The sequence below is a fragment of the Scyliorhinus torazame genome, chromosome 7 (assembly GCF_047496885.1).
Source record: "Scyliorhinus torazame isolate Kashiwa2021f chromosome 7, sScyTor2.1, whole genome shotgun sequence".
In the NCBI taxonomy this organism is placed as follows: domain Eukaryota; kingdom Metazoa; phylum Chordata; class Chondrichthyes; order Carcharhiniformes; family Scyliorhinidae; genus Scyliorhinus; species Scyliorhinus torazame.
The window spans coordinates 20,353,491-20,425,579 of NC_092713.1; the positions used below are offsets into that span (position 1 = coordinate 20,353,491).

Sequence of the window (72,089 nt, forward strand, 5' to 3'; positions counted from 1 at the left end):
ATAATATGGGAAATTAGGGTCATAAATAGTAGGAAGGGACAGAGAGAGCAAATCTAAAAATACATGCATAGTCAAGACTGGATGTTACAAAGATAACAAAAGGACAAAACTAAAGGCCTTGTGTACAGGAGTAGGGATACCTTGCTGCAGTTATACAGGGCCTTGCTGAGGCCACACCTTGAGTATTGTGCGCAGTTTTGTTCTCCCAGTTTGAGGAAGGACATTCTTGCTATTGAGGGTGTCCAGCGAAGGTTCACCAGACTAATTCCCGGGATGGCAGGACTGACCTGTGAAGAAAGACTGGATCGACTGGGCTTGTACTCACTGGAGTTTCGAAGAATAAGAAGGGATCTCATAGAAACATATAAAATCCTGATGGGACTGGACAGGCTAGATGCAGGAAGAATATTCCCGATGTTGGGGACATCCAGAACTAGGGGTCGCAGCCGAGGAATAAGGGGTAAGCCATTCAGGACTGAGATGAGGAAGAACCTCTTCTCTCAGAGAGTTGTGAAGTTGTGGAATTCTCTACCACAGAAGGCTGCTGGGGCCGGTTCACTGGATATATTCCAGAGGGAGCTGGACGTGGCCCTTGAGGCTAAAGGGATTAAGGGGTATGGAGAGAAAGCAGGATTGGGATACTGAATTTGCATGATCAGTCATGAATGGTGGTCATGAAAGAGCCAAATGGCCTGCTCCTGCACCTATTTTCTATGTTTCTATGTATCTGAATGCGCGTAGCATTCATATTAAAGTAAATGAATTGATGATAAATGAAAGTAAATAAATATGCTCTGATAGCCATTTCGGAGACGTGACTACAGGATGACAATGTTTGAATCCTGAATATAGAGGGGTATATTACATTCAAGAAGAATAGGATGCTAGGTAAAAGTGGAAGGGTAGAATGTTTGATCAAGGATGGCAATGGTGTAATAGAGATGACTTTGATTCAGATCAGCAGGATGTCGATTTGATTTGGGTGGAGAAGAGGAATGGTAAGGGAAAGAAGTCTCGCATGGGAATGGTCTGCAGACCCCTAACAGTAACCACAATGTAGGACAAAGTATGCATGAAGAAATATTGGGGACTTGTGATAAAGGGGCAGCAATAATCAAGGGAGATTTCAATCTACGAGGAGTTCATAGAATGCGTTCAAGGTGGTTTCTTCGAGAAGCACGTTCTGGAGCCAAGCAGAAATCAGATTATCTTAGACTTGGTATTGTGTAATGTGTCAGTGTTAATCAATGACCTCAGGGTAAAGGTAGCAGTGACCACAATATGATTGAATTTTACATCCAGTTTGAAGGGGAGAAGAGTGGGTCTAAGACTAGTGTTTTAAACTTAAATAAGGGCATGAAAGTTGAGCTAGCGGAAGTGAACTAGGACATTAGGCTAGAGGATATATCAATAGAGAAGCTGTTAGTGGCATTTAAGGGGGTATTTCAAAATACTCAAAATAAGTATATTCCTACTAGAAAGAAAATGTTCTAAGGGGAGGGTCTATCACTGTGGTTTGCAAAAAGGAGAGCATCAAACTGGAGGAAAAAAGCTTATCACTCCACAAAGGTAGAACCAGGGAGGGAGCAGGAGGTAACCTGTGCCCATGGAACCATACCCCAGCACAAATCAGTGCCAATCAGGTGAGAACAGCCAAAATTGGAATTCATTAATGATTACCATCTCATTCATGTTATCTTTCCATCAGTAGACATTACACGCAGGCTAAGAAATGCTCGTGTTAGACCAGCATGCAAGATCTCATGCTGGCCTTCATCGGTCAGGGCATTGGATATAATAAATGGCAAGTCATGTTGCAGCTGTACAGGAACTTAGTTGGGCCTCATTTGGAATATGGTCTTCAATTCTGGTCGCCACACTACCAGAAGGATGTGAATGCTTTGGAGGGGGTACAGAAGCGGTTTACTAGGATGTTGCCTGGTATGGAGGGAGTTATCTATGAGGAGAGGTTGGATAAACTCGGTCTGTTCTCATTAGAACATCAGATGTTGAGTGGCGACCTGATAGAGGTCTACAAGATTATGAGTGGCATGGACAGAGTGGATCGTCAGATGCTCTTTCCTAGGGTAGGAGAGTCAAGTACTGGGGGACATAGGTTTAAAGTGCGTGGGGAAAAGTTTAGAACAGATGTGCGAGGCAAGGTTTTTACACAGAGAGTGGTAAATATTTGGAATACGCTACCTGGGGAGGTGGTGGGAGCAGGTGCGATAGCAGCATTTAAGGGGCATATAGGCAAATATATGAATAGGGTGGGAATGGAAGGATACGGACTCTGTAAGTGCATACGGTTTTAGTTTAGGCAGGTACCATGGTCGGCGCAGGCTTGGAGGGCCAAAGGGCCTGTTCCTGTGCTGCATTGTTCTTTGTTCGTTCCTCAATGATAGGGATAGACAATCTGTTGATCATTTCCAGATAATTTGGAAATATATTTTCATTGTATGTAACATTCTGGATGGGCATGGAGAAATATGAACTGAAATACATTTGAAACATTCACGATATCAGCAACTTTAATGTAAAAAAAAATGAATTCACATTAGCCCTCTATACAGAAGCACTGGAGGGGAAATTGGTCAGCTCCAGTAAAGCTTTTCTGTATCAAGTCGACCACCAGTTCCGACTGCGCACGGTTTTCACACTAGGTCAGCCTTTAGCAGGCGATTCAGAGTCAGAAGGTGTGGGTTCCTGTCCCACACCAGAGAGTTGAGTGCAAAATCTAAGCTGACACTCCAGTGCAATACCGAGGGAGTGCTGCCTGTTGGAGGCGCTGTTTTTCAGATGAGATATTAAGGTTTGGCCCAGTGTGCCTTCTCCAGTGGGTGTAAAATACCTTGCAACACTATTTTGCAGGGGAACGCTGCTGTCTTGGGCAATATTTATCCAACAAAGCACATGTCTGAAGCAGATGATGTGGTTCAGAATCTCACTACAGCTTCCTGCGCACAAATTGTGGCATTTTCTTATGTAACAACTTCAAAGATGCTTCATGACCTGCAAAGCACTTTGGGAGGTCCGGAGGTTGTGAAAGGTGTTGCAGAGTGGCAAGCCAGAGGGCGGCACGGTGGCGCAGTGGTTAGCACTGCTGCCTCACAGCGTCGAGGACCCGGGTTCAATCTCGGCTCTGGGTCACTGTCCACGTGGAATTTGCACATTCCCCCCATGTCCACATGGGGCTCGCCACCCCCCCCCCCCAACCAAAAAATGTACAGGTTAGGGTGGATTGGCCATGCTAAATTGTTCCTTAATTGGAAACTTTTTTTTAAAAAATGTTGCAAGCCATTCTTCCTCTTCCATTGTAATAAAAGTCAGGCATGACTTAACTTGAGTGGCCAATCCATTCCTGCCACTGGAGATGACCAACTTCACCCCGGTTTTCATAGGCTCAGCCTTTACATTCACAGAAATAAATAAATACGTCAAAACAAGAATATTGAGTGAATATATACAAAGGAGAAAACATTTGCAATCTAGGTCAGATACTTCAAAATACTGCTCGCCCAATTCTACAAGAGCAGGGTGACAGCAGAGAGCTCCACCCACCAGCCAACCATCAGAAAACTGTTTATCAGCCAACTGTGACCCCCTCACATACAGGTGGAGCTGCTCGGTTAAGTTCCTCTGCCGGATGCCTTTCCTTCACTATTCACAACTGTTTGAATGGCTCAACTGTGTTTTTGCTCTTCTCCCCCTTTTCTCCTCTCTGCCCTATAATTTTCTCAGGAAGCATTGGCTGTTTTTTTGGGTTAGGTCATGAGCCCTGGTCAGGAGCGACGACAGCGTGGCAGGTCGCGGAATTATTGTAACCTAAAACTACCTGGGTGTTACCGCACAACATCAACAAGCAACATCAGTGGCAGCTTGATGGCACAGTCACTGTTACACGAGGCTTGCCCGTGTGTCTGACTTGAATCCTAGCAATGGAGGCACAGTAAAACTCAGGCACAGTATGTGGTGTGTGTGGAACAGGCTTGGAATGACAAGGTGACATTGGACTCCGGATTCCCAAAGTTATTCATCACAGATGGGGTTTTCCCACCTCATGCCCAGGTACTTTGTAGACCCATTGCTGGAGGTGGTTTAATGACCTTCTCCACTGTTAGGCACCTACTGGGAAGGTGGAAGGGATACCCGGGTGGGCCTTTTTTTTTATCCAGCAACGTTTTCTTGCTTTGGGTTCAGGCCCCACTCCAGGACATGAGCACATGAAGGTGCTGTACCATATCTGTGGAGTGCTGCCTATAAACGGGTCCTACAGATGCATTAAACTGAAGCTGCACCCATCTGTTCAGATGGAAGTAATAGATCCCATTGCTTAAGTAGGGTGCTGTTTCCAAGGGCCGGTGTAGACTCGATGGGCCGAATGGTCTCCTTCTGCACTGTAAATTCTATGAATCCATGGCACTGTTTGACGAGGAGCAGACAGGTTTTTCCTATAGAAACGTAGAAAATAGGGGCAGGCCATTCGGCCCTTCAAGCATGCTCCACCTTTCATTATGATCATGGCAGATCATCCAACTCAGTGACCTGTTCCCGCTTTTCCTCCGCCGTATCCTTTGATATTTCTGTATCTAACTACTTCTTCAAAAATAACTAACTGCTTTATGATCAATATTCTTCCCTTAACCAGCTCCACCAAAACTGATTCATTGATCATTTATTGAACTGCCATCACTGGGACCTTTCTGTGGGCAATTGGCCGATGTGTCTCGTTCCACAGGCCGGGATTTTCCGTTGCGGGTCCGCCCCGCTGCCACAGCGTGCGAGGACGGAGAATCTGGCCCTCAACCAAATCTCCCATTCACTGCAGCGTTCCCGGAGAATCCCGGTGGCGTGAACAGACGGAGGATCCCGGTGCAGTGAACACACAGAGAATCCCGCTGCCGTGAACGGATGGAGAATTCCCGCCCATAGCTTCAAGACAATTACATTTGTGGTGGAGCTTGTCATGAGGTCCTATAGATGTGAGAAAGCACTTTAAATCACAGAATTTTAGAACAACCACAGAGGGAGGTGATTCAGCCCATCCAGTCCATGCTTGCTCCATGTGCCATTACTTTTCAACAGAAACAACAATGATGCTCAGAGTTTCCCATTTGAAAGTTTATCTTTCTGAGCCCCAGGACCATTACAAAAGTGCTTATATGCCAATGGGAAAATTAATTGTCAAAGACCGCTCATATCTGCGTGGCAGGGTGGCACAGTGGTTAGCACTGATGCCTCACAGCACCAGGGACCAAATTTGAATCCAGTCTTGGGTGACAGTGTGGAGTTTGCACGTTCTCCTGGCGTCTGTGTGGGTTTCCTCCGGGTGCTCCGATTTCCTCCGACATTCCAAAGATATGCAGGTTAGGTGGATTGGCCATGATCAGTGCGTGGGCTTACGTGGGTAGATCCGGGGGAGTGGAGACCTCTTTCGGAAAGTTGGTGCCGACTAGATTGGCCAAATGGCCTCCTTCGGCACTGTTGTGATTCTATGGATAGTGTGCCTCACAGTGTCTGTACGAAGACTTTCCACATATTATTGGCAACTGTGCAAATACGTTATAAAATTAAAAATCCTCGGGGTGTTCCATTTTGTTCATCTTCATGAACCTCTGGGTACCTGTCCCATATCCCCATGGGACACTCTTCAACATTTGTTGCCCATCCCTTATTGTCCTTGAAGGGAACGACTTGCCAGGCCATTTCAGAGGGCGTTCAACAGTCAACCATATTGCTGTGAATTTGGAGTCAGGTGTAGGCCTGACAAGGTAAGGACGGCAGGTTTCCTTCCCTAAAGAGCATTCAAGTCGGGCAAGCCAGCGAGTAAGAAATATTAGCATAAATGAGGCTGAGCAGTCTGGGGGCTGGGTTTGCCGGCCCCATATCGCCTGCCTGCCAGTTATGGCTTGGACAGTCCCGATATAACATGTGCAGAAATCCAATAAGCTATCACTGGCTTTGATTTGTTCTGGATATCTGTGACTGTTTTTTGGCAGCAGACATTGATCTTTCCATAGCAGCGGTCTTAATGGTATTTTGGAGCGAACTACAGTTCCAATTGTGCAGCCGAATGTTTTGTCTTCCCATGCAGAGCTGAGTAATATTCCAAATCCTCTTCAAAACTGATTTCCGAAGCAGGATGTAAACCCAGGGATCTAAGATCTGATTCCAGGCAGCCAGTCGAACGCTGAAGAGAAGTGAAGGAGTGGTCTTTGAGTCCGTACCTAAGCTGCCTATCCTTGCCACGATCACCTGAATGAAACAGAACAAAAAGACACCACACAAAGGTTATTTATCAACAGTAACAACCAGTTATGTTCAGCTTTGCATCTCATTCCTCTAATCAATGTAGGCATTTAAAATTCTCAAACATCATACTAAATTGAGGGCCTTTGAACTCACAATTTGGACCATTAGGGGTGTAAGCCAATGTATTACTGAACTTTTAATGTCACTTTTTAAATATGTAACTATTTATCAATGTTGTGGTGCTAACCCGATGTGCGTGTGGCGTCTGTCTCATGTTGGCAACACGGAACTTTGTGATGAAAGATAATGAAGTTATGTAAAGGTTTGTACTGAACTGCACTGTGGGCTCAAAACACAAAGCATGATGGTCAATTTAGTCAAGTCAAAGCTTATCCAGCCTCAGCAAAAGCTCTGCACAATGACTTAAACTGTAGGAAGACTGTTGGGGCCGGTTGAACTCAGTTGGCTAGGCAGCTGGTTTGTGATGCAGGGCCAACAACATGGGTTCAATTCCCGTACCAGGTTATTCATGAAGGCCCTGCCTTCTCCTCCTTGCCTGAGGTGTGGGTGATCCTCAAGTTAAATTGCCACCCGTCAGCACGCCCCCTCAAAAGAGAAAGCAGCCTATGGTCATCTGGTACTGTGCCGACTTTACTTTTACCAGGCAAAATAAGCATACGCCGCTGCATTAAGGGCAGTAAAAATGCCTTTTTCTGCCAGCTTTGAGATGGGTAACAGTATCGGGGATTAGAAAGCAAAGTCCAGCTGACTTCTTCAAGTGTGAGTTTCCAATGGGGTCTACCAGGGAACATCTGTGAAGGCATGGAAATGATGTAATTGGAAACAAATTAAATGGACTAAAAAAAGGCTTTACCGTATGTAGTACACAGTGATGTCAGAGTGTGGGTGGAGCTGGGATGTCTGTCAGCCTTTTACTTTCGTTTTAGGCTGTTTGCTGCAGGGTGTGTTTTAGTTTCGTTTTCAGCGTTGAAGCTGAAGCCAGACAGAGCAGGTGTAACTGTTGATCTCTCTGCCATGAAAAGACTATCTCTTGATCATTTGGTTTTCAGTAGTGAATGTAAACCTGATGTGCTTCTGTTAAAAGGTGTTTCTTCTTCTGGATGTTGTTTGGGAAGTTATTAAGGATTACTTAGTGTTGTATTCTTTGGGGGTTGTATTTGAATTGGTGGTTGCTAAGATGTTCACTGTATGTTTTAAAAAAGGTTAACTTGAGTTCATAGAATAAACATTGTTTTGCTTCAAAAAAATACTTTTCCATTTCTGCTGTACCACACCTAATCTATTAAAAATTGTGGGTCAGGTGACCTCCATGATACACTTTGGGGTTCTCTAAACCCTGTCCCATAACATAGTAAAGAAAGGTCCCACAGAACTATCAAGGCTGCTGTGGTTAGCACAATTATTGCAAGTTGCTCAGAGGATGCACATGGAGGATTTCATTATTGGGTTGACCACACAGACAGATCCCAGCTCACAGGGAAATTTAGCAACCGTTATTGTTGTGAGTATGGTCTGTTGCTTAGTGGTTTGATAAAGGTACATCTCCCTTGGTGAAACTTCATCCAAATTGATGTGCCCAGAGTAGAGACAAAGGAACCTTTAGACCAGGGAGAGGGTCTTACAAGGGGAAATTCTTTACTTATTGACTGGCTCCAGTCAAGAGAAGGACAAAATTCAGGAGTCATCACCTGCTGTGAACCTTCAACTGCGCAGCATGACAATGACACAAGAGCAGAGGAAATAAGGTCAGGAATGGACCATATCACCCCTTGAGCCTGATCCACTACTCAATATGATCATGGCCGATCTGATTTCAGCCTTCACGCCACTTCCCTCTGTGCCCCCATAACCCTCGACTGCCTTGTGTATCAAATATCTCTCTAACTCATCCATGGGTATATTCAATGGCCCCAGCCTCCACTTCTCTCTGGGAAAGAGAATTACACACACACTGATCCTCTGAGAGAGGAAATTCCCCCTCATCTCTGTGGGAGACGACTTGTTCCCTCTTGTTTTATATTTCCCCAAGTGGAGAAGCAGCTTCTCAGCATCTCCTGTCAAGAATCGTATGATTCAAGAAGGGCAGTAGAGACATGGGAACACCACCACCTGTAATTTCCCCTCTGTTATGCATCAGAGTAACACCATTGGCTGGTGTAACGCCACGTGTTACGCAATGACGACATCCCAGGGTGGGATGGTTCAGATACCAGCCCAGTATAAATATTGACACCTCAGGAATCAGCTGAGTTAACCTTCTCTGAACAATCTCCAATACAAGTATATACTTCCTTAAATAAGGAGACCAAAATTTTATGCAATGTTATCGATCTGGGGCTGGATTCTCCCATTCTGAGACTAAGTGCTGACACCAGCGTGGGAACAGTGATGTTTCACGCCCCATAAAACGGCACAAAACCTCCACCGATCCTCCGTCTGGTGGGGGGCTAGCAGTCATGCAGTGTAAAAGCCCCCGTCTCTAGCTGCGGATACGGCCGGAGAATTGCCGGGTCCGTGGCCGCGCATGTGCACGCCGGCGGCCTGCAGCGGCCGCGCCGTGCAACATGGTGTCGACCGCGCGCGGACCCGGCCTGCCAAATAGTGCCCCCCCCTTTGGCCAGGCGTGCGGCGTACGTACGCCATTTTGGAGAGGGCGGAGCACCGGAAAAGGTGCGCCGCCCCCAATTTTGCCGCCAATGGGGATTCTCCTGCCGATCGCCGAATGCAATTCCGGTGTTGGGCACCAGAGAATCCAGCCCCTGTCTCACCGATCCCCTTTACAGGTGGAGCAAGACTGCAACAATTTTAGACTCCATTCCTCCTGGAATGAATCCAACATTCCATTTCACTTTCTGATTGTTTGCTCTACCTGCTTGCTAACCTTTCATGATTCATGCTTCAGCGATGGGCTCTGAATACCAATACACAAACAAATATGGTGCCAATTGTTTACGTGAACAAGAAGACAGCTTCAGATACCAGCCCAGTATAAATATTGACATAGAAACTTTCTGTCTTCTCCTGTGATGAATTTGCACAATGGGGCAGAACTTGCAGGACTGAGCCTGCCAACATTTGAAAATTTAAATCGCAAATTACGAGGAGGCACATTGAAGGTGTTTATTAAGGGACCCAAACTTTGTGGAGGCCGGAAGAGTGTCCCAGAGAGGATTGAGCAGAGGATCGATTGGGGGCGGCCATCTCATGCCAGCCAGGGATGGGCAAAGGCAGACAACCTTGCAGATGTCACACATATTTTAAATATGATGCCCTGAAGACTAGAAATTAAAATAAATGAGAAAGTACTGGATTACCTGCCTTGAGAACAATTGATTGATTTATTGGTGTCAGCTCTGGTTCAGTGGTAGCACTCTCACCTCGGAGTTCAGAGGTCATTCTCCAGTGGGCCTGAGAGAATTATCCAGCCAGCAGTGAGATAGGAGGCAGATGGCCTGACCGGTCTAGTTGAGGTCCTTGAGTAAGGGTACTGAGGGACTTGGGCCTGCCTCATTTTATTTCCCACATAGGGAGAGTACCAGGCCATCATGAGATTGCGAGAGGTGCTAGAAAATACAAGGCAAACTGGGGTCTCGGGGCTGAGGTGGGCCTTCTTGGTCAAGCAGCTTATGACCCACCCAGTAGCAAGGACCCTATTGAACGTTTTCAGCAGCTCCCCCACCCCACCACCACCACCACCACCTCCTCCTCCCCACGAACCCCCCCCCAACTCCTGCTCTCACAACTGAACCCTTTCCAGCAAGCCCAGTCAAACTTACTTCTCTCTGGGGCCTCGTCCATGCTGGATGCTCAGAACTTGCTGCAATCCCAGCCGTGGCCAGTGTTGGGGGTGGCGCATCCGACCTTCAAAGGGCAGAACTCACGACCTTAAATAGTTAACTACCTGAATAATGTAAAATCATGTCCCAGCACCTGTCTCTGTCCAACCCCCATCCCTACAACTCTCCGAGTTGTCTCCATTCCTCCAGTTCTCTTGGTCTGCCGTCAACTCTGGTTCAGTGACAGCACTCTCACCTCTGAGTTCAGAGGTCCACCACCAATGGGTCTGAGAGAATTACCTAGGCTACGATATTGGTGCAGTACTGAGGGAGTGTTGCATTGCGGGAGATGCCGTTGTTTGGGAGGGATAATAAATGGGTTTGTGAGGTGAAATCAAATGATCAAAAGCAAAAGGGCGGTGCATCGGCACAGTGGTTAGCACTGCTGCCTCACAGCATCAGGGATCCGGGTTCAATTCCGACTTTGGGTGACTGCGTCTGGGGTCTGGCCCACGGTCGGGGCCCACCGATCGACAGGCCGGCCTCGCCCCCCCCCCCCCCGGCCTACTTTGTTGCGCGTCCGGCCCCAGAACCCCTGCGCCGGGGCCGGAGCGTTCCGTAAAGCCACCGTCCGTGCGCGGGCTGGCGCGTCGTCACTGCGCATGTGCGGGTTGGCGCTGCCCCCAGTGCGCGCCAGGAAGTGACGCTGGAGCGGCATGAACCGCTCCAGCGCCGTGCTGGCCCCCTGTGGGAGCCAGAATCGCTAGTGCCCGCGCCCGTTTCATGCCATCGTGAAACCCGACGGCGTTCATGGCGGCGAGGACACTCTGTCCCGCGATCGGAGAATCGCGCCCATTGTGTCTGTGCTCAGCGATTACCCAGCAATGGTGGCACAGGAGGACGGTGAATAATTAAGGAAGGACTCACCCACCTATGTACACCGGGAAATGCAATTGATAATGTCAGGCTTCGTCATAACGCCAAGAAACAAGCACACACAAACAAAAGCAGAAAATGCTTGAAATGCTCAGCTGGTCAGTCAGCACCTGTGTAGAGAGAATATGTTCCACTCCCCTCCCTGTTCGACATTCCGAAAGGGCGTTTCTTCCATGTGGCGGCCCCAGGTTCGATTCCCAGCTTAGATCACTGTCTGGGGAGTCTGCACGTTCTCCCCGTGTCTCCGGGGGTTTCTCTGGGTGCTCCAGTTTCCTGCCACAAGTACTGTAAGGTGAATTGGACATTCTGAATTCTCCCTCTGTGTAACCGAACAGGCGCCGGAATGTGGCGACTAGGGGCTTTTCACAGTAACTTCATTGTTAATGTAAGCCTACTTGTGACACTAATAAAGATTATTATTATAACACCTTGGCCCATTCCTCAATAAACCTCAAATCTCCCCGACAGCTTTCGATGCAAGCACAGGAGTTGAAAGACCGGTCTCTCTATCTCCTCCCCCAGGCTCCAAGCACTCTTTCCCGATGGAGCAGTGATTCACGTGTGCCTCTTTCAATTTAATAGACTGCATTTGTTGCTCACAATGCAGTCTGCTCGACTAAGCACAGATTAGGACCGAAGTGTGGAGGTATTTCTTCAGTCATTGGATGGGAAACCTGGCGCTGTGAAGTAGCAATGCTAACCATTGAGCTACCGTGCTGCCCCAGACAGGTTAAGTGAGTGGGCAAAAATTTGGCTGATGGAACCTAACGTAGGGCGGCACGGTAGCACTGTTGCTTCACAGCTCCAGGTTCGATTTCCGGCTTGGGTCACTGTCTGTGCGGAGTGTGCACGTTCTCCCCGTGTGTGCGTGGGTTTCCTCCGGGTGCTCCGGTTTCCCTCCACAGTCCAAAGATTTAAAAAACATTTTTTTTAGAACAGGGCGGAAGGAGGCCATTCAGCCCATCGAGTCTGCACCGACCCACTTAAGCCCTCACTTCCACCCTATCCCCATAACCCAATAACCCCATCTAACCTTTTTTTTTTTGGTCACTAAGGGCAATTTATCATGGCCAATCCACCTAACCTGCACATCTTTGGACTGTGGGAGGAAACCGGAGCACCCGGAGGAAACCCACGCAGACACGGTGAGGACGTGCCAACTCCGCTCAGACAGTGACCCAGCAGGGAATCGAACCTGGGACCCTGGCACTGTGAAGCCACAGTGTTATTCACTTGTGCTACCGTGCTGCCCTAGATGTGTAGGTTAGGTGGATTGGCCATGCTAAATTGCCCTTAGTGTCCAAGAAAAAAGGTTTGGTGGGGTTACGGGGATAGGGTGAATGTGTGGGCTTAAGTAGGGAGTTCTTTCAAGGGCCGGTGCAGACTCGATGGGCCGAATGGCCTCCTTCCACACTGTAAATTCTATGTCTATGCAGGAAAATCTGAAGTTATGCACTTTGATAGGAAGAATAAAGGAGCTGAATATTATTTAAATTTAGAAAAACAACAGAAAGTTCCAGCACAGAGGGATTTGGGGGTCCTCGCGCATACATCACCAAAAGCTGGCATGCAAGTTCAGCAGGTATTTGGGAAGGCAAATGGAATGTTGATGGTAATTTCAATGGGAGTGGAGGAATTTCTTCTCTCAGAGGGTAGTGTATCTGTGGAATTCTTTACCGCGGAGAGTGGTAGAGGCTGGGTCATTAAATATGTGCAAGGCTGAGATAGTCAGATTTTTTAATCAATGAGGGAATCAAGGGTTATGGGGATAAGAAGGAAAAATGAAGTCAAGGATTATCAGGTCAGTCATCATCTAATTGAATGGCAAAGCAGACTGGATGGGCCGAATGGCCTACTTCTGCTCCTACATCTTATTGTATGTTCATGATCCTGCCATTTATACCTCCTCTGAATACATCATTTCTGTCTTCACTTGTTCCATTGCGACCCCCTTTGGACCTACATCGCCAACCCTTTTATTGTTGAATCTCTCCTGCCCTCCACCCTATCATAGAACAGCACGTTTGCTGTTTTCCCCACTTTCCCTCTTCCACTTGTTTAAGAACAATTCCATATCTAACTTCTTCCAGTTCTGAGAGAGGGTCAGCTGTTTCGCTCTCTGCAGGTGTTGCCTGACCTGCTGTGTATTTCCAACACTTTCTGTTTTTATTTCACCATGTTTTGATCAAGCAAACATAAAACCATCCAAACAAACTGTCCGCTGTTACAGATGTAGATGAAACAATCATCAACTTTCCATTGCAACACAGGCTTGTCAGGCGAACTTTACACCCCATCTGACTTGCAGCTGTACCTGGTTGCACGGTCGACCAGAGTTATACTATGGGCTATGCATTTCAGGGTCTCACACTGAACTCAGCCAGGGAACAGCTTCAGGCATGTAGGCATATTTGTGTCACCTTGTAATCACTCAAATATTCTACAGTGAGTTTATGCGTTACCCAGCCATATCGATTGTCGCGGTTAAGTGATCGGATCCTTCTCTTTTTTTAAACAAATTTACAGTAGCCAATTATTTTATTTTTCCACTTAAGGGGCAATTTAGCGCGGCCAATCCACCTAGCCTGTACATCTTTGGGTTGTTGGGCTGAGACCCATGCAGCCACGGGGAGAATGTGCAAACTGCACACAGACAGTGACCCGGGACCAGGATCGAACCTGGGACCTCAGCGTTGTGAGGCAGCAGTGCTAACTACTGCACCACCGTGCCGCCCCTGATCACATCCTTCCTAAAGATGATGTTAACTGTTAACTGAATTGGTTAATTGTTATCCATAGCGACCGAACTGGGTGGAAGGATTGCAATTACCACCGCTTACTGGGGCTGGTTTAGCACAGTGGGCTAAACAGCTGACTTGTAATGCAGAACAATGCCAGCAGCGCGCGTTCAATTCCCGTATCAGCCTCCCCGAACAGGGGCCGGAATGTGGCGACAAGGGGCTTTTCACAGTAACTTCACTGAAGCCGACTTGTGACAATAAGCAATTATTATTATTATTATTATTAACACAAGATTGATGATACTGAGGTCTGTAATGCTCAATACTGAATAGGACCTATCTTTTCAGATGCAGGACACACCCTCCACGCCCTGCGTCTTCTCCAGTTTCTAGGCGGTTATTTAATGTGAAATTGTAAACCTGTTCTTTTGGAAAGTCTGTACAGTTTCGCTGGAAATCGCGAAAATAAATCGGCGTGATCCTGCAGCGGATTTGGTAGTGCAAAAGCAGTTTGTAAATTGACACTTGTTAGAATTGAGCCAAATTTCATATCAGCAGAACCAATAATGATAATCTTTATTAGTGTCACTGCGCTGAAGTTACTGTGAAAAGCCCCTAGTCGCCTCATTCCGGCACCTGTTCGGGTACACGGAGGGAGAATTCAGAATGTGCAATTCACCTAACAAGCACGTCTTTTGGGACTTGAGGGAGGAAACCGGAGCACCCGGAGGAAACCCACGCAGACACAGGGAGGAACGTGGAGACTCTGCGCAGACAGTGAGCCAAGCCGGGAATCGAACCAGGGACCCTGGTGCTGTGAAGCAACAGTGCTAACCACTGTGTGAAGCAGTGGAAGCAGAATCTTTGAATATTTTTGAGGCAGAACTAGAACGACTCTTGATTAACAAGCCGGTGAGAGGTTATCGGAGGTCGGCAGGAGTGTGGGGTTGAGGTTACAATCAGATCCTGGAGCTGTGAAGCAATTATGCTAACCACTATGCTACCGTGCATGCAAGATGGAAGATACCAGTTCACCCAGCTCCGAAACAGATATAAATTTACAATTCGCAACAACCAGGGAAACCCTTTCTCGTACATACAAAGACTAAAATGTGCAACGAGCATTTAAGCTGTATTCATTTATCTATTTATTGAGCAACCGTTCTGTTTTTTTGAAAGAACAAAGCTAGCACAAACGTAGAAGTCATTTGCATGTGTTGGGTTTAAAAAGTCTGTTTGTGCATATCTGTGGAGTGCGTGATTTGCTCATTTCCACATCCTGAGCCAGTGAACAAGGCTGAGCAGAGAACAGCACTCTGGTGTAGTACCGAGGGTGTGTCCATGATGCTGGAGATGCTGCCACGCGCACAGAAAGAAATTGCATCTATATTGCCCCCTTCACACCATCTCAGGACATCCCAAAGCACTTTTCAGCCAATCAAATACTTCTTGAGGTGCAGTTACTTTTGTAATTCGTCAAGTTCTCACAACCAGCAACGGAATAACAACCGTAATAAAGTGATGTTGGTTGAGGGATAAATGTTGGTTTTAACGCTGGTCCGAGCTCCCTTGTGTTCTTTGTGCGATCTTTCATGTCCGTCTGAGAGGGCAGGTGAGACCTCAATTTAACAGTTTGTCCAATGCAGCGATCCTTTAGTCCTGCACCACTGCACTGATGTGTCAACATGGATTACGCACCCCCCACCCCCACACACACCCCTCCCCCCCCACCCCCCCACACGCGGCTGGCGAAGCGGAGGATCCCGCCCATTGTGCCCAGTTTTGGACACCACGCTTTCAGATGGATGTGAAACACGCTATTTGTTCATCTACCTCGTTGCTGTTTGTGGAATCTTGCCATGCACAAATTGGCTGCTGTATTTACCGACCTAGTAGGCAAATTCCCTCTCCTTGGATTGCCGCCTTGCCATGGTGGAGAGGCGGAAAGAGTTCCACTGATCCCACCAGCAATGAGTTGCGCTTTTTAAGTTCCTGGCAGGGTCACCCATGATGGTAAGGTCAGAGGGGGGAACAAAGCACAATCTGAAACAAGTCCTCAACGGCGGATCAGGTAGAAGATACCCGTATAGAACATTTAGTACAGAAGGAGGCCATTCGGCCCATCAAGTCTGCACCGACCTATTTAGGCTCTCACTTCCACCCTATCCCCATAACCCAATAACCCCTCCTAACTTTTTTGGTCACTAAGGGCAATTTATCATGGCCAATCCACCTAACCTGCACGTCTTTGGACTGTGGGAGGAAGCCGGACCACCCAGAGGAAACCCACGCAGACACGGGGAGAATGTGCAGACTCCGCACAGTGACCCAGCGGGAATCGAACCTGGGGCCCTGGCGCTGTGAAGCCACAATGCTACCGTGCTGCCCCCAAATGTATCCTGCCCCTGTATGTATCAGCGGCTGCGATGGTGAATGATGGCTGCAGCTATAGGGAGAGCGAGGTTCACTTGCACCTGGAACTGGGCCTGCCCTCTGTCAAGGACCAAGTGTCTGGTGATGTGCAATGGCATACCCATGATAAAAGACATCCCGCACCAGGCAGCTACCTACAGGAAGGCAAGAGGAGGTCCGGAAAAGGATCCTGAGAAAGGAATACCAGTCGTCTAGAGTTCATGGACCGATCCCATCTCCCGGAAACACCTGCGAAGAGTGCGGTCAAAGATACGGCTCCAGGATCGAGCTCGTCAGTCACACAGGAACCCACAGAACCCATGACCAATAACACAGAGTTTCTCAGGTGGGCAATCATACTCGTTACCGAGTGATCGCTGAAGAAGAACTTAGTGACCTAACTTCAAAAGTAAGTCCTTGGCTGTGAAGTGCTTTGGAAGTTCCATACGTCTTAAAAGGCATTACATGAATTCAAATGCTCTTTCTCTAAATGTCCTGAAACATTTCACAGCCGATGAAATATATTTTAGTCATTTACTCTCAGGAAGCGAGCACCGCATCTTAACTGCACGTTCCTAATTGCCCATCTCTCAGCTGATGGGACTTTTTGAAGCAAGTGAGTGACGTTCAAGGTCGCTTCACAGGATAGGTAAGAATCAATCATCCTGGCGGGGGATTAAACCAGGTCAGATAAGGACAGCGGGTCTTTTTCCTCAAACAGAATTAGTGAACTAGTTATGTTTTTGTAACGATTTAACAGAATTGCAGTCACTTCATTCATAGCACCTTTTTATTTGGAGATTTTATTTGAACAGAATTCTAATTCTCAGTCTGCCATGTTACAGCAACCTGAATACCCATTCACTCAATTTATTAGTCCATAGTAATGAGCTGATCGGTCCAGTAGCATAATCTGTACAACATCATAAGTAGTTTGTGAAATATAGTCACTGTTATAAAGCTTAAGTCACAACAGTCAATTTGTGCGCAGCAAGTCCTCATGAATAATTAGCAGAGCTGCTTTGGTCAAATGACAAACACTCATCAATGCGAAGAGAGTCACAAAATCTCTCACAGCCACCTGAACAAGTCTCAGTTTATTGCTAATGGTCGCTTGAGCTTTAAGTACAGTTAACCCCTGTCATTCACCAACCCCTTTTAGCACATGGCTAAATCGCTGGCTTTGTAAACAGACCAAGGCAGGCCAGCAGCACGGTTCAATTCCTGTACCAGCCTCCCCGAACAGGCGCCGGAATCTGGCGACTAGGGGCTTTTCACAGTAACTTCATTTGAAGCCTACTTGTGACAATAAGCAATTTTCATTTCATTTCATTTTTCATTTCATCCAAAGGAAAGGGCCCACATCCGTGCATCACCCCCATAGTGACAGACTATTATTTATGCAAGTCTCTTTGACAGACGATGGCCCATTGACTTGGTGACAAGCAAATTACCGCTGAACCACTTGATAGCAAAGGATCAAGTCAACTGCAAGAATGTACTTATTGAGAAAAAAGATTTGGATGGCATCCTTCAATGGGCAGCACGGTGGCGCAGTCGTCAGCACTGTTGCCTCACTGTTTGGTCACTAAGAGTAATTTATCATGGCCAATCCATCTAACCTGCATGTCTGGCGCCGAGGTCCCAGGTTCGATCCCAGCCCCGGATCACTGTCCGGAGTTTGCACGTTCTCCCCGTAACTGCGTGGGTCTCACCCCCACAACCCAAAAAGATGTGCAGGGTCGGTGGATTGGCCACGCTAAATTGCCCCTTAATTGGGAAAACAAGGGGCGTCATTCTCCGACCCCCCCGCCGGGTCGGAGAATGGCCGTTGGCCGCCGTGAACCCCGCCCCTGCCGAAGTCTCCGGTACCGGAGATTGGGCGGGGGCGGGAATCGGGCCGCGCCGGTTGGCGGGACCCCCGTTCAATTCTCCGGCCCGGATGGGCCGAAGTCCCGCCCAGAAATTGCCTGTCCCACCGGCGTAAATCAAACCTAGTATTTACCGGTGGGACCAGGTGGCGTGGGCGGGCTCCGGGGTCCTTGGGGGGGGGTGCGCGGGGCGATCTGACCCCGGGGGGTGCCCCCACGGTGGCCTGGCCCGTGATCGGGGCCCACCAATCCGCGGGCGGGCCTGTGCCGTGGGGGCACTCTTTCCCTTCCGCCTCCGCTACGGCCTCCACCATGGCGGAGGCGGAAGAGACTCTCCCCACTGCGCATGCGTAGGAAACTTTCAGCGGCCGCTGACGCTCCCGCGCATGCGCCGGGAAACTGTCAGCGGCCGCTGACGCTCCCGCGCATGCGCCGCATTTCCGTGCCAGCTGGCGGGGCAACAAACGCCATTTCCGCCAGCTGCCGGTGCGGAAATCCCTCCAGCGTCGGCCTAGCCCCAACATTGAGGAGCATTCCGCACCTTTGGGCCGGCGCGATGCCCGTCTGATTGGCGCCGTCTTTGGCGCCAGTCGGCGGACATCGCGCCGTTGGGGGAGAATTTCGCCCAAGAATTGGGAACTCTAAATTTTTTTTTTTTTTTAAAATAGATAGCATCCTTTGTCATCTCAAATGAAGTAGTTTTGAATTGTGGTTACTGATTTACTGCAAGAAACAAAGTGACTTAAGGCACCCCAGCACACTTCACAACAGGAGCCTTATCAAACAAAATTCAACACTGAGTGACATGTGGAGATATTAGGACAGTGGGTTAAAAACTTGGTCAAAGAATTGCTCCAGAGTATGTGTGTGTGTGTGTGTGTGGCCATGGAGAGATTTGAAGACCAAATGAAAAATTAGAATGTTAAAATTGAGGCAGATGTTAGACCAATACCAATAACTCACCCCAGTATCTTCGACAGCACCTTACAAGCCAAGGCCTCCTTCACCCAGAAGGAAAAGGGCAGCAGACACATAGGAACCCCATCACCTGGAGGTTCCCCTCCACATCACTCACATAGAACATACAGTGCAGAAGGAGGCCATTCGGTCCACCGAGTCTGCACCGACCCACTTAAGCCCACACTATCCCTGTAACCCAATGATCCCTCCTAACCTTTTTTTGGACACTAAGGGCAATTTATCATGGCCAATCCACCTAACCTGCACATCTTTGGACTGTGGGAGGAAACCGGAGCACCCGGAGTAAACCCACGCACACACGGGGAGAACGTGCAGACTCCGCACAGACAGTGACCCAACAGGTATCGAACCTGGGACCCTGGCACTGTGAAGCCACAGTGCTATCCACTATGCTACCGTGCTGCCCTGACTTGGAACGCCACCATCCTGACTTGGAAATATATCCCCGTTCCTGCACTGTCACTGGATCAAAACCCTTGGCTTCGCTCCTCACCAGCACCGTGGCTGCACCTACACCACATGGACCGCTGTGGTTCAAGAAGGAAGCTGGCCACCACCTTCTCAGGGGCAATTAGGAAAGGGCAATAGATGGTATCTGGCCAGCGGCATCCACATCCCACGAAAGAGTTAAAGGAATCTCAGCCGATTGCTCGCCAAAATCTGCAAACAGTTTGGTTCAGCCTGAGACAGTGGCCAAGGAGAGGAATGAAGTTGGTGGCTAAGGAACGGAGTTAACAGTGGGGACCAAACAGCGCTCTCCAGGTTACTGTGACCAGAGGTAATCTGTTCACATCCCCCGGCCCCCGCGCCTGCTCCCCTCCCCCACCCGCAGCCTCCCGTGGAAACAGACCACATTCGTGCGTTGAAAGCACCAGCTGCCAAACTGACGGATGGTCCGCCTCCCCCAAAGTCCTTTGTTCTTGAGGCTCAGTTTCCTTCTTGTCAACACAATTTCTCAATCCTTTTGCTGCATGACTTGGAAACGGTGTCTGGTTAGAATCACAGCGGCCTGTTAATATCCCTTTGGCTGCAGTGATACATTGGAAATCGTCACTGTAAACAGTGGCCATCTAACCAGCTAATTGTCTGATAATGTTATTAGTCGTTGCGCGATTTTCTGAATTAATAGGCCTTACAATAATCGGTATAGGTTGACATGACCCTTTACATCACAATATGGATGTTGTTCTCTGCCAAAAAGCGAATGAGTCAGAAATAGAGGGACAAGCTACTTTCTATAGAATTATTGCAGTTTTTTGCCATCCAATTTCTGACAAAGCACCTGCAGCGAGGACATTGACCTTTCCTCTCAGCTGTTTGGACGGCGACAGGCATTTACAGCTTTTTTCACTTTTCAATTCAGGTCCGGAGCTTTTCTGTTTCTGTTTATATAGAGGGGCAGCATGGTGACACAGTGGTTAGCACTGTTGCTTCACAGCGCCAGGGACCCAGGTTCGATTCCCAGCTCGGGTCACTGTCTGTGCGGAGTCTGCACGTACTCCCCGTGTCTGCGGGGGTTTCCTCCGGGAGCTCCCGTTTCCTCCCACTAGTTCCGAAAGACGTGCTTGTGAGGTGAATTGGACATTCTGAATTCTCCCTCGGTGTACCCGAACAGGCGCCAGAGTGTGGCGACTAGGGGCTTTTCACAGTAACTTCATTGCAGTGTTAATGTCAGCCTACTTGTGACAACAATAAAGATTATTGTAAAGATGCAGATTGCCTGCCGACAATAGTGACTTCCCGAAGGACCGAGGGACATTTATTTCCATTAGAGGCAACAGCAGCAGTTTACATTTATGCAGCAATCCACCCTTCACAGAGCACCAACAACCAAAGCTCTCTCCAAATCTATGAGCGCTCTGTCACTACATCTACAGAAAAGCAGTTTGCAACCAGTCTCTTTTCAACTCAGTTGCCATCTGTATCCATGGCTGGAATCCTGATTTTGATTTACCGCAGGGCCTGGGGAACTATGGGAGTTCACCAAATCCATAGAACTGCAAAGATCTCATCACAGGAGGAACGTATGGCCCATTGTCCCTCTGCCAGTGTTAGATCTTCAATCTGTGCTGCTGACCCTAATCCCATTTCCCTGACTGAATGTGCGCACAAGGGGTGAACAAGCGTCCAGGAATGTGCAGAGTTAACCGGTTGGCTAATGGCACATTATCGCTGACCTGAAAGGGGAACAAAATACTTCAGTATGATTCATGAGGAGATTATCTGCACATGATTTGTGGAGGTACTGAAGAAGTTCTGTACTGTCAGAGAGTTGTGTTAAATTGAGCCCCCCAGCCCCCTCCCCCCCATTTATCCCACCATGTGCATGTCAATTTATTTTTAAACGTATCTTCAAACACACTTTTTTTTCCCTTTAAGGAATAGGTGTAGGAGCTCACGAGCTGATTCCAAGCTCGTTGAACCACGTTAGGAATTCTCCTTCCGTGGCCAACGAGTCCTGTCGTTGTACTTGAACCTGGAGATTCTGGTCCAGAGGTAGGCACCGTGTTCCAATTAAGGGGCAATTAAGCATGGCCAGTTCACTTACCCTGCAGATCTTTGAGTTGTGAGGGGTGAACCCACACAGACAGGGGCAGAATGTGCAAACTCCACACAGACAGTGACCCAGGGCCAGGATCGAACCTGGGACCTCGGCGCCGTGAGGCAGCAGTGCTACCCACTGTGCCACCATGCTGCCTCTCAGTGACAACCCATAAAAAGCATTTAGTAAGCTGTAAAGTGCTTTAGAACGCCGTGGGGTTGTGAAAGATGCGATCTGAATGTAAATTCTTTCCTATCTCTGTAGCTTTATATGGGGACTCCGAAACTTGACGTGAGTTTCCTTATTTGACCGCAGAAGAAAGTCCTAATGAGCTCGCAGACAAGACCTGATGCTAACAAACAAAATGGGGTGAATAAAACAAGCCAGAAAGCTTTTCTAGTTTTCCATTTCTTTAAAGTAGTCATTCGTCTCTTTGATATGGTATATTAAATAATATTAAAAGATAAACATCAGATAGAGAGTTGCCAATTTGCAAAAATTAATTTGACCGAACCCTAATTTGTTCTTTTTTAACCCCCAAAATAGCAGCTTGAGTGAAATGACCTGTCACCTGCCTTATTGAACGACTGCTGATTTTGAGCAGTTTTGTTCCGATAGGACGTTTTAAAGAAGTACTTGCTTTAAAACGTCCTGGCTTTACACCATTAAATTATCTCAAAGTGCTTGTCACAGTGAAACACTCTGTGAAGCATTGTAGCGATAGTGAATGGATACTTGACCATTCATTCTCCACCAAGCGCGTGATCAATGGACAGTTAATCTGTTGCTTTTGCTGGTATTGATTGAAGGAACAATGTCGAAATTTCTCCGAATCGTACCATGGGATCTGTAACCATTCTGCCTTAAAAACAAGAGCGGAGCTCAGCTCAGAAACCCATGCAGAGGGGAATGAAAGGACGGTATATGCTGCTATCAGGGATCAAAACATCACAAAACCAGGGCAAAATCAGTCAACCGGCAAATAAACTGAACAATATTCTCAAAGTACCACAACATGTCAAATATGGGGAGGGGTCTTTGTTGTGGCTGCAAAGAGAAAGAATGGGAGGTGACGCACGTTGAGTTCGTGTAACGCAAGGGGTTTATTTACATAAGACCATAAGACATAGGAGCAGAATTAGGCCACTCGGCCCATCGAATCTGCTCCGCCATTCAATCATGGCTGATATTTTCTCATCCCCATTCTCCTGCCTTCTCCCCATAACCCCTGATCCTCTTATTAATCAAGAACCTATCTATCTCTGTCTTAAAGACACTCAGTGAATTGGCCTCCACAGCCTTCTGCAGCAAAGAGTTCCACAGATTCACCACCCTCTGGCTGAAGAAATTCCTCCTCATCTCTGTTTTGAAGGATCGGCCCTTTAATCTGAGATGGTGTCCTCTGCTTCTAGTTTTGCCGACAAGTGGAAACATCCTCTCCACGTCCACTCTATCCAGGCCTCGCAGTATCTTCCAAGGTGGTGCTCATACAGGGTACAAGCGTGCACTCCAGACAAGCCTGTGAAACGCTCTAAAGATGTCATTGCGTAACATGTGACATTACAACAGCCAACATGGATTAATGAAAGAGAAATCATGTTTGGCAAACCTGTTGGGAGTTTTTTGAGCATGTTACTTGCAGATGAAGGAGAACCGGTGGACGTGGTGCACTTGGATTTTTAGAAGACTTTTGATAAGGTCCCACACAAGAGGTTAGTCAGCAAAATTAGAGCACACGGGATTTGGGGAAATATACCGGCATGGATTGAGGGTTGGTTAACAGACAGAAGACAGACAGTAGGAATAAACGGGTCATTTTCAGGATGGCCAGCTGTGACAGTGGGGTGCCATAAGGGTCAGTGCCACAGCTATTCTCAATCTATAAGAACGATGTCGAAACCAATTGTAATATTTCAGAATTTGAAGATGACACATTAGATGGGAAGTGTAAATTGTGAGGTGGATGCAAGGAGGCTTCAGGGAGATTTGGACTGGCTGAATGAGTGGGCAAAAATGTGGAAGTGGAATATAATGTGAAAAAGTGTAGAAAAAATAGACAGGCAGACCATAAGATCATAAGGCCATAAGAAGCAGGAACAGGAAAAGGCCATTCAGCCCTTCGAGCCTGCTCTGCCATTTAACAAGAACATGGCTAACACTCACTCAGTCCACTTCCTCTCCTCTCCGCAACCCTTAATTCCCCGACTGATTAAAAACCTATCAATCTCAGTCTTGAAAATGTACAAGGTCTCGACCTTCCTGGAGTAATGAGTTCGAAAGATTCACCACTCTTGCGGACAGGAGGACTATTCATTTATCTTGTTTCTTATGCAACATGCATTAAGATATAGAGCATAGAACATAGAACTGTCCAGCACAGTACAGGCCCTTCGGCCCACGATGTTGTGCCGAACTAGTCTGAGACTAAGATCAAATCAACCTACTCCCAATCATTCTAGTGCACTCCATGTGCCTATCCAATAACCGCTTGAAAGTTCCTTAAGTGTCCGACTTCACTACCATAGCTGGGAGTGCATTCCATGCCCCAACAACTCTCCGAGTAAAGAACCCTCCTAAATCTTCCACCATGAACCTTATAGTTATGCTCCCTTGTAACAGCTAAATCCACCCGAGGAAAAAGGTCACTGAACGTCCACTCTATCAATCCCTCTCATCATCTTATACACCTCAATTAAGTCACCTCTCATCCTCCTTCGCTCCAATGAGAAAAGCCCTAGCTCCCTCAACCTTTCCTCATAAGACCTACCCCCCAATCCAGGCAGCATCCTGGTAAATCTCCTTTGCACCCTTTCCAATGCTTCCACATCCTTCCTATAATGAGGTGACCAGAACTGCACACAATACTCCAAATGTGGTCTAACCAAGGTCTTGTACAGTTGCAGCATAACCTCACGGCTCTTAAACTCAATCCCCCTGTTAATAAATGCTAACACACTATAGGCTTTCTTCATGGCTCTATCCACTTCGTTGGCAACTTTCAGAGATCTATAGTCATGAACCCCGAGATCTATCTCCTCTTCCACATTCTTCAGAACCCTGCCGTTAACCCTGTAATCCGCATTCAGATTTGTCCTACCAAAATGAATCACTTCACACTTATCAGGGTTAAATTCCATCTGCCATTTTTCAGCCCAGCTCTGCATCCTATCAATGTCTCTTTGCAGCCTACAACAGCCCTCCACATTATCCACTACTCCACCAATCTTGGTATCATCAGCAAATGTACTAACCCAATCTTCAACTCCATCATCCAAGTCATTGATAAAAATCACAAATAGCAGAGGACCCAGCACTGATCCCTGTGGTACACCGCTAGTGACAGGGCTCCAGGATGAAAATGTACCATCTACCACCACCCTCTGTCTTTTATGTGATAGCCAGTTACTGATCCAATCGGCCAAATTTCCCTCTAAGCCATGCCTCCTTACTTTCTGCATGAGCCGACCATGGGGCACCTTATCAAACGCCTTACTAAAATCCATGTATACGACATCAACTGCTCTTCCTTCATCTATGTACTTAGTTACCTTCTCAAAGAATACAATCAAACTTGTGAGGCAAGACTTACCACTCACAAATCCGTGCTGACTATCCTGGATTAAGCTGTATCTGTCCAAATGATCATAAATCCTGTCCCCCAGTACCCTTTCCAATAATTTACCTCTGACCAAAGTGAGACTAACCGGCCTATAATTCCCAGGGTTATACCTATTCCCTTTCTTGAACAATATAGAACACTTAATTTTGTTTTTCTACCACTTTTCCTGACACTAAGTCCACCTCTAGGGGCGATAGAGCCACTGTCTGTTTCTTGACTTTTATTACATGTCTTCCTCCCTTGCTTTCACTTTTTCTGTCTTTTGTTTCTAACCCAGTTTCCATCTCCTCTAACTCCCTGCTCAGGTATCCACCCCCTGCCATACTAAGTTAAAGCCTCTCCAATAGCACCAGCAAACACCCCTGCAAGGACATTGGTCCCATTCCTGTTGGGGGTATTTGTTAAATGGTGAGAGGGTGGAAAGTGTCCAAAGGGACCTGGGCGCCCTTGTTCATGAGATACCAAAAGCTATCATGCAGGTGCAGCAAGTCTTCTTCTTCGGCGATCACTCACTAATGAGTATGATTGTCCATCTAAGAAACTCTGTGTTACTGGTTATGGGTTCAGTGGGTCCTTGTGCGGCTGATGAACCCGATCCTAGAGCCACACCTTCGACCGCACACTTCGCAGGTGTTTCCGGGAAGTGGGATCAGCCCTTGGACTCTAGATCCTTCCTCGGGCTCCTTTTCCGGCCTCCTCTTGCCGTCGGGTGTCCTTAAAGAATTATGTCCCTTCAATCAGAAGGTTCCTCCAAGTAGGTCTCTTCTGAGCAAGGTTCTCCAAGGTGTTAACGCCTGTGTTGCGTTTGGCCTTCAGCGCAAGGAGATTTGAGCATAGGAGTCATGTCATGCTACAATTGTATCGAGCCCTGGTGAGACGGCACCTGGACATTGTGTACAATTTTACTCTCCTTATCTAAGGAAGGATGTATTTGCCGTAGAGGGAGTGCAAAGGTGGCTCACCAGACTAACCCCTGGGGTTGCGGGACTGCCTTATGAAGAGGGATTGAAGAAACTGGGTCTGTATTGTCTGGAGTTTTCAAGAATGAGGGGCAATCTCATTGAAACTTACAAAGTCCTTGCAGGGCGTTGTCATGATATGCAGACATGCACATAATGAGATACAGACAGGCACCTAATGAACACAGAGAACAGGACATAACCAATCAGCAGGCAGAACACTTGGGGGTGCTTTCCCACTATAAAAGGCACGAGGCACTCACACTCCGTCTCTTTCCACTGGGGACATCTACAGAGTGAGTCAGGTGTATGTATCACATAACACCTCCAGCACGTGGCTAAGAGCTAGTCTAGTTCAGGCAGACAGAGTAATCACACTTAGGTTAGCAGAGAGTCAAACTCACAGAGAACTGAGCACAGAATACTGAGATGAGGAGGAATTTCTTCACTTTGTGAATTGTTGGAATCCTCGACCCCTGAGGGCCCTGGAAACTCAATCTCTCAGCATGTTTTAGACAGAAATCGATAGACATCAAAGGATATGGACATAGTAAGGAAAAATGACATAGAGATAGACAATTAGCCATGATCTGTTTGAATGGAGGAGGCCCGACAGGCCGAATGGCCTACTCTTGCTCCTATTTCTGATTTTACAATGCATTGCCACATTTTCTGTATTGCACAGTGGAAAAACTTCCAAAGTTCTCCGATCATTGTGAAACAGTTTGGGGTATTATTAAATCTGGTGCCATATAAATGCAACTTCTGAAATGAAATTCCTCAGTCCCTATTGTAATAAAAGCGAAAACAAAATTGAAAAACAAAATTTGCATCCCCAAAAGACAAAAATACCACTGCGCAAAAGCAAACTATTTTCTTTATGCTGTGGTAATTTAAGAATTAGCATGGCTGGCTCTGTGTTCCTTTTTGAAACCAGTGCAGTTGATTTAACTGTGACAAGAGCCAGCGTTCACTGCAGGGCTTCGAAAAAGCCAAGTGTTTGTTGGCCAAATTTGATTATAACTCTCAAGATATAATTCTCGAACGATATAACATTTGAGAGGGGCTGGTTTAGCACACAGGGCTAAATCGCTGGCTTTGACAGCAGACCAAGGCAGGCCAGCAGTACAGTTCAATTCCCGTACCAGCCTCCCTGAACAGGCGCTGGAATGTGGCAACTAGGGGCTTTTCACAGTAACTTCATTTGAAGCCTACTTGTCACAATAAGCAATTTTCATTTCATTTCATTATTTCGCGACAGATACACAAGGTATCGGAACTGTGGAACTGGAGCTCAAACGCTTGCATCTGCCAAGGCTGTTAATCACTCCAGTTCAGCGCGGAGAGATTATCATCAGCAAGAGTGAAGCAGCTGCCAAAGGACCCAAATTTTAGGCAGAGTCTATAACTTTTATCTTGCTTAGCCACACATATTGACAAATCACAGGCAAGATAGCTATGGTTTTCAACCCAATTATTTTTTAGATAGAATTTTATACAGAAGCAGGCCAATTAGCCCATCTGGTCCATGTGGTGATAATGCCCACATAATAATAATAATCTTTATTATTGTCACAAGTAGGCTTACAGTAACACTGCAACGAAGTTACAGTGAAAAGCCCCTCATCGCCACATTCCGGCGCCTGTTCGGGTACACAGGAGAATTCGGAATGTCCAATTCACCTAACAAGCACATCTTTCGGGACTTGTGGGAGGAAATCGGAGCACCCGGAGGAAACCCACGCAGAGACGTGGAGAACGTGCCGACTCCGCACAGACAGTGACCCAAACCGGGAATCGAACCTGGGACCCTGGCGCACTGTGCTGCCGTGCCACACATAAAACTTCTCTCCCCCCACTTTTCAGCTAACCCTATCGATATATCTTTATATTCCTGTCCCCTTCCTATACTTTTCTCAATTCCCCTTAAAAATATTGATGCTGGCCACATTAATGACTTCTTGCAATGAGTTCCATATTCTCACCTCTCTTTGGGTAAAGAAATTTCTCTGAAATTCCTTGTTGGATTTACTCGTGAATATTGTGACTTATATTAACGGTCTTTAGTTCTGCTTCCCACGCCTGCAACACCCCACCCTGCCCCACTCCAACCTGCCCAACCTCTCCCAGACTCAGAAGATCACAGAAAGCTGATGGTGGCTTCTGTGTCCATGAAGAATAGGTGAAACTACCCAAACGTCGGGTTATGTTATGGGACCAATACCCCAGAATTCTGGACTGATAACCCTAGAGTGTGCAACTTGAAATCCCACGATGGCAGTCTGAGAATTCCAATACAGATTTTTTAAAAAGACCATGAAATAAAAAGCTGGTAATAACCAAGGTGACTAAGAAGCTGCGGGCTTTTATCAAGCCTTAGCCACTTCTTTAATATTCTTCAGAGAAGGAAGGTTGAGTCCTTGTCCAGTCTGAGTCAATATGTGACACCAGCCCCACATCAGTGTGGACTGTTAATTGGCCACTGAACTCTACTAATCGCTCCCGCTGGTTCATGAAGCCAGGGCACCACCACCTTCCCCGGGCAACTCGAAACGGGCAATATGAGCCAGAGTAGCCATTGATGCTGACAACCTGAGAACCAATAGTTAAAATAAGATTACAGTCCTTTCAATGTAACATTCAGGTCCTCTCCTGGGATAAATATATAGAAGATGGAGTTAAAAAGGCCTTGCTACTTCAGTCAGGAAGGAAACGTAATCAGGTGCCTGTTCGAGAGTTATATCGACTTATTGCCAAATGGACCAGTTGCTGTTGTCCGCATGGGCGAAATGTTGCTTTTTAAAAAATAAATTTAGAGTACCAAATTATTTTTTTTCCAATTAAGGGGCAATTTAGCGTGGCCAATCCACCCACCCTGCACATCTTTGGGTTGTGGGGGTGAAACCCACGCAGATGCGGGGAGAACGTGCAAACTCCACGCGGACATGACCCAGGGCTGGGATTGAACCTGGGACCTCGGCGGTGTGAGGCAGGTGTGGGGTATTGCTAATGGTCGCTTGAGCTTTAAGTACAGTTAACCCCTGTCATTCACCACCCCCTTTTAGCACATGGCTAAATCGCTGGCTTTGAAAACAGACCAAGGCAGGCCAGCAGCACGGTTCTATTCCCGTACCGGCCTTGCCGGAATGTGGCGACTAGGGGCTTTTCACAGTAACTTCATTCAAAGCCTACTTGTGACAATAAGCAATTTCTTCTTCTTCTTCTTTATTGTGAATTTGTTTACCCATGCAAATCCGTTTGTGTGTCCAATTATGGTTCGTGCGCCAGAAAGTTCACATATCTGCAATTTAGCACATACCAGTGCAAGGGACAATATAATAAGTTTCTTAACTTCAACTACACACACAAGTGGAAGTGCACCATTGACTCTCACTTTACGAAACAGAGCACTCGTGAGACCACAGCTCGAGTACTGTGTGCAGTATTGGTCCCTTATTGAAGGATGTAAATGTGTTGGAAGTAGGTTCACCAGACTAATACCTGGAATGGGTGGGTTGTCTTATGAGGAGAGGTTGGACAGATTAGACTTGTATCGAACCTGGGACCCTGGCGCTGTGAAGCCACAGTGCTAGCCACTTGTGCTACCATGCTGCCCCAAAAGAAAGAGAGAATGAAAGACAGACAGTGGGAAACAGAGGAAGAATTAAAAAGGTACAGATAGCGGGTGAGAGAGAAAGGGACAGACAGTGAGAAAAGGAGCAAGACAGAAAATAAACGGAGCGAGAGATGGAGAGATTGAGTGAAAGAGAGAAGGAGAAACTGAGATGGGGATAGAGAGAGATAGGCTGAGAGCAAGGGAGAGATGAAGGGAGAGAAAAGCAGAGGTGGGGACAGGGAGAGATCGAGGGGAAGACAGGGTGTGAAGGGGAGAGATTGATGAAGAGAGTGAGACAGACAGAGCAACATAGTGAGAAACAGAGACATAAGGTGAAGGAGAGAGAAATGGAGAGCGGGAGTTGGATCGAGAGAGAGACAGAGAGAGAAGTAGAGCTAGAATAAGTGGAAAGGTGGTGATAGGGAGAGATAGGAGACAGAGAGGGAGATAGAGAGCAAAAGACCCAGATCAAGAGGAGACAGACATCTGAGTGGGATTTACTGACCAACCGGCCCCGTGTTTTTCAGTGGCGGAGACGGCCCACCAGTGGGATTTTCTGGTCCCGCCGTTGTCAACGGGATTTACCGGTGACTGCACCTCTCGTTGCCGGGGAACCCATGTGCCATCGGTGGGACCGGAATATTCCGCAAGCGTGAACAACCGGTAAATCCCACCCAGAGAGAGAGAGACCGAGAAATACATACAGAACACAGAGAGGCGTAACTGGAGAGAGAAAACAGAGAGTGGACAGACAGATCGAGAGAGTGGACGGACGGACCGAGAGAGTGGACGGACGGACCGAGAGAGTGGACGGACGGACCGAGAGAGTGGACGGACGGACCGAGAGAGTGGACAGACGGACCGAGAGAGTGGACAGACGGACCGAGTGGACGGACGGACCGAGAGAGTGGACGGACGGACGGACCGAGAGGGGGGACGGACGGACGGACCGAGAGGGGGGATGGACGGACGGACCGAGAGGGGGGACGGACGGACCGAGAGGGGGGACAGACGGACCGAGAGAGGGGGCGGACGGACCGAGAGAGGGGGCGGATGGACCGAGAGAGGGGATGGACGGACCGAGAGAGGGGGCGGACGGACCGAGAGAGGGGACGGACGGACCAAGAGAGGGGACGGACGGACCGAGAGAGGGAGCAGACGGACCGAGAGAGGGGACGGATCGACCGAGAGAGGGGACGGACCAACCAAGACAGGGGACGGGCCGACCGAGAGAGAGAGGGGACAGACCGAGCAGGGGCAGAGGGTGCGAGAGAGGGGGTGGCGGGCTGAGAGAGGGGCTGAGAGCGAGAGAGAGAGGGCTGAGAGAGAGGGCTGAGAGAGAGAGAGAGGGCTGAGAGAGAGAGAGAGAGGGCTGAGAGAGAGAGAGAGGGCTGAGAGAGAGAGAGAGAGCTGAGAGAGAGAGAGGGGGGGGGCAGAGAGAGAGGGGGCAGAGAGAGAGAGATAAAGGGGCTGAGCTGAGCGAGAGGGAGGGGCTGAGAGAGAGAGGGGGCAGAGAGAGAGAGAGGGCTGAGAGAGAGGGGGGGGCTGAGAGAGAGAGAGGGGCTGAGAGAGAGAGAGGGGCTGAGAGAGAGAGAGAGGGGCTGAGAGAGAGATAGAGAGAGGGGCTGAGAGAAAGGGAGGGGCTGAGAGAGAGAAAAAAAAGATTAGACTTGTATCTGCCAGAATTTAGAAGAGTAAGAGCGTCTTGATTAAAACACAAGATTCTGAGGGGTGTTTGCAGGATTGATGTGGAGAGGATGCTTCCTCTTGTGGGAGACTTTAGATGTAGACACTGTCTAAAAATAAGGTGTCGCTCATTTAAAGCAGAGATGAGCTGATTTCTTTCTGTCTTTGGAACTCACTTTCTGAAAAGGTGGTGGAAACAGAGTATTTGAATATTTTTAAAGCAGAGGTGGATAGATTATATTCTAAAGCAAGTAGGTAATAGGCTATTGGCGGTAGGTGAGGGTGCAGATTTGAGACTACTATCGGATCAGACATGACGTTATTAAATGGCGAAGCTGCCCCAAATGGCTCCTTGTTCATATGTTCGCAGGCGTGCTGGAGCATTAGCAGAAGGGAGGTTAAACTCTCACTTTCCCACGCCGAAAGTGCACAGTATGCACGTGCAAGTTCACCGTTCGCGGTTTCAGCCTTCGAGAGATTTTGCAGGAATGGAGACCCCACCAATGACGAGGGTTAACAAAGGGCAGACTGGTGAAATGAAATGAAATGCGCTTATTGTCACGAGTAGGCTTCAATGAAGTTACTGTGAAAAGCCCCTAGTCACCACATTCCGGCGCCTGTTCGGGGAGGCTGGTACGGGAATTGAACCATGCTGCTGGCTTGCCTTGGTCTGCTTTCAAAGCCAGCGATTTAGGTGTGTGCTAAACCAGCCCCTGGTGCACGTGTGTGTATGATTTGCATTACGGTGAGACAGATGATCACTTGTAATCACGTGCAAATTTTTAAGTAAAAGGAACTTATTCCAGTAATCTTTATTTGCTGTTGCTTGTTCTATGTGTCAATAGACTGTAAATGGTTTGATAAACAGAGTCTTTCAGAGCATACGCAAGTTATTATTGTGGTGATTCCTCCACAATACGGTCGCGTACTTCAATCGTTTTATATGCACATTTTATTTATACGTACAAAATGGGGCAGCACGGTAGCATTGTGGATAGCACAATTGCTTCACAGCTCCAGGGTCCCAGGTTCGATTCCGGCCTGGGTCACTGTCTGTGCGGAGTCTGCACGTCCTCCCCGTGTGTGAGTGGGTTTCCTCCGGGTGCTCCGGTTTCCTCCCACAGTCCAAAGATGTGCGGGTTAGGTGGATTGGCCATGCTAAATTGCCCATAGTGTCCAAAAATTGCCCTTAGTGTTGGGTGGGGTTATGGGGATTAGGTGGGGTTACTGGGTTGTGGGGGTGTGGGCTTAGGTAGGGTGCTCTTTCCAAGAGCCGGTGTAGACTCGATGGGCCGAATGGCCTCCTTCTGCACTGTAAATTCTATGAAAAAAAATACATATAAAATCTGCACATAAGGTACAAAAAATATATATTTGTTATGTATACACACTGTTACTGCAGCCACATGTACTGTTGAGAAAGTTCAGGTAATGTGTTATTGAAGACAATAACATTGTTATTGGAATAAATAAGACTGAACTCTGAAAACATGTTGGAGATTGTCACAAACCCAAGAACCAAAGGCATGGGTTCATGTGCAGAAGAGTAAATAAGGACAAAGGATTTAGATTGCTCATCATGTGGAAAAGGCTGTCCTGGAGTGTCAGTAAAAGAAGTTGCATGTAAATTAGATCAATAGTTAAGCAAGTGAACAATCGAGGGTGCAGGCACATCTTATAATTCAGTCACTTTAGGCAGAGTTAGTGGCATAGTGGTATTGTCACTGGATGGGTAGTGTGGGAGCCCAGACCAATGCTCTGGGGGCATTGGTTCAAAACCTGCCATGGCCGCTGGTGGAATTTAAATTCAATATCTCCACAAGCCTCAGTAATGGTTATTCCCTCTGAAATGGCTGAGCAAGTAGTTCTGTTCAAGGACAATTAGGGACTGGCAATGAATGCTGGTCTTTCGGTGACACTCAAATCCCAGGAAATATTTTATTTTAAATGACTTCCCTGTGCTAAGGCATTCAAGGTATTTGAATTAAAAGCATTCAAAATCTTATCAGCAGCCAAAAAGCTGCAATCTTTTCTGTCACTGCAACTTTACTATTGTTCCTGTATAGATACTTTATAAACTTTTTATGTACTTTATAGATACAAATTGGACTTGTAATACTGTGGACATGGTGATGTAATGATATGTAAGAAATGATTCTGTAATTGTACAGAATGATACCAAATTATTCAACCTAAAGTTGAAGATAAGAACTGTAAATTTATTTTGCTAATTCTGAACATTATGCTTGCCATATAAACTAATTTTAAGTTCAGCTCATATAATTAGCTGTGAAATATCAGCATTAATAATCAGTTAATATTTGTGGACAATGCACTGATTTTATAATAATAATCTTTATTAGTGTCATAAGTAGACTGGCATTAACACTACTGTGAAAATCCCCTAGTCGCCACATTCCGGCGCCTGTTTGGGTACACTGAGGGAGAATTCTGAATGTCCAATTCACCTAACAAGCACGTCTTTCGGGACATGTGGGAGGAAACCGGAGCACCCGGAGGAAACCCACGCAGACACGGGGAGAATGTGGAGACTCTGCACAGACAGTGACCCCGGCCGGGAATCGAACCTGGGCGCCTGGCATTGTGAAGTAACTGTGCTAACCACTGTGCTACAGGTTTATATTCACTTCTGCACATTATTACAGTGCGATTGTTGATCCTATTTCCAGGTTTCATTGCCAAAAGGGTGTGCAGCTGTGGTAACACAGTGGACTGGGGAAATTGTACACATTAATATTAACCAGTGATAGTAAATATTTGGGAACAAGTATTTTGTATATAAAAAGGTAATATAGGTGGGATAGCTTACCAGGAATGGACCCCAACAAATGCAGGAGACGCACATTATTGTCATTAACTGGACCAACATTTCTACATGGTGAGATTTTCCTTGCCGGTGGGGTTTGCTCTTGATTCGAGCTCTCACCAGGGTCACGCTACTAATCGTATTGCACAGGAAGGAAATGCCAAGGGCAGTCAATCCGAAGGAGGAGAACAGGAGCAGAATTCCTCCGTCCAACCCGGATTTGAAGTCGCTTGTTCTTAGAAAGCACCAGGTGTTGGTGCACTGAACTGTATATGCCCCGAAGCCGGTCAAGGGAAGCAGAGCGATGACCAGTGCAAAGAGCCAAGTGCCACCCAGGATGAACATGGCACAGTGGGCAGTCACCTTGGCAGAATGTAAAAGGGGTTGTGTGATGCCCAGGCACCGCTCAATAGCCATGACGCTGCCAAGGAACAAAGCCGAAAGGCCAAAGAAAACCATGCTGGTTCCTAGGAATGGGCAAAGTCTGTCCGAGGAGTCGATTGTTTCCCAGTCCTTGCCCAGTACATACACCCTGATCGTAATTGCCCCAGTGATGATGTGCCCCAAGCAGTCCGTGAGAACCAGCCCACTGGCGAACAGCAGGAAGGACGCTCTCCATTTCTGCCAGAATCTTTTGTAGGCTTTCACAAGAATCCCCAAGGCGAAGCAATTCGATAGGATCCCAATGGTCATGAATATGATGGGAATACGGACTGACCCCGGCTGAGTGGCACAGGTGTCGTTCTCAATCGAGCTATTGCTGATGTTGGACATTGTGCTGTAGAGACCCATTCACCATCGTGTCTCAGATTCCATCCTGCAGCTCCCGTCCAGCGCGGTGACCTGCAACAAAGGCCAGATATTAGAAAGGGCGTGACTTCATCCTGGAGACTGGACATGGGCAGGGACAGTGATCCAGAGGCAGGGACAGTGAGCCAGAGGCAGGAACAGTGATCCTTGGCAGGGACAGTGAGCCAGAGGCAGAGACAGAGAGCCAGAGGCAGGGACAGTGAGCCAGAGGCAGGGACAGTGATCCAGAGGCAGGGACAGTGATCCAGAGGCAGGGACAGTGAGCCAGAGGCAGGAACAGTGATCCTCGGCAGGGACAGTGAGCCAGAGGCAGAGACAGAGAGCCAGAGGCAGGGACAGTGAGCCAGAGGCAGGGACAGTGATCCAGAGGCAGGGACAGTGATCCAGAGGCAGGGACAGTGATCCAGAGGCAGGGACAGTGATCCAGAGAGAGGGACAGTGAGCCAGAGGCAGGGACAGTGAGCCTGAGGCAGAGACAGAGAGCCAGAGGCAGGGACAGTTAGCCAGAGGCAGGGACAGTGAGCCTGAGGCAGGGTCAGTGAGCCAGAGGCAGGGACAGTGAGCCAGAGGCAGAGACAGAGAGCCAGAGGCAGGGACAGTTAGCCAGAGGCAGGGACAGTGAGCGCATGGTCAGTGAGCCAGAGGCAGGGACAGTGAACCAGAGGCAGGGACAGTGAGCCTGAGGCAGGGACAGTGAGCCAGAGGCAGGGACAGTGAGCCAGAGGCAGGGACAGTGATCCAGAGGCAGGGACAGTGAGACAGAGGCAGGGACAGTGAGCCAGAGGCAGGGACAGTGAGCCAGAGGCAGGGACAGTGAGCCAGAGGCAGGGACAGTGAGCCTGAGGCAGGGTCAGTGAGCCAGAGGCAGGGACAGTGAACCAGAGGCAGGGACAGTGAGCCAGAGGCAGGGACAGTGAGCCAGAGGCAGGGACAGTGAGCCAGAGGCAGGGACAGTGAGCCAGAGGCAGGGACAGTGAGCCAGAGGCAGAGAGATTGAACCAGAGTAAGGGACAGTGATCCAGAGGCAGGAACAGTGATCCAGAGGCAGGGACAGTGAGACAGAGGCAGGGACAGTGATCCAGAGGCAGGGACACTGAGCCAGAGGCAGGGCCAGTGAGCCAGAGGCAGAGACAGAGAGCCAGAGGCAGAGACAGAGAGCCAGAGGCAGAGACAGTGAGCCAGAGGCAGAGACAGTGAGCCACAGTAAGGGACAGTGAGCCAGAGGCAGGGACAGAGAGCCAGAGGCAGAGACAGTGATCCAGAGGCAGGGACAGTGAGCCAGAGGTAGGGACAGTGAGCCAGAGTAAGGGACAGTGAGCCAGAGGCAGGGACAGTGAGACAGAGGCAGGAACAGTGAGCCAGAGGCAGAGACAGTGAGCCAGAGGCAGGGACAGTGAGCCAGAGTAAGGGACAGTGAGCCAGAGGCAGGGACAGTGAGCCAGAGGCAGAGACAGTGAACCAGAGGCAGAGACAGTGAGCCAGAGGCAGAGACAGTGAGCCAGAGGCAGTGACAGTGAGCCAGAGGCAGTGACAGTGATCCACAGGCAGAGACAGTGAGCCAGAGGCAGGGACAGTGAGCCAGAGGGAGCGACAGTGATCCACAGGCAGAGACAGTGAGCCAAAGGCAGGGACAGTGAGCCAGAGGCAGGGACAGTGAGCCAGAGGCAGGGACAGTGAGCCAGTGTCAGTGACAGTGAGCCAGAGGCAGGGACAGTGAGCCAGGGGCAGGGACAGTGAGCCAGTGGCAGGGACAGTGAGCCAGTGTTAGTGACAGTGAGCCAGAGGCAGGGACAGTAGCCAGAGACAGAGACAGTGAGCCAGAGGCAGGGACAGTGAGCCAGAGGCAGGGACAGTGACCGAGAGGCAGAGACAGTGAGCCAGAGGCAGGGACAGTGAGCCACTGGCAGAGACAGTGAGCCAGAGGCAGGGACAGTGAGCGAGAGGCAGGGACAGTGAGCCAGAGGCAAAGACAGTGAACAAGAGGCAGAGACAGTGAGCCAGAGGCAGGAACAGTGAGCCAGAGGCAGGGACAGTGAGCCAGAGGCAGGGACAGTGATCCAGAGGCAGGGACAGTGAGCCAGAGGCAGGGACAGTGAACCAGAGGCAGAGACAGTGAGCCAGAGGCAGGGACAGTGAGCCAGAGGCAGGGACAGTGAGCCAGAGGCAGTGACAGCGAGCCAGAGGCAGGGGCAGTAAGTAGGAGTCAGGGACAGTGAGCCAGATGGAGGGACTGTGAGCCAGAGGCAGGGAGAGTGAGCCAGAGGGAGGGACAGTGAGCCAGAGGCAGAGACAGTGAGCCAGAGGCAGGGATAGTGAGAAAGAGGCAGGGACAGTGAGCCAGAGGCAGTGACAGTGATAAAGAGGCAGGGACAGTAAGCCAGAGGCAGAAACAGTTAGCCAGAGGCAGGGACAGTGAGTCAGAGGCAGGGACAGTGAGCCAGAGGCAGGGACAGTGAGCCAGAGGGAGGGACAGTGAGCCAGAGGCAGGGACAGTGAGCCAGTGGCAGAGACAGTGAGCCAGAGGCAGAGACAGTGAACGAGAGGCAGAGACAGTGAGCCAGAGGCAGGGACAGAGGGCCAGAGGCAGGGACAGTGAGCCAGTGGCAGAGAAAGTGAGCCAGAGGCAGAGACAGTGAGCCAGAGGCAGGGACAGTGAGCCAGAGGCAGGGACAGTGAGCCAGAGGGAGGGACAGTGAGCCAGAGGGAGGGACAGTGAGCCAGAGGCAGGGACAGTGAGCCAGTGGCAGGGACAGTGAGCCAGAGGGGGGGACTGTGAGCCAGAGGAAGGGACAGTGAGAAAGAGACAGTGAGCCAGAGGCAGGGGCAGTGAGACAGAGGCAGGGACAGTAATCCAGATGCAGGGACAGTGAGCCAGAGGCAGGGACAGTGAGCCAGAGGCAGGGACAGTAATCCAGAGGCAGGGACAGTGAGCCAGAGGCAGGAACAGTGAGCCAGAGGCAGGGACAGTGAGCCAGAGGCAGGGACAGTGAGCCAGAGGCAGGGAAAGTGAGCCAGAGGCAGGCACAGTGAGCCTGAGGCAGAGCCAGTGAGGCAGATGCAGGGACAGTGAGCCAGAGGCAGGGACAGTGAGCCAGAGGCAGGGACAGTGAGCCAGAGGCAGGGACAGTGAGCCAGAGGCAGCGACAGTGAACCAGAGGCAGAGACAGTGAGCCAGAGGCAGGGACAGTGAGCCAGAGGCAGGGACAGTGAGCCAGAGGCAGGGACAGTGAGCCACAGGCAGGGAAAGTGAGCCAGAGGCAGGCACAGTGAGCCTGAGGCAGAGCCAGTGAGGCAGATGCAGGGACAGTGAGCCAGAGGCAGGGGCAGTGAGCCAGAAGCAGGGACAGTGAGCCAGAGGCAGGGACAGTGAGCCAGAGGCAGCGACAGTGAACCAGAGGCAGAGACAGTGAGCCAGAGGCAGGGACAGTGAGCCAGAGGCAGGGACAGTGAGCCAGAGGCAGAGACAGTGAGCCAGAGGCAGGGACAGTGAGCCAGAGGCAGGGACAGTGAGCCAGAGGCAGAGACAGTGAGCCAGAGGCAGGGAAAGTGAGCCAGAGGCAGGGACAGTGAGCCAGAGGCAGAGCCAGTGAACCAGAGGGAGGGACAGAGAGCCAGAGGCAGGGACAGTGAGCCTGAGGCAGAGACAGTGAGGCAGATGCAGGGACAGTGAGCCAGAGGCAGGGACAGTGAGCCAGAAGCCAGGACAGTGAGCCAGAAGCAGGGACAGTGAGCCAGAGGCAGGGACAGTGAGCCAGAGGCAGGGACAGTGAACCAGAGGCAGAGACAGTGAGCCAGAGGCAGGGACAGTGAGTCAGAGGCCGGGACAGTGAGCCAGAGGCAGAGACAGTGAGCCAGAGGCAGGGACAGTGAGCCAGAGGCACAGACAGTGAGCCAGAGGCAGGGAAAGTGAGCCCGAGGCAGGGACAGTGATCCAGAGACAGGGACAGTGAATCAGAGGCAGGGACAGTGAGCCAGAGGCAGGGACAGTGAGCCAGGGGCAGGGACAGTGAGCCAGAGGTAGGGACAGTGAGCCAGAGCCAGAGACAGTGAGCCAGAGGCAGGGACAGTGACCCAGAGGCAGGGACAGTGAGCCAGAGGCAGAGAGATTGAACCAGAGTAAGGGACAGTGATCCAGAGGCAGGAACAGTGATCCAGAGGCAGGGACAGTGAGACAGAGGCAGGGACAGTGACCCAGAGGCAGGGACAGTGAGCCAGAGCCAGAGACAGTGAGCCAGAGGCAGAGCCAGTGAACCAGAGGGAGGGACAGAGAGCCAGAGGCAGGGACAGTGAGTCAGAGGCAGGGACAGTGTGCCAGAGGCAGGGACAGTGAGCCAGAGGCAGAGACAGTGAGCCAGAGGCAGGGACAGTGAGCCAGAGGCAGGGACAGTGAGCCAGAGGCAGGGACAGTGAGCCAGAGGCAGCGACAGTGAACCAGAGGCAGAGACAGTGAGCCAGAGGCAGGGACAGTGAGCCAGAGGCAGGGACAGTGAGCCAGAGGCAGGGACAGTGAGCCACAGGCAGGGAAAGTGAGCCAGAGGCAGGCACAGTGAGCCTGAGGCAGAGCCAGTGAGGCAGATGCAGGGACAGTGAGCCAGAGGCAGGGGCAGTGAGCCAGAAGCAGGGACAGTGAGCCAGAGGCAGGGACAGTGAGCCAGAGGCAGCGACAGTGAACCAGAGGCAGAGACAGTGAGCCAGAGGCAGGGACAGTGAGCCAGAGGCAGGGACAGTGAGCCAGAGGCAGAGACAGTGAGCCAGAGGCAGGGACAGTGAGCCAGAGGCAGGGACAGTGAGCCAGAGGCAGAGACAGTGAGCCAGAGGCAGGGAAAGTGAGCCAGAGGCAGGGACAGTGAGCCAGAGGCAGAGCCAGTGAACCAGAGGGAGGGACAGAGAGCCAGAGGCAGGGACAGTGAGCCTGAGGCAGAGACAGTGAGGCAGATGCAGGGACAGTGAGCCAGAGGCAGGGACAGTGAGCCAGAAGCCAGGACAGTGAGCCAGAAGCAGGGACAGTGAGCCAGAGGCAGGGACAGTGAGCCAGAGGCAGGGACAGTGAACCAGAGGCAGAGACAGTGAGCCAGAGGCAGGGACAGTGAGTCAGAGGCCGGGACAGTGAGCCAGAGGCAGAGACAGTGAGCCAGAGGCAGGGACAGTGAGCCAGAGGCACAGACAGTGAGCCAGAGGCAGGGAAAGTGAGCCCGAGGCAGGGACAGTGATCCAGAGACAGGGACAGTGAATCAGAGGCAGGGACAGTGAGCCAGAGGCAGGGACAGTGAGCCAGGGGCAGGGACAGTGAGCCAGAGGTAGGGACAGTGAGCCAGAGCCAGAGACAGTGAGCCAGAGGCAGGGACAGTGACCCAGAGGCAGGGACAGTGAGCCAGAGGCAGAGAGATTGAACCAGAGTAAGGGACAGTGATCCAGAGGCAGGAACAGTGATCCAGAGGCAGGGACAGTGAGACAGAGGCAGGGACAGTGACCCAGAGGCAGGGACAGTGAGCCAGAGCCAGAGACAGTGAGCCAGAGGCAGAGCCAGTGAACCAGAGGGAGGGACAGAGAGCCAGAGGCAGGGACAGTGAGTCAGAGGCAGGGACAGTGTGCCAGAGGCAGGGACAGTGAGCCAGAGGCAGAGACAGTGAGCCAGAGGCAGGGACACTGAGCCAGAGGCAGAGACAGTGAGCCAGTGGCAGGGACAGTGAGCCAGAGGCAGCGACAGTGAGCCAGAGGCAGGGACAGTGAGCCAGAGGCAGGGACAGTGAGCCAGAGGCAGGGACAGTGAGCCAGAGGCAGAGACAGTGAGGCAGATGCAGGGACAGTGAGCCAGAGGCAGGGACAGTGAGCCAGAAGCCAGGACAGTGAGCCAGAAGCAGGGACAGTGAGCCAGAGGCAGGGACAGTGAGCCAGAGGCAGGGACAGTGAGCCAGAGGCAGGGACAGTGAGCCAGAGGCAGAGACAGTGAGCCAGAGGCAGGGATAGTGAGCCAGAGGCAGGGACAGTGAGCCAGAGGCAGAGACAGTGAGCCAGAGGCAGGGACAGTGAGCCAGAGGCAGGGACAGTGAGCCAGGGGCACAGACAGTGAGCCAGAGGCAGATAAACTGAGCCCGAGGCAGGGACAGTGATCCAGAGACAGGGACAGTGAATCAGAGGCAGGGACAGTGAGCCAGAGGTAGGGACAGTGAGCCAGAGCCAGGGACAGTGAGCCAGAGGCAGGGACAGAGAGCCAGAGGCAGAGACAGTGACCCAGAGGCAGGGGCAGTGAGCCAGAGCCAGAGACAGTGAGCCAGAGGCAGAGCCAGTGAACCAGAGGGAGGGACAGAGAGCCAGAGGCAGGGACAGTGAGTCAGAGGCAGGGACAGTGAGCCAGAGGCAGGGACAGTGAGTCAGAGGCAGAGACAGTGAGCCAGAGGCAGTGACAGTGAGCCAGAGGCAGAGACAGTGAGCCAGAGGCAGGGACAGTGAGCCAGAGGCAGCGACAGTGAGCCAGAGGCAGGGACCGTGAGCCAGTGTCAGGGACAGAGGGCCAGAGGCAGGGACAGTGAGCCAGAGGCGGGGACAGTGAGCCAGAGACAGGGACAGTGAGTCAGAGGCAGAAGCAGTGTGCCAGAGGCAGGGACAGTGAGCCAGAGGCAGGGACAGTGAACCAGAGGCAGAGACAGTGTGCCAGAGGCAGGGACAGTGAGCCAGAGGCGGGGACAGTGAACCAGAGGCGGGGACAGTGAACCAGAGGCAGGGACAGTGTGCCAGAGGCAGGGACAGTGAGTCAGAGGCAGGGACAGTGAGCCAGAGGCAGGGACAGTGAACCAGATGCGGAGACAGTGAGCCAGAGGCAGGGACAGTGAGTCAGAGGCAGGGACAGTGAACCAGAGGCGGGGACAGTGAGCCAGAGGCGGGGACAGTGAGCCAGAGGCAGGGACAGTGAGCCAGAGGCAGAGACCGTGAGCCAGAGGCAGAGACAGTGAGCCAGAGGCAGCGGCAGCGAGCCAGAGGTAGGGACAGTGAGCCAGAGCCAGAGACAGTGAGCCAGAGGCAGAGACAGTGAGCCAGAGGCAGCGGCAGTGAGCCTGGGACAGAGGCAGTGAGCCAGAGGCAGGGACAGTGAGCCAGAGGCAGAGACAGAGAGCCAGAGGCACGGACAGTGAGCCAGAGGCAGGGACAATGAGTCAGAGGCAGAGACAGAGAGCCAGAGGCAGGGACAGTGAGCCAGAGGCAGGGACAGTAAGCCAGAGGCAGTGAGCCAGAGGCACGGACAGTGAGCTAGTGGAAGGGACAGTGAGCCAGAGGCAGCACATGTGCCACCAGTCTATGTACTGGAAAGATACTTGGAGCCAGTGTCGAGGGAAACGCTGCGCCGTTTTGCTTCTGCGAGTCATATTTCACCCTTACGCTTTGAAAAAACTCCACAATAAAGTTGCTAAATAAACTCCCCGCTTCTGCACCATTGATATGGATACAAATGAGTGTGAATATGGACACTGGTCACCTTAATATCCGCAAAAAACCCATGGCAGAGTATCTGTCTCAGGTTTTCAATTAATGCCATAACCAATACCCCCCAAAAATGTGAATTATTGCGAACAAACAGCCATGGAGATTAAAGGGAATCAGTTCGTGGCCATCTCTGAACTTAACGATGAGATGCCAGGTTTTCAATGAAAGAAATAAACATGCAGCTGGGAGAACAGTGTTAAATATTCCTTTTGAAATGTTATTTTCCCCCCGAGCAGATACACGAGCTGCGGATTTTTAAAATAATAGCACAGCCTGTAAGTCGCCGTGATTTCAAAAACATCTGGATCAAACCATCGTCTGGGCGGCAATGCTTGGGGGAGGTTAGTTTAATCGTCTATTATTTTGCTGCCTATTCGTACAGGGAAATACAAAGATTTCAGTCTGTAACTGTGGGTGTGTTGTTTGTATTTATAGTGATAAACTTTATTAGTGTCACAAGTAGGCTTACATTAACACTGCAATGAAGTTACTGTGAAAATTTGTGTTTGTTTATGTTTGTGTATGTCTGTTTCTGGGTGTTTGTTCATGAGTGTGTTTGTGTGTATCTTTGTGTATGTGTTTGCCTGTTTGTTTGTATGTCTGTTTCTGTGTTTGTTTGTGTTTGTGTTGATGTGTGTATATTGACGTGTGGTCATGTGTATATTTGTGTGTGTATATTAATATTAATAATCTTTAATAATCTTTATTGTCACAAGTCGGCTTACATCGACACTGCTCACTGTGAAAAAACCCCAGTACACTGAGGGAGAATTCAGAATGTCCAATTCATCTAACAGCGCGTCCTTCCGGACTTGTGGGAGGAAACCGGAGCACCCAGAGGAAACCCACGCAGACACAGGGAGAACGTGCAGACTCCGCACAGACAGTGACCCAAGTCAGGAACCAAACCTGGGACCCTGGCGCTGTGAAGCAACAGTGCTAACCACTGTTCTACCCTATGCATGTATGTGTGCATGTGTGTTTACAAACATAGAACATACAGTGCAGAAGGAGGCCATTCAGCCCATCGAGTCTGCACCCACCCACTCAAGCACTCACTTCTACCCTATCCCTGTAACCCAATAACCCCTCCTAACCTTTTTAGACACGAAGGGCAATTTAACATGGCCAATCCATGCTAAATTGGACTGTGGGAGGAAACTGGAGCACCCATAGGAAACCCACGCAGACACGGGGAGAACGTGCAGACTCAGCACAGTGACCCAGCAGATATCAAACCTGGGACCCTGGCGCTGTGAAGGCACAGTGCTAGCCACTTGTGCTACCCTGCTGCCCTGTGACTTGTGGGAGGAAAATTGTGCTTCACCGTGTTGATGTGTGTCTGTGTATGTGTGTGTGAGTGTTTATGTGTGTTGATGTGTGGATGTCTGAAAATGAAATGAAAATTGCTTATTGTCACAAGTAGGCTTCAAATGAAGTTACTGTGAAAAGCCCCTAGTCGCCACATTCCGGCGCCTGTTCGGGGAGGCCGGTAGTGGAATTGAACCGTGCTGCTTGGTCTGCTTTCAAAGCCAGCGATTTCGCCCTGTGCTAAACCAGCCCCTTCAAGTCTGAGTGTCTTGATGTGTGTCTGTGTGTGTGTGTTGATGTGTCTGTCTGTGTGTTGATGTGTGTGTACCTGTGTGTGTGTGTGTCTGTGTGTTGATGTGTGTGTTTGTGTGTTGGTGTGTGTGTCTGTGTGTTGGTGTGTGTGTGTGTGTGTTTGATCCTGGCTTGCACAGGAGTCTCTCGGTCCCCACTCGGTTTGGATCCTGGGGAAATCTCACAGGAAAAGTCAGAGATCCACAGTGACCTCCAGCACAAGCTGTCTGGTCGGAATGGGACATCGGTAAAGGTCCAATGCCCCAAGTTAGTTTGCGTGTGGTTTTGACCAGAACTCCGATTTAAACCCGATAGTTTCCATAACTGAGTCGGAACAGAAAGGCGCTCACTTACTTCGCATCTATTCCCCGCACAAATTGCTCTGGTGCCTGAAGCGAATTGAAATGGTTTTTTCAGCAACCGATTATTCCAGCATTATCCGCGCTCTTCTTTCTGGAGGCACCGCGGGAGTTTCGTGACCAACTGATTGCAACTTAGTAAAAGTGGGAGAGGAGAAGCAGACTTACTGTTCCAGTGCTGGTGCCTGCTGCCAGGGGGCACTGGGCAGCTCGCTGGCATCCCGGCCGCTGTATCTGCTCCCAGCCTCAACACAAGCGCTGGCCGCCCAGGCGCTGCTTTCACTTGGAGGATGTGCCCAGGACCCGGGCTAACTATTTGGAAAGACCGCCCCGTTACCGTGGTGACTGCTCCCGCACTCCGCCACTTGCCGCAGCCGGGCTGGGCAGAGCCAATGCAGACAGAACATAGATTGTGCTGAGGGGCTGAGAAACACCCTGCCCCCACAACCCATCATTAAACAGCCCCCCCCCTCAAATACACACTCCCCCCACCCCCTCACACACACACACACACCCCCACCCCCTCACACACACACTCCCCCCACCCCCTCACACACACCCCCCACCCCCTCAAATACACACTCCCCCCACCCCTCAAATACACACTCCCCCCACCCCCTCACACACACACACCCACCCCCTCACACACACCCCCACCCCCTCACACACACACACACCCTCACCCCCTCACACACACACCCTCCCCCCCCCCACCCCCTCACACACACACCACCACCCTCCCCACCCCCTCACACACACCCCCACCCTCCCCACCCCTCACACACACCCCCACCCCTCACACACACCCCCACCCCCTCACACACACACACACCCCCACCCCCTCACACACACACCCTCCCCCCCCCACCCCCTCACACACACACCACCACCCTCCCCACCCCCTCACACACACCCCCACCCTCCCCACCCCTCACACACACCCCCACCCCTCACACACACCCCCACCCCCTCAAATACACACTCCCCCCCACCCCTCAAATACACACTCCCCCCACCCCCTCACACACTCCCCCCACCCCCTCACACACACACCCCCTCCCCCCCCACCCCCTCACACACACACCACCACCCTCCCCACCCCCTCACACACACCCCCACCCTCCCCACCCCTCACACACACCCCCACCCCTCACACACAACCCCACCCCCTCACACACACACACACACCCACCCCCTCACATACACACCACACCCCTCCCCACACTCCCCCCCCCCCACACACACACCATCACCCTCCCCACCGCCTCACACACCCCCTCCCACACACCACCCCCTCCCTCCACCCCCCACCCCCTCACACACACACACCCCTTCCCCACCCCCTCACACTCCCCCCTCCCCACCCCCTCACACACCCCCCTCCCCACCCCCTCACACACACCAGCCCCTCCCCACACTCCACCCACCCCCTCTCCAACCTCCCCCAATTCCCCTCACACACACACCACCCACTCACACACACCACCCCCTCACACACCACCCCCTTCCCCACCCCCTCACACACACCACCTCCCCACCCGCTCACACACATCACCCCCTCCCCACACTCCACCCACCCCCCTCTCCAACCTCCCCCCATTCCCCTCACACACACACCACCCCCTCACACACACCACCCCCTTCCCCACCCCCTCACACACACACCCCTTCCCACCCCCATACACACACCACCCCCTCCCCACACCCCCCTCTCCAACCTCCCCCCCACCCCCTCACACACACACCAACCCCTTCCCACCCCCTCACACTCACACCACCCCCCTCCCCTCCCCCCACACCTCCACTCCCCACACTCCCCCACCCCCCTCTCCAACCTCCCCCCACCCCCCTCTCCAACCTCCCCCCACCCCCCTCACACACACACCACCCCCTCCCCACCCCTACACACCACCCCCTCCCCCTCACACACTCACCACCACCTTCCCCCCTCCCCCATCCCCTCTCCAACTTCCCCCACCCCCCCTCACACACACACACCCCTCCCCACCCCCTCACACACACACCACCCCCCTCCCCACCCCCAAACACACACCACCCCCTCCCCACACTCCCCCTCTCCAACCTCCGCTCCACCCCCCTCCCCTCCCCCACACACACACACTCCCCACACTCCCCCCACCCCCTCTCCAATCTTCCCCACCCCCTTCACTCACACACCACCCCCTCCCCACACTCCCCCCACCCCATCCCCTCACACCCTCCCATTCCCCACCACCTCACGCCCTCCCATTCTCCACCCCCTCACGCACACCACCCCTCCCCACCCCCTCACAAACACCACCCCCTCACCACACTCCACCCACCCCCCTCTCCAACCTCCCCCCATTCCCCTCACACACACACCACCCCCTCACACACACCAGCCCCCTCCCCACCCCCTCCCCACACGCCCTCTCCAACCTCCCCCTCACACACACACCAACCCCTTCCCACCCCCTCACACTCACACCACCACCCCCCACTCCCCACACTCCCCCACCCCCCTCTCCAACTTCCCCCCACCCCCCTCACACACACACCACCCCTTCCCCACCCTTTCACACACACACCACCACCCTCTCCTCCCCCCCATTCCCCACACTTCCCCACCCCCCTCTCCAACCTCTCCCGACCCCCCTCACACACACACCACCCCCCTCCCCACCCCCTCACACACACACCACCCCCACCCCCTCACACACACACCACCCCCTCCCCCTCACACACTCACCACCACCTTCCCCCCTCCCCCATCCCCTCTCCAACTTCCCCCACCCCCCCTCACACACACACACCCCTCCCCACCCCGTCACACACACCACCCCCCTCCCCACCCCCAAACACACACCACCCCCTCCCCACGCTCCCCCTCTCCAACCTCCGCTCCACCCCCTCCCCTCCCCCCACACCCCCCCCTCCCCACACTCCCCCCACCCCCTCTCCAATCTTCCCCACCCCCTCACTCACACACCACCCACTCCCCACACTCCCTCCACCCCCCACCCTATCCCCTCACACCCTCCCCTTCCCCACCACCTCAGGCCCTCCCCTTCTCCAACCCCTCACGCACACCACCCCCTCCACACACACTATCCCCCTCCCCACCCCCACACACACACCCACCTCCCCAAACTCCCCCACCCCCCCCAACTCCCCCACCCCCCTCCCCACCCCCTCACACACACACCCTTCCACCCCCCGCACACACACCACCCCCTCCCCACCCCCACACACACACACACCCCTCCCCACACTCCCCCATCTCCCTCTCCAACCTCCCCCCACACCCCTCTCCTCCCCCCACACCCCTCCCTCTCCAACCTCCCCCCCCCATCCCCTCACACATACACGCCCCCTCCCCTACCCCCTCCCCACACTCCCCCCACCCCCCTCTCCAACCTCCCCCCACCCCCACACACACACCACCACCCTTTCCTCCCCCGTACCCCACTCCCCCACCCCCCCTCTCCAACCAGCCCCCAGCCCCCTCACAAACACACCACCCCCTCCCCACCCCCTCACAGGCACACCACCCCCTCCCCCTCACGCACACACCACCTCCTTCCCACCCTCCTCCATCCCCTCTCCAACCTCCCCCAACCCCCTCCCCACCCCCCACACACCCCCCTCTCCTCACACACACACACACACACACACACCCTCAACACCCCCTCACACACACACCACCCCCTCGCCACACTACCCATACCCCCTCTCCAACCTCCCCTCCACCCACCTCCCCTCCCCCCCACACACACACCCTCCCCACACTCCCCCACCCCCCTCTCCAAACACCCCAACCCCCCTCTCACACACACACACACAACCTCCCCACCCTCCCCCACCCCCTCTCCAAACTGCCCCCCACCCCCCTCACACACACACCACCCTCTCCCCACCCTTTCACACACACACCACCACGCTCTCCTCCCCCCCATTCCCCACACTCCCCCACCCCCCTCTCCAACCTCCCCCGACCCCCCTCACACACACACCACCCCCCTCCCCACCCCCTCACACACTCACCACCCCCTCCCCCTCACACACTCACCACCACCTTCCCCCCTCCCCTATCCCCTCTCCAACTTCCCCCACCCCCCTCACACACACACACCCCTCCCCACCCCGTCACACACACCACCCCCCTCCCCACCCCCAAACACACACCACCCCCTCCCACGCTCCCCCTCTCCAACCTCCGCTCCACCCCCCTCCCCTCCCCCCACACCCCCCACTCCCCCCACCCCCTCTCCAATCTTCCCCACCCCCTCACTCACACACCACCCCCTCCCCACACTCCCTCCACCCCCCACCCCATCCCCTCACACCCTCCCCTTCCCCACCACCTCAGGCCCTCCCCTTCTCCACCCCCTCACGCACACCACCCCCTCCACACACACTATCCCCCTCCCTACCCCCACACACACACCTCCCCAAACTCCCCCACCCCCCTCCCCACCCCCTCACACACACACCCTTCCACCCCCCCGCACATACACCACCCCCTCCCCACCCCCACACACACACACTCCCCTCCCCACACTCCCCACCCCCCTCTCCAACCTCCCCCCACACCCCTCCCCTCCCCCACACTCCCCCACCCCCCTCTCCAACCTCCCCCCACACCCCTCCCCTCCCCCACACCCCTCCCTCTCCAACCTCCCCCCCACCCCCTCACACATACACCCCCCCTCCCCTCCCCCCACCCCCCTCCCCACACTCCCCCACCCCCCTCTCCAACCTCCCCCCACCCCCACACACACACCACCACCCTCTCCTCCCCTGTACCCCACTCCCCCACCCCCCCTCTCCAACCAGCCCCCAGCCCCCTCACAAACACACCACCCCCTCCCCACCCCCTCACAGGCACACCACCCCCTCCCCCTCACGCACACACCACCTCCTTCCCACCCTCCTCCATCCCCTCTCCAACCTCCCCCCAACCCCCTCCCCACCCCCCACACACCCCCTCCCCTCACACACACACACACACCCTCAACACCCCCTCACACACACACCACCCCCTCGCCACACTACCCCTACCCCCTCTCCAACCTCCCCTCCACCCACCTCCCCTCCCCCCCACACACACACCCTCCCCACACTCCCCCACCCCCCTCTCCAAACACCCCAACCCCCCTCTCACACACACACACACAACCTCCCCACCCTCCCCCACCCCCTCTCCAAACTGCCCCCACCCCCTCACACACACACACACCCTCCCCACCCCGTCACACACAGACCACCCCCTTCCCACCCCCTCACACACACACCAACCCCCTCCCCACCCTCCCCCCACCGCCCTCTCAAACATCCCCCAACCCCCTCCCCACCCCCTCACACACACACCAACCCCCTCCCCACCCTCCTCCCACCTCCCTCCCCACCCCCTCACACACACACCAACCCCCTCACCATCCCCTCACACACACACCACCCCCTCCACACCCCCACACACACCCCCTCCCCACCCTCCCCACACACCCCCCACCCTCACCCCCACCGCCTCACACACACACCCTCCCCACCCCCTCACACACACACCACCCCCCTCCCCACCCCCTCACACACACACCACCCCCCTCCCCACCCCCTCACACACACACCACCCCCTCTCCACCCCTACACACACACACCACCAGCCTGCCCACTCTCCCCCCACCCCCCTCTCCAACCTCCTCCATCTTCTCCCCACCCTCACCCCCACCCACCCTCACCCCCACTCCCTCTCCAGCCTCCCCCCACCCCGCTCACCAAACTCCCCCCTCCCCCTCCCCACTCTCACCCCCAACCCCTTCCCCACCCTCAACCCCTTCCCACCCCCACCCCCACACCCTTTCCAACCTCCCCCACCCTCCTCTCCAACCTCCCCCCACCCCCCTCTCCAACCTCCCCCAACCCCCACCCCCTCCCCACCCCCTCCCCACCCTCACCTCCTCCTCACCCCCACCTCTATCCTCACCCTCTCTCTCCAAACTCCCCCCAGCCCCCTTTCCAACCTCCCCCCAGCCCCCTCTCCAACCTCCCCCACCCCCCTCTCCAACCTCCCCCACACCCCTCTCCAACCTCCCCCACCCCCCTCTCCAACCTCCCCAACCCCCAGCCCCCCTCCCCACCCTCACCTCCTCCTCACCCTCACCCCCTCTCTCCAAACTCCCCCCACCCACCTCTCCAACCTCCCCCACCCCCCTCCCCACCCTCACCCCACCCCCTCCCCACCCTCACCCCCTCTCCAACCTCCCCCACCCCCCTCTCCAAACTCTCCCCCACCCCCCTCTCCCAACTCTCCCCCACCCCCCTCTCCCAACTCTCTCCACCCCCCTCTCCCAACTCTCCCCCACCCCCCTCTCCCAACTCTCTCCACCCCCCTCTCCAACTTCCCCCCCCACCCCCCTCTCCAACGTCCCCCCACTCCCCTCTCCAACGTCCCCCCAACCCCCTCTCCAACATCCCCCCACCCTCTCTCCAACCCCCACCCCCCTCCCCTCCCCTCCCCTCCCCCACCCCTCCCCTCCCCCACCCCCACCCCACCCTCATCCTCACCCCCTCGCCGGCGTGAGTTGGCGCATGCGCGGGAGCGCCAGTGTGTTCTGGCGTGATCCCAGCGCGCAGGGGGGTTCTTCTCTGCGCCGGCCATGACGGACCTTTAGAGCGGCCAGCGCGGAGGGAAAGAGTGCCCCCACGGCACAGGCCCGCCCGCAGATCTGTGGGCCCCGATCGCGGGCCAGGCCATCGTGGGGGCACCCTCCGGGGCCAGAACCCCCCCCCCCCCCCCCCCCCGAGGACTCCGCAGAGCCAGGTCCCACCGGTAAGGACATTGTTTGATTTACGCCGGCGGGACTGGCCGAAAACGGGCGGCCACTCGACCCATCGCGGAGCGGAGAATCGCAAGGGGGGTGGGCTGCTGCCAACGGCCCCCGACCGGCGCGACACGATTCCCGCCGCCGCCGAATAACGGGCGCCGGAGAAACCGGCAGCGGGCGGTGGGGCGGGATTCACGCCGCCCCCCCCCCCCCCCCCCCCACGATTCTCTGGCCCGGCAGGGGGGTCGAAGAATGCCACCCATTGTGTATATTTAAGGCTGAGATAGAGAGATTACCGATCAGGAAGAGAATCTAGGTTTACGGCAAAAGGCAGGAAAGTGGACGTGAGGACAGTCAGATCAGCCATGGTCCTATTGAATGGTGGAGCAGGCTCGAGGGGCTGAACGGCGTAATCCTGTTCCTAATTCTGATAGTCGTGTGGTCTTTGACTGCCTAGCAAACAAGCGTTCTGAGGCCATCAAGTCCTGGAATGGGGCTAAAACCAGAGCTTCTGATTGAGAGGCGAGGGCAAAACCCACTGTGCCACAAGACCTTCCAGCCCCTGATTTTGTGCTCAAGTGTCTGGACAGCATTGTGACCCAGTGGCTTGAGTACTACCAGCTGATCAAGAGTTGGCACTTCAGAGATGGTAAACCACTTCCCTCGTATAGCTGTGCTACGCTCCGAAACCTTGTGATTCCAAACCAACCTGGTGTTGTAAGACCTCTTACTGTGCCCACCCCAGTCTAACACCGGCATCTCCACATCATGGCATACATCATGGGTGGTGGTTAGCCGCCTTCTGGGCCCACTGCAGGCCATTTGGTGTAGGTACACTCACAGTGCTGTTCGGGAGGTAACCTAACCTGCACATCCCTGGACGCTAGGATTTTTGACTCAGCGACAGTGAAGGGATGGCATTATATTCCCATGTCCGGATGGTGAGTAGCTTAGAGGGGAACGAGCAATGCAGGTACATTCAGTCAAATCTCTCAGAGCTCACTGAAGCTGAGGGTAAATATACAGAACAGATTGCCCAGTAAGTGTCAGCAAATTCAAAGGGGCGTGGGCTGATTACTGGGGCTGATGGAAACAGTAGATTTTATCATAGAATCATGGAATCCCTACAGTGCAGAAGGAGAGCATTTGACCCATCAGGTCTGCACCGACCCCCTGAAAGAGCACCCCACACAGGTCCACTCCCCCATCCACCTCGCCTTATCCCCGTAACCCCATAACCGAACCTGCACATCCCCGGACACTAAGGGGCAATTTAGCATGGCCAATCCACATAACCCACACGTCTTTGGGCTGCGGAAGGACCAGAGCACCCGGAGGAAACCCACACAGACACGGGGAGAACGTGTACTCAGTTCAACTGCTCTAGGCTAATGTTCATATTTCACAAGAGCTTTCTCCCACTGTGATTAACTCTTCTTATCCTGCTGAACCCCAATTCCCCCCAAACCCTGCCTCCCCCAAATCCCACCTCCCACCAAACCCCACTTCCCCCCAAACCCCACTTCCCCCAAACCCTGCCTCCCACCAAACTCCACTTCCCCCCAAACCCCACTTACCCCAAACCCCGCCTCCCACCAAACCCCACTTCCCACCAAACCCCACTTCTCCCCAAACCCGACTTCCCCCAAACCCCACCTCCCACCAAACCCCACTGCCCCCAAACCCCACCCCAAAGCCCCGTCTCTCACCAAACCCCACTTCCCCCCAAACCCCGCCTCCCCAAATCCCGCCTCCCACCAAACCCCACTTCCCCCCAAACCCCACTTCCCCCCAAACCCCACTTCCCCCAAAACCCCACTTCCCCCAAACCCCACCTCCCCCCAAACCCCACTTCCCCCCAAACCTCACTTCCCCCAAACCCCGCCTCCCACCAAACCCAATTTCCCCCAAACCCCATTTTTCCAAACCCCGCCTCCCACCAAACCCAATTTCCCCCAAACCCCACCTCCCCCCAAACCCCACCTCCTGCATATATCTGTGTGGTAGTCACCACTAACTGTATTAGATGTATATTAGATGTAGTACGGTAAGACTCCTGTACTAGAGGTACATGGGTAAATCCCTGCCTGCTGGCTCCGCCCAGTAGGCAGCGTATAAATGTGTGTGCTCGCCGGAGCTGCTCCCATTCTGGCAGCAGCTACAGGAGGCCACACATCTTTGCTCAATAAAGCCTCGATTATTCATTGCTCTCGTCTTTGTAGTAATTGATAATGCATCAATCTGCAAGTTTCCCTGTTTAACAGCATTGTGGGTGTACCTGGGCAGTTTAAAAAGGCCACCTCCACCTTCTTAAACGCAATTAGGGGTGGGAAATAAATTCTGTCCCACCCAGTGAGACCCATGTCCTGTGAAGAATAAAAAAACAATTGCTTTGCCTTCTTGCATGGATCAAATCGCCACTTTAATACATCAATGATTTCTGCTTAAATCATTCCATGAGGCAGCAAGTTCCATGGTTTCACCACACTCTTTAGGGAATAAATCCCTCTTAAATTCTTTACTTGATCCACTAAATTATTATTTTTTAAACTGTGGGCCAAGGAGAAGGTTTGCAATAGTTTCTCACAGTCCTGCACATTGTCTAACTCTTCACACACATAATTCACGTAATCGTGAAGGGTAGACCTAAGGGACAGGAAACATAGAGTGGAAATGGGCAAATTCAATTAGCCTCCTTCCCTTCCCTATTGTGGTGTCTTTGACAGAGGATTGCAACCGCATCATTCCTGAAGAAAAAAAATGAGAAATCTCAACTTACTCATAGACTGGGAGAGAACCAGCCAAATATAAACCGAAAGGAATCTGTTGAATGCATTATAAACCAGTTTACCTTCAACCCCAATACAGGAACAGGCTAAACTTGTTTTAATTATGAGTAACTTTAACTGGCATCTCTGGCTAAGCCAGGTTTTTAATTGCCTCGCACAAATTGCTCTTGAGAAGGTGATGGCGAGCCACCTTCAGTGCGTGTGCTTCAGTGCGGACTTTGACACTGAGGGGTTGTTTCCTTTTGTGGGAGAGTCTAGGATCAAACAAAACAAACAAAGAACAAAGAAATGTACAGCACAGGAACAGGCCCTTCGGCGGGCACAATCTCGGAGTAAGGGGTCGTCGGTTTAAGACAAAGGTGAGGAGGAATTCCTTCTCTCAGAGGTTAGTGAATCTGTGGAATTCTTCAATAATAATAGTCTTTATTGTCACAAGTAGGCTTACATTAACACTGCAATGAAGTTACTGTGAAAAGCCCTGAGTCGGCTCATTCCGCTGCCTGTTCGGGTACACGGAGGGAGAATGACCAATTCACCTAACAATCACGTCTTTCGGGACTTGTGGGAGGAAACCGGAGCACCCGGAGAAAACCCACGCAGACACGGGGAGAACGTGTAGACTCCGCACAGACAGTGACCCAAGCCGGGAATCGAACCTGGGACCCTAGCGCTTAGAAGCCACGGTGCTAACCACTATGCTACGGTGCTACCACAGAGAGCTGTAGTGGCTGGGTCGTTAAGTATGTTCAAAGCTGAGATAGACAGATTCTTAGTCAGTGAGGGAATCAAGGGTTATGGGAATCAGGCAGGAAAGTGGAGTCGAGGATCTCATTGAATGGCTTTGATGGGCTGAGTGGCCTTCTTCTGACCCCACGTCTTATGGTCTTTTGGACCCAGCAATGGTGAAGGAACGGTGATATAGTTCCAAGTTAGGATGGTGTGTGACTGGAGGGGGAACTTACAGGTGGTGGAATTCCCATGCATCTGTTGCCCTTGTCCTTCTCGGTGGTAGGGATTGTGGGTTTGGAAGGTGCTTTTGAAGGAGCCTTGGTCAGTTACTGCAGTACACCTTGCACATAGTGCACTGGCTGCCATTGCTGCTGGCGGTGGAGGGAGTGAATGTTTGTGGGAGGAGGGCAATCAAGCAGGCAGCTTTGTCCTGGATGGTGTGGAGCTTCTAAAGTGTTGTTGGAGCTGCACCCATCCAGGCAAGCGGAGGGTATTCCATTACACTCCTCTCCTGACTTGTATCTTGTGTTGGGAAAACAAAGGTAGTTTTAAATACATCTGTCGAAACTTTAGAAATACGGTGTAGTTTTAAGTCTGTTTAATTTAATGTTTCAGTGCCTGGAAGTGTAAATCCTATAGTTAGATTCATACTGAATCAAGATGTTTGTATACGTGTGGGTTCTTCAAACTGTGTTTCTGTGGACAAGCTCTTGGTTCAGCTCTTTTGTCTATGTTTGAACCAAGGCTGTATTGAGATCAGAAGCTGAATGACCTTCGAGGAACCCAAACTGAACGTCAGTGAGCAGGTTATTGCTGAGTAAGAGCCGCTTCACAGCATTGTCAAGGACACTTTCCATCACTTTCCTGATGATCGAGAACGGACTGATGAAGTAGCATTTGAATGGTAAAAGCAAATTACTGTGGATGCATGGATTTGTCCTGCTTTCCGTGGACAGAACATACCTGGACAGTTTTCCATTTTGCTGGGTAGTTATCCTGGAACAGTCAAGCTAGGGGTATGGAAGGTTCTGGTCTTCAGTACTATTGCTGGAATGTTATCAGGGCCCACAGCCTTTGCAGTATCCAGTGCCTTCAACTCTTCTTGGTATCATCTGGAGTGAATCAAATTGGCTAAAGATTGGCACTGTGACGTTGGGGACCTCTGGAGATTGCCCAGATGGATCATCCACTCGGCACTTCTGGCTGAAGATTGCTTCAAATGCTTCAGCCTTATCTTTTGCACTGATGTCCTGGACTCCCTCATCATTGAGGATGGAGATATTTGCGACACCTCCTCCTCCAGTGAGTTGTTTCATTGTCCACCGCCATTCACGGCGGGATGTGACAGGACTGCACAGCTGAGATCTGATCTGATAGTTGTGGGATCGCTTAGTTCTGTCTATTAGTTGCTGATTATGCTGTTTGGCACACAAGTAGATCTGTGTTGTCGCTTCACCAGGTTGGCACCTCATTTTTAGCTATGTTGGTGCTGTCCTGGCATGTCCTCCTGCACTCTTAATTGGACTCGGATTGACCCCCTGGCTTGGTGGTAATGGTAGAGTGGTGGAATTGGCCAGCTGTGAGGTTACCGATTGCGTTTGTTTGCTACTGCAGATGGCCCGTAGCGCCTCATGGATGCCCAATTTTGAGCTGCTAGATGTGCTTGAAATCTATTCCATTTAGCATGTTGGTAGTGGATCCCTAGTATTCAACCTCTCCTCATAGCCAACACTCTCGAGACCAAGAAACATCCTGGTGAACATTCCTTGCATTCTCTCCAAAGCTTCCACGTCCTTCTGATAATGTGGTGACCAGAACTACACGCAATACTCCAAATGTGGCCTAACCAAGGTTTTATATAGCTGCAACATGATTTCCCAACTCCTGTACTCAATGCCACGGCTGATGAGGGCAAGCATGCCATGTGCCTTCTTAATCACCTTGGCCACTATGTTGCCACTTTTAGGGAACTGTGGACCTACACGCCCAGATTCCTCTGTATGTTAATGTTCCGAAGGGTTCTGTCATTTACAGTATGATTCATATTTAGATTTGATCCTCCAAAATGCATCACCTCGCATTTGTCCAGATTAAACTCCATCAGCAACTCCGCTAATCCTCGTGTCATCTGCAAACTTACTAATCAGACCATTTCCTCCAGATCATTTATATGTACTACAAACAACAGAGGTCCCAGCACTGATCCCTGCGGAACGCCACTAGCTACAGATCTCCATTCTGAAAACAGCCTTCCACCGCTGCCCTCTGTCTTCTATAACTAAGCCAGTTCTATATCCATCTAGCTAGCCCATCACAAATCCCATGTGATTTAATTTTGTACCAGTCTGCCATGTGTGACCTTGTCAAATGCCTTACTAAAGTCCATATAAACTACATCCACAGCCCTTCCCTCATCAATTCACTTTGTCACCTCTTCAAAATACTCAATCAAGTTGGTGAGACATGACCTTCCCTGTACAAAGCCATACTGCCTGTCACTAACGAGTCCATTTTTCTCCAAATGTGCACACATCCTGTCCCTCAGTAACTTTTCCAAAAGCTTCCCCACCACTGATGTCAGGCTCACTGACTTATAATTTCCTGTGAAAAAACTTCCTTTGGTTTCCACTATCATTATCAGATGGCACTAGCGGAACACTTCATAGCAGCTACTTCTCGTGAAATGGAAATAGAATTTTCCTTGTGTTAGTAAAAGAATTAATTGAAATGACGTGCCCTTATGGTTCCGTTTTAATATTTGCAAAATGTGTAGCCGTATTCGCATGTTTTCTGATATTCAGAACACAGACTCGAGTGAGTTCCTGGAACTTGCCAAAGAGAATACCAGGGAGCAAAGTCAGAAAGTGAGAACAGCCAGAAGAAATTACGTCGGACTAAAAAACAGCCAAGAACAAAAGAACAATGAACAATGCAGCACAGGAACAGTACCTTCGGCCCTCCAAGCCTGCGCTGACCATGGCACCTGCCTAAACTAAAACCGTATGGACTTACGGAGTCCGTATCCTTCCATTTCCACCCTATTCATTTATTTGACTAGATGCCCCCTTAAATGCCGCTGTCGTACCTGCTCCCACCACCTCCCCAGGTAGCATGTTCCATGGGTTCGATTCTCCGCTCCCCAATGCCGAAATTGTGTTCGGCCAGGGGGCGGAGAATCCTCAATGACGCCAATATCGGGAACCGCGCCACGTATCCATGGCCTCAGGCCTTTGCCCCGCGGTGCTCCATCCCTGACCGGTCAAATTCCCGACGGCGTGGCACACGTGTGGTCTCACCCGTCGTGAACTTAGCGTGGCGGCTGTGGACTCAGCCTGGCGCCGCCACAGTCGAGGGAGGGCTGATCCGCGGGCAGAGGGGGCTTCATTCGGGGCTGGGGGCACTGTGGGCAGGCGGTCCGGGGTGCGGCCGAAGGGGGGTCACTATTTTGGGGGTCCGGGTCCACAGGCTGAGTCCGCCATGAAGCACGGCGCGCCCGCTGCAGGCCGCCACCGTGCACGTGCACGGCCACGGATCCGGAAATGCTCAGGGCCGTATCAGAAGCTAGAGGTATTCTGAGAAACAGGATCTACAAACATTTAGAGAGGCAAGGACTGGTTAGGGACAGTCAACAGTGAATGGAAAATAATGTATTACGAATTTAATTGATTTTTTGAAGGGATAACCAAGAAGGTGGATGAGGGCAGTGCAGCCGACGGTGTCTACATGGACTACAGAAAGGCCATAGACAAAGTACCCCATGGTAGATTGTTGCATAAGGTTACATCTCACGGGATCCAGGGTGAGGTAGCCAATACAAAATTGGTTTGACGGCAGAAGGCAAAGGGTGGTTGTCGAGGGGTTTTTTTCAAAATGGAGACTTGTGACCAGCAGTGTGCCTCAGGGATCAGTGCGAACAAATAAATATTTGTTACTTATATTTATGATTTGGATGAGAATTTAGGAGACATGGTTCGTAAGTTTGCAGATAACACCAAGATTGGTGGCATAAGGGATAGTGAAGAAGGTTATCTAGAATTGCAATGGGATCTTCATCAATTGGGCCAGTGGGCCGATGAATGGCAGATGGAGTTTAATTTAGATAAGTGTGAGGTGATGCATTTTGGTAGATCAAATCCGGGCAGGACCTACTCAGTCAATGGTAGGGAGTTGGGGAGAGTTTTAGAACAAAGGGATCTATGAGTGCAGGTTCATAGCTCCTTGAAGGTGGAGTCGCAGGTGGACAGGGTGGTGAGGAAGGCATTCGGCATGCTTGGTTTCATTGGCCAGAACATTGAATACAGGAGGTGGGACGTCTTACTTAAGTTGTACAAAGGCCACACTTGGAATAATGTGTACATTTTTGGTCACCCTATTATAAAAGGATATTATTAAACTAGAAAGAGTGGGGCTGTACTCGTTGGAGTTTAGAAGAATGAGGAGGGTATTGAAACTTACAGGATACTGCGCCTGGATAGAGTGGGCAGGGAGAGAATGTTTCCACTTGTAGGAAAAACTAGAACCAAAGGACACCATCTCAGACTAAAGGGACGATCCTTTAAAACAGAGAAGAGGAGGAATTTCTTCAGCCAGAGGGTGGTGAATCTGTGGAACTCTTTGCCGCAGAAGGCTGTGGAGGCCAAATCACTGAGTTTCTTTAAGACAGGGATAGATAGGTTCTTGTTTTATAAGGAGATCAGGGGTTATGGGGAGAAGGCAGGAGAATGGGGATGAGAAAATATCAGCCATGATTGAATGGCGGAGCAGACTCGATGGGCCGAGTGGCCTAATTCTGCTCCTATGTCTTATGGTCTAATTCTAATTCTTCAAGAAGCTGGGATAAAATGCAGGTTTAAGATTCAGAGTAAAAGAAAATTGATAAGGATTCAGGTGCACTGAGGGTGTTGGATTTGCAGATGAGCCCAGTAACATAGTGAACAGAGATCTACTTAAATGAAATAGAGAACAATAGGACATAGAATTGCAAGGGTTTAAAGATACAGAGTGGGAGTTTAAAAGGAGAAATAGAATCATAGAATTTGAAGAGCAGAAGGAGGCCATTCCGCCCATTGAGTGCTCACTGGCCCTTGAAAAGAGCACCCCACCCAAGCCCACACATTCACCCTATCCCCATAACCCGGTAACCCCACCCAACCTTTTTGGACACTAAGGGCAATTTAACAAACCTGCACATCCACCTAACCTGCACATCTTTGGACTGTGGGAGGAAACCGGAGCACCCGGAGGAAACCCACGCAGACACGGGGAGAACGTGCAGACTCCGCACAGACAGTGACCCAAGCCGGGAATCAAACCCAGGTCCCTTGCCCTGAGTAGCAACAGTGCTAACCACTGTGCTACCCTGCCGCACTTGCATGCTGAAAATTGGAAGCTCATGTAAGGAATCTCTAAGACAAGTTGCTCAGATAAGACAAGATCAAAAGGAATAAACAGTGCATCAGTGGCAGGGTTGGTCCTGTAGAGGGATGAAGAAATGTTGGGTGAAAAAGATTCTAGCCACACTCAACTGGAAACTGAGTTCTCTCGCAAAATAAGCTGTTGTTTAAACCTAGGTGTTGCGGCTGCGAACCAAAAGAAAATGTCTCAAAAGAAAGATACAAGTCATATGTGGTAACTATTGCTGGATTTGGCTCATAGAGTTAAACCTATGGGATGTTGTTTTGGCGAGGTACATTCTCAGAGTTTAGAAAAGTAGAGAGATTTGGAACGGGGTTAATTTAAGTAAGCTGCTTGTGTAGCCATTCTTCTAGTTAAGTGTAATTTTTGTTCTGTCTTGTTGTCTTTCCACTGTGTGTTTTACAGTTTAATAAAAGTTTTATACTTGAATGATTGCAACAAGACTGGAACATTCCTCACTGGTTTTCACCTCCTTTTTCCCATTATACCAAATTGCAAAATTATCATTTAGAACCAGCATTCCAGGTTTCCCTTCAGGAACTTGGAATACCCTCGCATTTAACATGTACAGTGGGGTTCTTAAAAACACACATTCTATACTTCATTAAAACTCTAATTTTGAGGGTTCGGATACCGGCCCTGGGTCACTGTCCGCGTGGAGTTTGCATATTCTCCCTGTCTCTGCGTGGGTTTCACCCCCACAACCCAAAGATGTGCAGGCTAAGTGGATTGGCCACGCTAAATTGCCCCTTAATTGGAAAAAAAAAATTGGGTACTCTAAATTTTTTAAGAAATTCAAATTTTGAGATAAGAATTTCCGCAAAGTATTTTTGTAGCAAATTCAGCTGATTGGCAATGAAAAAGCTTAAATGGTCATTCCACCAAGTGGAGCTCATCATGTCTCTGCACAAATGTCCGCTCATACCTTTAAAAAAAAATTTAGAGTACCTCATTCTTTTCTTTTCAATTAAGGGGCAATTTAGAGTGGCCAACCCACCTACCCTGCACAGCTTTGGGTTGTGAGGGTGAGACCCACGCAGCCACGGGGGAATGTGCAAACTCCACACGGACAAGTGACCCTGGGCCGGGATCGAACCAGGGTCCTCAATGCCGTGAGGCAGTAGTGCCGCCAAGTTAATGTGAAATCCCCTCCTCGCCACACTCCGGCGCCTGTTTGGGTACAAAGAACAACAAAGAACAAAGAAATGTACAGCACAGGAACAGGCCCTTCGGCCCTCCAAGCCCGTGCCGACCATACTGCCCGACTAAACTACAATCTTCTACACTTCCTGGGTCCGTATCCTTCTATTCCCATCCTATTCATATATTTGTCAAGATGCCCCTTAAATGTCCCTATCGTCCCTGCCTCCACTACCTCCTCCGGTAGTGAGTTCCAGGCACCCACTACCCTCTGCGTAAAAAACTTGCCTCGTACATCTACTCTAAACTTTGCCCCTCTCACCTTAAACCTATGCCCCCTAGTAATTGACCCCTCTACCCTGGGGAAAAGCCTCTGACTATCCACTCTGTCTATGCCCCTCATAATTTTGTATACCTCTATCAGGTCGCCCCTCAACCTCCTTCGTTCCAGTGAGAACAAACCGAGTTTATTCAATCGCTCCTCATAGCTTATGCCCTCCATACCAGGCAACATTCTGGTAAATCTCTTCTGCACCCTCTCTAAAGCCTCCACATCCTTCTGGTAGTGTGGCGACCAGAATTGAACACTATACTCCAAGTGTGGCCTAACTAAGGTTCTATACAGCTGCAACATGACTTGCCAATTCTTATACTCAATGCCCCGGCCAATGAAGGCAAGCATGCCGTATGCCTTCTTGACTACCTTCTCCACCTGTGTAGCCCCTTTCAGTGATCTGTGGACCTGTACTCCTAGATCTCTTTGACTTTCAATACTCTTGAGGGTTCTACCATTCACTGTATATTCCCTACCTGCATTAGCCCTTCCAAAATGCATTACCTCACATTTGTCCAGGTTAAACTCCATCTGCCATCTCTCCGCCCAAGTCTCCAGACAATCTAAATCCTGCTGTATCCTCAGACAGTCCTCATCGCTATCCGCAATTCCACCAACCTTTGTGTCGTCTGCAAACTTACTAATCAGACCAGTTACATTTTCCTCCAAATCATTTATATATACTACAAAGAGCAAAGTCCCAGCACTGATCCCTGTGGAACACCACTGGTCACAGCCCTCCAATTAGAAAAGCATCCCTCCATTGCTACCCTCTGCCTTCTATGGCCTAGCCAGTTCTGTATCCACCTTGCCAGTTCACCCCTGATCCCGTGTGACTTCACCTTTTGTACTAGTCTACCATGAGGGACCTTGTCAAAGGCCTTACTGAAGTCCATATAGACAACATCTACTGCCCTACCTGCATCAATCATCTTAGTGACCTCCTCGAAAAACTCTATCAAGTTAGTGAGACACGACCTCCCCTTCACAAAACCGTGCTGCCTCTCACTAATACGTCCATTTGCTTCCAAATGGGAGTAGATCCTGTCTCGAAGAATTCTCTCCAGTAATTTCCCTACCACTGAAGTAAGGCTCACCGGCCTGTAGTTCCCGGGATTATCCCTGCCACCCTTCTTAAACAGAGGAACAACATTGGCTATTCTCCAGTCCTCCGGGACATCCCCTGAAGACAGCGAGGATCCAAAGATTTCTGTCAAGGCCTCAGCAATTTCCTCTCCAGCCTCCTTCAGTATTCTGGGGTAGATCCCATCCGGCCCTGGGGACTTATCTACCTTAATATTTTTTAAGACACCCAACACCTCGTCTTTTTGGATCACAATGTGACCCAGGCTATCTACACCCCCTTCTCCAGACTCAACATCTACCAATTCCTTCTCTTTGGTGAATACTGATGCAAAGTATTCATTTAGTACCTCGCCCATTTCCTCTGGCTCCACACATAGATTCCCTTGCCTATCCTTCAGTGGGCCAACCCTTTCCCTGGCTACCCTCTTGCTTTTTATGTAAGTGTAAAAAGCCTTGGGATTTTCCTTAACCCTATTTGCCAATGACTTTTCATGACCCCTTCTAGCCCTCCTGACTCCCTGCTTAAGTTCCTTCCTACTTTCCTTATATGCCACACAGGCTTCGTCTGTTCCCAGCCTTTTAGCCCTGACAAATGCCTCCTTTTTCTTTTTGACGAGGCCTACAATATCATTCGTCATCCAAGGTTCCCGAAAATTGCCGTATTTGTCTTTCTTCCTCACAGGAACATGCCTGTCCTGTATTCCTATCAACTGACACTTGAAAGCCTCCCACATGTCAGATGTTGATTTGCCCTCAAACATCCGCCCCCAATCTATGCTCTTCAGTTCCCGCCTAATATTGTTATAATTAGCCTTCCCCCAATTTAGCACATTCATCCTCGGACCACTCTTATCCTTGTCCACCAGTACTTTAAAACTTACTGAATTGTGGTCACTGTTACCGAAATGCTCCCCTACTGAAACATCTACCACCTGGCCGGGCTCATTCCCCAATACCAGGTCCAGTACCGCCTCTTCCCTAGTTGGACTGTTTACATATTGTTTTAAGAAGCCCTCCTGGATGCTCCTTACAAACTCTGCCCCGTCTAAGCCCCTGGCACTAAGTGAGTCCCAGTCAATATTGGGGAAGTTGAAGTCTCCCATCACCACAACCCTGTTGTTTTTACTCTTTTCCAAAATCTGTCTACCTATCTGCTCCTCTATCTCCCGCTGGCTGTTGGGAGGCCTGTAGTATACCCCCAACATTGTGACTGCACCCTTCTTATTCCTGATCTCTACCCATATAGCCTCACTGCCCTCTGAGGTGTCCTCTCGCTGTATAGCTGTGATACTCTCCTGAACAAGTAGCGCAACTCCGCCTCCCCTTTTACATCCCCCTCTATCCCGCCTGAAACATCTAAAACCTGGAACGTTTAGCTGCCAATCCTGCCCTTCCCTCAACCAGGTCTCTGTAATGGCAACAACATCATAGTTCCAAGTAGTAATCCAAGCTCTAAGTTCATCTGCCTTACCCGTAATGCTCCTTGCATTAAAACATATGCACTTCAGGCCACCAGACCCGCTGTGTTCAGCAACTTCTCCCCGTCTGCTCTGCCTCAGAGCCACACTGTCCATATTCCCTAGTTCTCCCTCAACGCTCTCACCTTCTGACCTATTGCTCCCGTGCCCACCCCCCTGCCATACTAGTTTAAACCCTCCCGTGTGACACTAGCAAATCTCGCGGCCAGGATATTTATGCCTCTCCGGTTTAGATGCAACCCGTCCATCTTATACAGGTCACACCTGCCCCGGAAGAGCTCCCAGTGGTCCAGATAACCGAAACCCTCCCTCCTACACCAGCTGTTTAGCCACGTGTTTGTCTGCTCTATCTTCCTATTTCTAGCCTCACTGGCACGTGGCACAGGGAGTAATCCCGAGATTACAACCCTCGAGGTCCTGTCTTTTAACTTTCTGCCTAGCTCCCTGAACTCCTGCTGCAGGACCTCATGCCTCTTCCTGCCTATGTCGTTAGTACCAATATGTACAACGACCTCTACCTGTTTGCCCTCCCCCTTCAGGATTCCCTCTACCCGTTCGGAGACATCCTGGACCCTGGCACCAGGGAGGCAACATACCATCCTGGAGTCTCTTTCACGTCCACAGAAGCGCCTATCTGTTCCCCTGACTATAGAGTCCCCTATAACTATTACTCTTCTGCGCTTTGACCCTCCCTTCTGAACATCAGAGCCAGCCGTGGTGCCACTGCTCTGGCTGCTGCTGTTTTCCCCTGATAGGCTATCCCCCCCGACAGTATCCAAAGGGGTATATCTGTTCGAGAGGGGGACAACCACAGGGGATTCCTGCACTGACTGCACTGACTGACTGTACACTAAGGGAGAATTCAGAATGTCCAATTCACCTAACAAGCACGTCTTTTGGGACTTGTGGGAGGAAACTGGAGCATCCGGAGGAAACCCACGCATACACGAGGAGAACATATAGACTCCGCCCAGAAGTGACCCAAGCCGGGAATCGAACCTGGGTCACTGGCGCTGTGAAACAACAGTGCTAACCACTGTGCTGCATGTCATGGGAGTCAGGGTAAACGTTAGGTATGAATAAACAATTTCATGAAGTTTACAAAACAAGTACTTCCTGGAGGAGTAATGCGAGATGGGGGAAAATGTTGAGCCTAGATACCCAAGGGCTCACCAGTAATTCATATTCGTACAAAGGACTTTTGATTACGGAACCTTTCAAATGACTGATTCAGGAACCCAAAGGGGTTGGTATTGAAATATTATGGGTAAAGTTGAGATAGGCGATGAGACCATTTTTTACCTGATGACCATCCCCTTGGCAAAGTAGTAATGGCAAGAATACATCTGTCCAAATAATGCAACTTTTTGCTGATACATACACAAATCATTCAAATGGTCATTGGATAGACATATGGACGATAAGGGAATGGTGTAGATGGGCTTTAGAGTGGTTTCACAGGTCGGCGCAACATCGAGGGCCGAAGGGCCTGAACTGCGCTGTAATGTTCTATGTTCTATGTTCTAAATGTTTGAATTTCATTTAATCAACACACAATATAGCTATTTTCTTGCATTTAATTTATGAGTAAGAACCAAATGATATTCAGAAGTGCTCTAGACGACTGGATCAGGTCCTCTGACTTCAGCTTCAATGTTGGGACATTATTCAACAGTTTAGCGGTCCAAATAGAGATGGGTAGGCTAAACTAAACCCCTCCAAATGAGTACCGATCAAACTCAGCAGCCAACTCCAACCATGAAAATACTAAACATTTTCCCAACCATCAATCTTAAACCAATTTTTCAATTAAATGAACCTAACTCCAGAAAGAAACCCTTTGCCAATTTGCACACCTTCAGACTGGGTTATCAAAACACCAGAATGATATTCACCACCTAGAAAGCTCTTTCATTAACAGGGCAAGCGGGGGGCAGCACGGTAGTGCAGTGGTTAGCACAGCAGCCTCATGATGCCGAGGACCCAGGTTCGATCGCGGCCCCGGTCACTGTCCGTGTGGAGTTTGAACATTCTCCCCGTGTTTGCGTGGGTTTTGCCCCCACAAACCAAAGATGTGCGGGGTCGGTGGATTGGCCACACTAAAATTGCCCCTTAATTGGAAAAAATGAATTGGGTCCACTAAATTTTTTTTTTAAACAGTCCAAACTGGAATAGGGGAGCCACCAGAAGAATTGTCTGTTTTGTGTCCGTATATCGAGAGTCTGAGTGAAAACAATTGTGGCTATATCTTGGCTCGAGCAGCCAAGAATCCAGCTTTCCCCAAGGGAGGTGGAACATCACGGCCGGATTTCCCCCTTCTGGGGACTAAGTCCCCACGCCGGCGGGAGAACCGGCGCCAACCACTCTGGTGTCAACAGCTATTCTAATTATAAAGCTGGCCTGCCTGTTTGCACATTCTTCCCGCGTCTGCGTGGGTTCCACCCCCACAACCCAGTGAGGCACAGGGTAGGCGGGCTGGCCACACCAAACTGCCCCAAAAAATCGCCCCATGTTCAAGTTTCCAACTCAACTCTTGTGCTGTGGTTAGAATCAGAATGACAGGCATTCAGCATGGCACGGGCATTGGTAAATAACATTCCATTTCGCCAGCTAATCTTAACTGCAATGAAACCGAGCAAAATTTCAACCAAGGCATGGCCGGGGATTACACTAATCCTTGAGGTTAAATTACTTATAGCTGCACAGTGAGTGATATGGAACTGCACCCTCACCGAATTATAATGTCCGGGTTCCTCCCAGCAGATTCATTTGATCATAGAAACCATAAGTAACCAACCCGTCCGGTTACACTGTTATCCCATTTACCTGACTTTGCCCAAAGTCTTTGTATATATTTTTCCTTCCGACCAAAAGTCCACCTTTCCAAAAACAGGGATGGAACCGGTATTCGATTGTAATTTGAAATATATGTTTTAGAAAGAAACAACTACAAGGCAATAGTTGAGTGCTACTTCAGAGAGGGGACGAAGTTGGTTCACACTCCAGCATTTTCAGGTTCACTGTTTTGATCAGTCTTTTAACAGCTTTGACAAAGACTCATCCAGACTTGAAAGGTTAGCTCCCTTCTCTCTCCACAGATGCTGGAGTAAGTAGTCTTACAACACCAGTTTAAAGTCCAACAGGTTTGTTTCGAATCACTAGCTTTCGGAGCACTGCTCCTTCATCAGGTGAGTGAAGAGATGGGTTCCACAAACACATATACAGACAAAGTTAATGATGCAAGATTTACTTTGAATGCAAGTCTTTGCAGGTTATTAAGTCTTTACAGGTCCAGACGGTGCGACCGGAGAGGGGGATAATCACATGTCAAAGAGGTGTGAATTGTCTCAAGCCAGGACAGTTGGTAGGATTTCAGATGCCGTCCACAGATGCTGTCAGACCTGCTGAGATTGTCCGGCATTTTCTGTTTTTGTTTTAACTGCAATGCCCCTGATGCTCTAACTATCAGCAGCAGAAAAGGGGACGCCAGGGGAATACACCCTGTTCCCTAGTCTGAGGGCCCCTGTGAGGAGCGCACATTGAGAAAACAAATATCAGTGGTGTTATGAGGTAGTTTAAAACAGCGCGATTCAATGTATTCCGTTATTGAAAAGGAAACATGAGAAAGCACGTTAGCATAGTGGTTAGCACAATTGCTTCACAGCTCCAGGGTCCCAGGTTTGATTCCCGGCTTGGGTCACTGTCTGTGCGGAGTCTGCACATTTTCCCCATGATTGCGTGGGTTTCCTCCGGGTGCTCCGGTTTCCTGCCACAGTCCAAAGATGTGCAGATTAGGTGGATTGGCCATGCTAAATTGCCCTTAGTGTCCAAAGTTGCCCTTAGTGTTGGGTGGGGTTACTGGGTTATGGGGATAAGGTGGAGGTGTGGGTTTGGGTGGGGTGCTCTTTCCAAGAGCCGGTGCAGACTCGATGGGCCGAATGGCCTCCTTCTGCACTGTAAATTCTATGATAAATTCTATGATAAGATGCAAAGTAAATCAGGGATCCAACTAACTGTCCATTTTCAAACCTCATTCTCATGGTGGGCGTTACATATGGTTGTATTAGCTGGAAGTGTCTCTAAATAGCTCGGACGTAATTAGCTGTGAAATCTGTGTTCTGGGGTCCACATTTCACAGCTGCAGTTGAGCCACGTGGGAAGTGGAACAGAATCAGTTCAATCCATTCCTTCCAACTAAACAGCCAGAGTTTTGGATTGGATTTGTTTATTGTCATGTGTACCGAGGTACAGTGAAAAGAACTTTTCTGCGAGCAGCTCAACAGATCATTAAGTACATGAGAAGAAAAGGGAATAAAAGAAAATACATAATAGGGCAACACAACATATACAATGTAACTACATAAGCACCGGCATCGGATGAAACATACAGGGTGTAGTGTTAATGAGGTCAGTCCATAAGAGGGTCGTTTAGGAGTCTGGTAACAGTGGGGAAGAAGCTGTTTTTGAGTCTGTTCGTGCGTGTTCTCAGACTTCTGTATCTCCTGCCCGATGGAAGAAGTTGGAAGAGTCAGTAAGCCGGGTGGGAGGGGTCTTTGATTATGCTGCCCGCTTTCCCCAGGCAGCAGGAGGTGTAGATGGAGTCAATGGATGGGAGGCAGGTTCGTGTGATGGACTGGGCGATGTTCACGACTCTCTGAAGTTTCTGTTCTTTCCAGACATAAGAGTGTGATTATTAACAACATCTGGGAAGCAAAAGGCAACAGAGCACAGCAGTTTGCTCATTTTATTCATGTGAAGTGCACACGCCTGTCTGAAATCTGAAAATGTTTACCATCCAAAAACTTGACGCCAATGTTCCCATTCCAAGGCCAATGTGAGGTTTGCAGTAATTCAAAAAATTTGTACAATGTGAACACTATCTATTTTAGATTTCTTGTGGATGAGTGAAGTTTACTTGGATTGGGGGTGGATAGTCATTGGCTGCATGTCTGTCTGGTTGACGCAGAAAGAGGAAAGGGGTGGGGAGGGGGCTGGTGGCACACCCACCGCTCGCCCGATTTTCCATTTCAAGTACTGAAAAATCATGTGAGTTCTGGAACGGTGCCGCCCAGCTTTCCACACTCTTCACGATCGCTGAATACCCAGACAGGAAAGGTGAAAAGAATTTTACAAAGCTCCTCACTGGTATTTCGAAGCTCAGCAAGTGAATGTTTCAGAATAGGAGGATACAGTAGTATGTGGCTATGTTACTGGATAGGAGGATACAGTAGTGTGCGGCTATGATACTGGGTAGGAGGATACAGTAATGTGTGGCTATGTCACTGGATAGGAGGATACAGTAGTGTGTGGCTATGTTACTGGATAGGAGGATACAGTAGTGTGTGGCTATGTTACTGGATATGAGGATACAGTAATGTGTGGCTATGTCACTGGATAGGAGGATACAGTAGTGTGTGGCTATGTTACTGGATAGGAGGATACAGTAGTGTGTGGCTATGTTACTGGATAGGAGGATACAGTAGCGTGTGGCTATGTTACTGGATAGGAAGATACAGTAGTGTGTGGCTATGTTACTGGATAGGGGGATACAGTAGTGTGTGGCTATGTTACTGGATAGGAGCATACAGTAGTGTGCGGCTATGTTACTGGCTAGGAGGATACAGTAGTATGTTGGTATGTTACTGGACAGGAGGATACAGTAATGTGTGGCTATGTTACTGGATAGGAGGATACAGTAGTGTGCGGCTATGTTACTGGACAGGAGGATAGAGAAGTGTGCGACTATGTTACTGGGTAGAAGGATACAGTAGTGTGCGGCTATGTTACTGGATAGGAGGATACAGTAGTGTGTGGCTATGTTACTGGATTGGAGGATACAGTAGTGTGTGGCTATGTTACTGGATAGGGGGATAGAGTATTGTGTGGCTATGTTACTGGATAGGAGGATACAGTCGTGTGTGGATTTGTTACTGGATAGGGGGATACAGTAGTGTGTGGCTATGTTACTGGATAGGAGCATACAGTAATGTGTGGCTATGTTACTGGATAGAAGGATACAGTAGTGTGCGGGTATGTTACCGGATAGGAGGATACAGTCGTGTGTGGCTATGTTACTGGATAGGAGTATACAGTAGTGTGCGGCTATGTTACTGGATAGGAGGATACAGTAGTGTGGGGCTATGTTACTGGATAGGAGGATACAGTAGTGTGTGGCTATGTTACTGGATAGGGGGATACAGTAGTGTGTGGCTATGTTACTGGATAGGAGGATACAGTAGTGTGTGGCTATGTTACTGGATAGGAGGATACAGTAGTGTGCGGCTATTTTGCTGGATAGGGGGATACAGTAGTGTGTGGCTATGTTACTGGATAGGGGGATACAGTAGTGTGTGGCTATGTTACTGGATAGGAGGATACAGTAGTGTGCGGCTATGTTACTGGATAGGAGGATACAGTTGTGTGTGGCTATGTTATTGGATAGGAGGATACAGTAGTGTGTGGCTCTGTTACTGGCTAGGGGGATACAGTAGTGTGTGGCTATGTTACTGAATAGGAGGATACAGTAGTCTGTGGATTTGTTACTGGATAGGGGGATACAGTAGTGTGCGGCTATGTTACCGGATAGGAGGATACAGTAGTGTGCGGCTATGTTACTGGATAGAGGATACAGTAGTGTGTGGCTATGTTACTGGATAGGAGAATACAGTAGTGTGCGGCTACGTTACTGGATAGGGGGATACAGTAGTGTGTGGCTATGTTACTGGTTGGGGGATACAGTAGTGTGTGGCTATGTTACTGGATACGAGGATACAGTAGTGTGTGGCTATGTTACTGGATAGGAGGGTACAGTAGTGTGTGGCTATGTTACTGGATAGGAGGATACAGTAATGTGTGGCTATGTTACTGGATAGGAGGATACAGTAATGTGTGGCTATGTTACTGGATAGGAGGATACAGTAGTGTGCGACTATGTTACTGGATAGAAGGATACAGTAGTGTGCGGGTATGTTACTGAATATGAGGATACATTAGTGTGCGGCTATGTTATTGGATAGGAGGATACAGTAGTGTGTGGCTATGTTACTGGATAGGAGAATACAGTAGTGTGCGGCTACGTTACTGGATAGGGGGATACAGTAGTGTGTGGCTATGTTACTGGTTGGGGGATACAGTAGTGTGTGGCTATGTTACTGGATACGAGGATACAGTAGTGTGTGGCTATGTTACTGGATAGGAGGGTACAGTAGTGTGTGGCTATGTTACTGGATAGGAGGATACAGTAATGTGTGGCTATGTTACTGGATAGGAGGATACAGTAATGTGTGGCTATGTTACTGGATAGGAGGATACAGTAGTGTGCGACTATGTTACTGGATAGAAGGATACAGTAGTGTGCGGGTATGTTACTGAATATGAGGATACATTAGTGTGCGGCTATGTTATTGGATAGGAGGATACAGTAGTGTGTGGCTATATTACTGGATAGGGGATACAGTAGTGTGTGGCTATGTTACTGAATAGGAGGATACAGTAGTCTGTGGATTTGTTACTGGATAGGGGGATACAGTAGTGTGTGGCTATGTTACTGGAAATGGGGATACAGTAGTGTGTGGCTATGTTACTGAATAGGAGGATTCAGTAGTGTGCGGCTATGTTACTGGATAGGAAGATACAGTAGTGTGTGGCTCTGTTACTGGATAGGAGGATACAGTAGTGTGTGGCTATGTTACTGAATAGGAGGATACAGTAGTCTGTGGATTTGTTACTGGATAGGGGGATACAGTAGTGTGTGGCTATGTTACTGGATAGGAGGATACAGTAGTGTGTGGCTATGTTACTGAATAGGAGGATACAGTAGTCTG

General features: G+C 50.7%; 1 protein-coding gene across 2 annotated transcripts; it reads right to left on the bottom strand.

Annotated features, from left to right (window-relative positions):
- Positions 1-2,513: 2,513 nt before the first annotated feature.
- LOC140426065 (prostaglandin F2-alpha receptor-like) lies at positions 2,514-44,888 on the bottom strand. Of its 2 annotated transcripts, none has more exons than XM_072510384.1 (3): positions 44,658-44,888; positions 34,243-35,082; positions 2,514-6,255 (listed from the first exon to the last, which is right to left on the bottom strand). In XM_072510384.1, exons 2-3 carry the CDS (start codon positions 35,029-35,031, stop codon positions 5,953-5,955), a joined length of 1,092 nt encoding a protein of 363 aa, XP_072366485.1. In that variant the 5' UTR covers positions 35,032-35,082; positions 44,658-44,888; the 3' UTR covers positions 2,514-5,952. The 2 variants fall into 2 exon arrangements, with proteins under 2 accessions (XP_072366485.1, XP_072366486.1); XM_072510385.1 differs by lacking the exon at positions 44,658-44,888 and adding an exon at positions 44,485-44,641.
- Between the last annotated feature and the right edge of the window lie 27,201 nt (positions 44,889-72,089).

Excerpts from the sequence above, each read along its gene's own strand:
- LOC140426065 (XM_072510384.1), bottom strand. The coding sequence starts at position 35,031 with ATGGGTCTCTACAGCACAATGTCCAACATCAGCAATAGCTCGATTGAG. Across the intron at positions 6,256-34,242 it reads TTTGTTGGGGTCCATTCCTG|GTGATCGTGGCAAGGATAGG; the intron begins GTAAGCTATCCC and ends TGTTTCATTCAG.